Source organism: Magnolia sinica, chromosome 3 (genome assembly GCF_029962835.1).
Source record: "Magnolia sinica isolate HGM2019 chromosome 3, MsV1, whole genome shotgun sequence".
NCBI classification, from domain to species: domain Eukaryota; kingdom Viridiplantae; phylum Streptophyta; class Magnoliopsida; order Magnoliales; family Magnoliaceae; genus Magnolia; species Magnolia sinica.
Genome location: NC_080575.1, coordinates 1,632,910 through 1,704,998, shown reverse-complemented (window position 1 = coordinate 1,704,998; position 72,089 = coordinate 1,632,910). Strand labels below are relative to the sequence as shown.

The 72,089-nt window shown below is 38.8% G+C and overlaps 1 protein-coding gene and 1 long non-coding RNA gene across 2 annotated transcripts; both read left to right on the top strand.

Annotated features, from left to right (window-relative positions):
* The first annotated feature begins 19,751 nt into the window (after nt 1–19,751).
* On the top strand, nt 19,752–34,595 carry LOC131239231 (uncharacterized). Its single transcript, XR_009168094.1, has 3 exons — nt 19,752–19,845; nt 33,073–33,136; nt 33,301–34,595. It is a non-coding gene; the product is annotated as an uncharacterized LOC131239231 (long non-coding RNA).
* A 4,971-nt stretch (nt 34,596–39,566) lies between these two features.
* Nucleotides 39,567–44,099, top strand: LOC131239230 (cysteine--tRNA ligase CPS1 homolog, chloroplastic/mitochondrial-like). Its single transcript, XM_058236833.1, has 6 exons — nt 39,567–40,238; nt 40,907–41,196; nt 41,349–41,474; nt 41,607–41,810; nt 41,925–42,032; nt 43,660–44,099. The coding sequence occupies exons 1-6, from the start codon at nt 40,232–40,234 to the stop codon at nt 43,750–43,752; spliced, it is 828 nt and encodes a 275-aa protein (XP_058092816.1). The 5' UTR covers nt 39,567–40,231; the 3' UTR covers nt 43,753–44,099.
* The last annotated feature ends 27,990 nt before the right edge of the window (nt 44,100–72,089 follow it).

Sequence of the window (72,089 nt, the reverse complement as noted above, 5' to 3'; positions counted from 1 at the left end):
TACACTGCTTGGTGTTGATCTTTGTGCATTCTGATATCCCTTTTGATGGTAGAATTCAGTTTTACCAAAGCACGCACTATCCAACGGTCACACGTTTGTAGGATCTGGTCCGCTCACCAAGTGAGTCATACAGTGAACATGTCCTGGTTTAAAATCAAACCGGCCAATTCGTCAGTGGGGTTGCATGTGTAAGACTTTGAAAAAGGGACTTAGATTCAGTAGTGATCCAGTACCGACGTCCCTACAAGTTGCTGTTAAAGCTGTGGGCCCATGATGATGATGATGATGGATGTGTTTTACATCTTCGTTCATACATTTTATCAAATTATCTTAGGACATGAGCTTAAAATCAGGCAGATTCAAATCTCAGTTGGACCGTACACAGGAAACAGCGGCAAAGGCCACTGTTAAAATCTTTGTGGAGCTATAAAATTTTTAGGACAACTGATATTTGTGAATTATTATTATTATTTATAATTATTTTTTTAATTTTTTACACTGGGTGTAAGAAGTATTTTGTGATAAGCATTCAGTCACCACTGCTTCCTATAACGTGGTCCACCTGAGATTTTGATCTACCTCATTTTTATGAACTAACAGTGGGGTGTACTAACAAGCTGACCTAAAAAATTAAAAGGCTCATGCCATGAAATGATCTAAAAAATTAGAAAGATGCGTGGATAAAACAAACATCATGTTGGGCCCACAGAGCACGGATCAGTACCACGTCGGTGCTAAAGGCGTCACTACCGAATCTGAGCCCTTCAAAAAAAAGGATGAACAATGCCCTCCATTTAACGGCCTAGTGTGGCCCACTAGATGAGTGGACGGGCTTCATTTTAGGGTAGAAAATGTTTACGGTGCCAGCTGGCTGTGATAGTATGTTGTCCAGGTTTGAGAGAGTAATGGACATTTTGTATTTTTGTTTTTAAATTTTTTCTTTATTGGTTTTTGTTTTTTTTGTTTTTTTAACTTTATTTTATGTGAAGTGACAGCTCTTCAAGGAACGCGGATCATGTCCTACCCCCGCCCGTCCCGTGTTGTTTGGGTTTTATTATCCACACCGTCCATCCATTAGTTCGTGTCCTAAGACATTCTGAATATCTTGCCCTGTGATCATCTGCCTCTTGTATCCTTCGGTTCTTAGTTTGATGATCCAGACCATGGATCTGATGGGACCTAAGGGGGGTGGATGGATCATGTCCTAAAAATCTCCTGCAACAATCCTCACAATTCCATTTGTCGCCAGCTTATAGTTGATCTTAAAAGTCCCGCAGGTTTGCTTTTTATCACATATTTGACTCTGGAGCCTCGCTACAGCGGATTGGGTAGCGACCCCAATGCCACACCACCGAGTTGGTGTTGGGCGCTGCGTGTAGGGTCCATCCTGATGTATGTGTTTTATATCCATTCCGTTCATCCGTTTTGACATCTCATTTTAAAGACTGAAGTAGATCTAAAGCTCCAGTGGACCACACCAAGAGAAAAAGTGGAGATAATGACACCCACTATTGAAACTTTCCTAAAGCCCACCGTAATGTTTGTTTGCCATGCAAACTGTTGATAAGGTGACGTACGCAGACATAGATGAAGGGAAACACAAATATCAGTTAGATTGAAAACTTTTGTGGGCCCTGATATGGTTTTAATGGTAGGCTGTCAATCTCCAATGTTTCCTGTGGTGTGGTCCACTTGAGCTTTGGATATGCTTACTTTTTGGGATCTTCTCCTAAAATGATCTGTTAAAACAGATTTATGGCGTGGATGTGGATATAAAACACATACATCATTCTTGTAATAATAATATCATGGGAGTTACTTGGGCCGATTCAGATAGAGAAGTCGTTACGGCTCAACTCGTGTGTTCGAATATGATTTGAACACTATAGAGCGCTTATTTGGAAAGGTCAGACTCTCTGAATGTTGTTTTCCAAATTCCTTGGACCATCACTTTTAACCATGGCTACTAATTAAGTTGAAAAATTAACAATCCTCCCCTTCTCTTTAGGCCTATTTGGAAAGGATTATGTGGTATAGAGTGGTATGAAATTCCATTTAGTCCCATGTAAATTCTATCTATTGTTTCCAAATGATGGGGAGATTGGAATGATTTGGTCCCATGTAAATTCTATCATATACATCATGGTGGGGTAATTTTGTAATACTAGTTCTGACTTGAAATGATTTAGGAATATTAAATTTAATGTTCTTAATTTTATTTACAATTAGCTGTAATTTTTAAATTTGGGGTAACGAAAGTCTATTATATACCATGTTAAAGTATAAGTACCTAGTTATTGGAAACTTGTTGTTACCTTCTTTTTTGACCGTATATTTGAACTTTAGAGTAATCCAAATTTCTTTTATAGACGAAGTTTTCATATATAAATTATACAGTCAGTCATAAAGTGTATTTAGTATATGTTCACAACATAACAGTTTATCTTTAGCTTGTTTGTTATGTGCAACAATTTATTCGGATATGTCCTCATCAGTTGCCTTATGCAATGGTTGAAGATTCAAATATAAGATGTAGTAAATTTTTAATGTTGTTAGGAAAAATTTTATTTTATCTTGCCACCTTGTAAAGTTGGTTCCATTAAACTGATTAAGATTAATTAAGTCGTGGTTCATCAGTTTGATGGAGGATATGCCTTTAATTTTCTTATGTATAACACTTTAAGATTGTTATAAACCTGATATTCTCAAATTACAGTTTTATAATTCTTAAAAAATAATGAAAGAAACAAAAAATATAAAGGACATACTAAAATACATGTGATCATGTTGTCCTTAAAGCATTATTCGATCATTCTCAGAGTAATTGAGACTGCTGACAAGTTATAAGCAAATAACTTTTAGGATACAACGAGCTTGTATGTGGTTCTGTATTCAACAAGTATGAAGAAACCACTAATGGAACTCTATATAAATAGTTTGCTAGTAGATTAAAAGACTTAAAGAAAAATCCCAAATCAGAGAAAATTTCAAAATAGAAATTACTAGCTTAAACCACTACACTAGTCTGTTTCTAGAGGACTTGTTGGCTAAGGTTCGTATTGAACCTTGCTCACTGGATCAGAGAACTCTTGAGCTTTTATTAGTTGGTTCGTATGAGAGAGTGATTCAAGTGGTTAGTGATTGTGAAATGAACCATCCAAACTCTTTTATATAAGATAGGTTAGCTGGATATTTTGGCCCAGGGCCATAAATATGAATTACCATTTTTTTTTACTATTAATGGGAAACTAGCCATTATTTCACAGTTTCTAACCATGTTGCATGTGGAAAACCAGTTGCATGCTAGCTATTTAGACTTAGTGGCTAGCTTCTGCTCCTATATAAGGCAGATGGTTTTCTCTTAAACCTCTTGCCCACATCACTCCGGCCACCTGACTCATATCTACTGTCGCACCGCAACTCATGCTGGTTTGCTTAAGGTCGCAATGGAGTAACTCATATGCGCATGTGAGAAGTGCAAAGTACGTCACTAACACCTCTACAACCACACTGCTTCACATGTCCATGCTTACACCCTCACATTGAGCTCAAGCCCGTGCGCATATGTTCCAATGCTTCAATACTCCATAAATTCACCAAGCAAATAATAAGTTACTTTACACCATATTTATTAAAAGAAGTTTTTTTGGAGACTATTCCTAAAACACAAAAAAAAAAAAAAAAAAAAAAAAAAAAAGAACAAGTTATAATATATATATATATATTTGTTTGCGTCGTGAAGGCTATTACAGAGGATGTAGAGCTCTGGAGTTGAAATGCATGAGGAGCCTTTGAGCGCTTGGTGCACGTGGTCAGCGAGGTGCTTACTTAACTATGTCTGAATTGCTGCAATATGAGCGGGTGAGTTCGTATTAATGAATGGTGATTTCATGGCATCCGGTGGGCCTCACAATGTTCAGATTAGATCTTGAATCAGTGATAGTACAAAATAACAGTTGAGATTTTAGCTTGAAGAAGACAAAGGTCATCAATGATGGAATGTTTGAACAGTAGATGTAATTATTTTGAATATTTTCTATGGCATGGCCTACTTGAACTTATGCCGGAAAATTAGCTGGTAAAGTGGATGGATAGCACGGATAAAACACACATAATGGTGGGCCCACATAGCACTTACACCATCGCACGCTAAGGTCATCGACTTTACCACACAGTCGATGACCTTGCCCAGTACCACCATCGCACACTACTTGGTGCTGGGCAAGGCCATCGACTGAAGTCTCCACCCTCGCACGCAGGTCATCGACTGAAGTGTCCTCTTTTGCCACGCATTTCTGTGGGCAGGCCCACCTTTATGCATATTTACATCCAAGCCGTCTATACCTTTTATCAGATCATTTTAATCCATTAGCACAAAAAAGAGGAAGATCCAATGCTCAAATGAACCACACGCATATGACTCTTGCATTTAATGCAACCAAGCTTATTATTTAGTGTGGTCCGCTTGAGCTTTGTATCTGCATCATTTTTGTGTTCATGCTTTAAAATGATCTGAGAAAATGGATAGACGGCTTGGATTTACAGATACATAACGGTGGGCCCGCCCACAGAACTGCCCGTTCGGGGCTAGAGACCGCGGGGTAAGACGCAATCCGCGTCCATCAAGAAAGAGGAATGCTCAGCAACCTGGCACACACGTGGCATTGTCAGGTTTGTACGACATCTGGACCACCAAAAGATGAGGCCCACCTTGAAGATCAGCTGATGCAAGAAAAAGGGCTGATGCATGTATCAGGTGTCCCATGCTGTACGGAAACAGCCGACAGCGGACAACCGACAGTGGAGGTGGGCCTCATGAACTGAATGGATAGTCCTGGTTTTTAGGCCATGGGAGCTTCATGGACAATGGTGGGGCCTATGTTTTGAGCAGCTCGAATGCCATGCACACATGAAATGAAAGTAGACGGTGGTGGGGCTGGCCTGATTTTAGGACGGACGCTTATTAAATGTTGACCCACTTCATGGAAGTTCTGCGTCACTTTGACTTGTGTTAATCGCCCAAAGAAGCCAAAGCTCGAGTGTCCATTTCACGAGATTCATGAGGTTGACCGACTCCAAAGTTTGAAAATGACCGAACAGTTTTGGGTCTTGTTAGGAGGTCAACAGGATGGGCCCACAACTGATCTGGAAAAATTGTAACATGGAAAAACGTTTCATGTATATGACATCAGAGCCGCTGAAAAGGCTGGCCCTATCTTTAAGATCGTTGGCAGGAAAATTCAGACTCATTCATTCTTAAAGTGAGACACACTTATACGCAATTCAATGGACGGTAATATTACAGTCCATTGAGTTGGACGTGAACAACTCTTGCTAGAGTTCCATTGCTCCCGGCATCTATGGACATTGCCCCAGAAATATCCCAGATTGCAAGATTGTACTAACTGATCTTTGAACTCCTTTTTTTTTCAGGTAACTTGTATTTTGTTCCTTGTGTTGTTAACCATCTATTTCTAGCCCACGAAATGAAAGGTCATGATTATCTTAATAAGGAGTCCTTGGGCAAGACCCATCCAGAGCCAAGGCGAACCAACCGTGCTACATGGATACGGTCTGAAACCCACGCTGACCGGCTGCCCAACTAGAGACCCCGATCATGTTCCAAAATAAGTTGGGCCAGAACATCAAAGTAATAGGGAGGTCAAGGGCCATCTATTTTAAATCATACCTGAACTGGGCCTATCCCATGGGCCTCTAAGGCCCACATTTTCCTAATAAAGAAAGTGCTTCCATCATTCTAAGCCCATGTGGTGTGTAATCTAAACTCATCTAACAAGTGGACACCACCATGATGAACAGACAACTCGTAAAGGTTCATCTAGTAATTAGGTGTGCCCCACCGTAGAAAGTGAACCACCTAAAAATAATGCTGATCAAATCATCACATCCGAAAGTTCCCCCGAAATTGTAAATTGTCCAAAAACTTCCCACGAAATCGTAAATGCCTATAATCGGCGCATAGGATTATTAAATATCCAATATTTATGGGGTATGGCCTGGTGGTCTGAGGTCCACTTATACAAAATGAATACCTACCTACACAGCTAGGTCCATGATTTCCAACATGGTCGTCCACGTGTCCAAAGATCTCTATGGCGAAAGATTCTAGCTATGGATCGTTTTCACCTCTTTTTTGCATATCCATGATATCATAGTTGCATGGGGAGATATTTGGGTTATTGTCCATCCACAGCAGGCCTATTGCATCAACGGTCTCGATTAATGAACTGCCCACCCAACTCATCAGGTATCAATCTCGGGGTGGACCACCGTATAATTCTTCCTTTGTAATATCTGAAATTGGGTGGTTCTTTTCTGCATCCCCTTTCAAAACTATTTTATGCCTTGTCCACGTGTCAAGTGGGCTAGGGTTTGTTTTATTTTTGGGCCATGTCCTAAAATGATACGACACATCATCATGTTGGGCCCACATAGCCTGGTGACGTCGTCACACCCCGGACACGGATTGCATCCTACCCCCGTTTGGGCAGGGCTCTGTGGGGCCCACCATGATGTAAGTATTTTATCCACGCCGTTTCTTGTTTTTCTCGTATCATTTGATTTATGAGCCAAACTGAGGCAGATAGATTTCCAGCAAAAGCCTTTTGCAACCCTATAATGCAAACTGCAGCCAAATGGACAACTTATCATAGACTCTGGGTCTCGCAGACCATATTGATTTATGTGCCCTAGCTCACTTGATACATTTGCCACAGCTCACGTCATTGATATCTACTCCTTTGCTATGTACCAATGACCTGGACCATATTGGTACATATGCCACAGCTCACCTTATTAGAATATACTTTGCTCCATGTGTCATTGGCCCAAATGCACCCAACCACAATGCATTGAAAAAAATTGATTTTTCAATGCATTGAACATGGACATTTTTGTTTTTATATATATATATATATAGAGAGAGAGAGAGAGAGAGAGAGAGAGAGAGAGAGAGAGAGAGCAAAGTGACTGGTTTTCACAAAATTTGTTAGCACTTTTTGAAAACTCATCTCACATTATGTATACAAGCAATCTTAACGGCCTATTAGATAAGTCACATCATGAAACCCATGTATTCCAAAACTTAGCCTAATGTATAAATCTAGTGAGACACAGCAAAGTGACTCACTTTGCTATGGCCCACCAGAGTCACTTTGCTATGGCCCACCAGATTTTTAAATTAGGCTAACTTTTGAGCATTGGGAGTAGGAACGGATTGACTACTCCCCCTGCCACCAACCAATGGCTGGTGGTCAGTCCTTTGTAGGCCCCACCATGATGTATGTATTTCATCCACACAGTCCATCTATTTTCCTAGGCCATTTTATGCTATGATAAGAAAAATAAAGTATATCCCAATCTCAAGTGGATCACATTACAGGAAACACGTGTGTTGAATGAACATCGACTATTAAAAATCTTTTAGGGGCGATAAAAGTTTTGGATCAAGCTGATCTTTGTTTTTTCCCTTCATGTGGGTCTGGATGACCTAATCAACAGATTGGATGCCAAATAAACAGTACGTTGGGCCTTGGGAGGATTTTAATAGTGGATATCCAATTACTATTGTTTTCCTGTGGTGTGGTCCATCTGAGACTTATATACCTCTAATTTTTGGTATCAAGAAATAAGATGATATGTAAAAATGTATGAACGGCATGGATGAAACACATACATCATGGTAGGGCCCACAGAGCACCTACCACCAGCCACGGGGTTGGTGGCAGGAGGAGTAGCCAATCTCGTTTCCATTGGGAATTTGTGAAAATCCACCCCGTCCATCCATTTTGGGAGCTCATTTTAGTACTTAGGACCAAAATAGAGCATAATCCAAGACTCAAGTGGGCCGCGCTAAAGAAAAATGTGTGTAGGGAAATTCGTGCCATTAAAACGTTCTTGGAGTTGGAGTTGACAGTGATGTTTTATGCCATCTATACCGTTTATAACGTCATCCATATTGGGATGAAATGAAAACACAAATATTATCTTGATTTAAGGCTTCCGTGGCCACACGAATATTTCAACTGTTGACGATCAATTCTCACATTTTCGGCCCACCTGAGTATTGGATGCGGATCCTTTTTTGTCCTTATGTCTTAAAATGAGCTCAAAAAACGGATGAATGGAGTGGATTTCTCAGAAACATATCACCTCAGGCCCCACCAAAGTTCCCAGCGTAGGAACTTCCTGCGAAAGGCTTTTGCAGGGAATCCTCGTTCACCCCTCACACCCAGGAGGTCGGTGGCTGTGTCACACGACGTAATCCGCTTTGATTATGCCCTTGTCTCCCTATGTAAGCGGTGGTAAGGCACAACGATCGATTTACAAAACCTTGTCATTCTCTCTGATAACTGCTAGTCGCGATGCGCTTCTCGTCCAAACTCTCATCAGAGAGGTCCGCTTTCAATTTGATTACCGACCTCCTTTCTCAAATGCCAATTTGATTGATACTCTTGCAGTAGTGGCATCTTTGGTTACCTTATTGAGTTTGTTGATACTGATTTTTCGAGCATCATGATTGCAGTTGTAGCGTGGATTCAATTCATCATAACAAGTACCTTTGAAACAAGACTCATAGTCTATCTTCGCAGCCATCTCCCAATCTTAGTGTTTAGAGCATATGAAACAGAAATGTTAAAAATCATATGCGAATAAAGGAAGAGGGAAACTTAAAAATTGAACGGGAAGGATAGTAAGTAGGAAACGACAGAAGAAAGGAAGGAATGCTAATATAAAATGTTAGAAATGATGAGATTAGTAGAATAGAATTTATAAGAAAAAGAAGATGGAATACATGGTTGAGCACAAATATTGGGCGGGATACCATTTTCGGGAGAGCGAGAGGGGGTTATGGTTAGTTACAAATAGCATATTTTCTGGACAGGGACGGGCAGAGCAAATGAGAGAGATGGAGAGAGACCATTATTAGTGTAACCACAGAGAGACGAGGCTCGCACCTCATGTAATTATTACATTTGCAGCCTCGATATTCTACGTGTAAGAGGGGACCACAGGGAGTGAATTGCGTGTGAACCAGGAAATTTAAAAAGAAGAAGAATAAAAAAAATAACAATAAAATCTATTTTCTTAAGTAAAAAAGAAAAGAAAAGATTATTAAAAAAAAACTTACAGGGTATTTTCTTCTTCTTCTCCACAAGCTTATCCCGAAGCTTTACAATCATCACTTCTTCAACCCTGAGATGTTTCTAATAATGAGGAACAACTTGTAAGCCCCGTATCTTAGACCGTACCGTTCCATAGGCTTCCGTGGTCTTCCCGGTTGAATTCGGCAACCTTCGACCCTTAATCGGTATTTGCGTGCGACCTGAATTCTCATGCCGTCAACCTGAGGCGACTCAACCCAGGGCTTGTACCTTAGCGACCGCGTCATCGCCGCGGTTCCGATGCCCGACTCGCGCACTGATGCGATGCTCTGGTCGGGAGTTGTGGGCCAGCGTTCGGTGAGGAAACGCCGCGCGTGCGAATTCCGAGGGAATCTCTACGAGGTGTCACATCAATCAATCAATCCCATCAATCCCATCATGTCAAGTACACATCACCTTTCACCCTTTCCCAAGCAAACCCCAAAGTCAAAAAGTTCTTACACCACCCATACCCTCTCTTACAACTTTTGCCAAAAAAGTCAAAAATCTCTTACACTCCCATCCCTCTCTCTCCCATCCATCACTCCATCACCCATCACTCCCTCTCTCTCTCTCCCTTACAAGTCTCTCTCATTTTCAACTCTCCCTTAAGCAAGAAATCCATACGTATGAGTCCTCCCATTGTGAGAAAAATGCTCATATGTGACCCACCTTTCCATCCCTAGATCTCTCATCTCAACCATCCATTTCTCATCTTTCTCCATCAAAGAGAAGCACAAGGAGCTAAGGAAGCCAAGGGAGCAAGAAGATCAAGTGGTGGGTGTTTTGATAGGGTAGATTTTGATGTTTTTAAGATGGGCCAAGTGAGGCCAACCGATCAATGGTTTGGATCTCACTGTGGACCCTAAGATGTGGCCAATGGCCCACTTGGATCATCATGATCATTCCATCATGGGGTCATTCTCCATGGACCCCATCATGATGTTTACTTTCTTGCATATTTAGGGTCATCTAGACCATCTAATTTAGTGGAGAAGGGATCTCCACCGTTGGATTTAATTTTAATGGGCCCACATGTAATGGGACCCACTTGAATGTATGATTTAGTGCAAGGGAGGGCCCATAGTGCCGGGGTCCCTCCATCACGCGGGTCTCACTCTCTATCCCTCTCTCTTTTATTTTATTTTATGTTAGTTTATTTTTTTTGTAATGATAATGAGGTTATGTGGCCCACTTGAATGGACCCCACCATGAGGTGGGTATTTTATCCAAACCATTTATAAGTGGGGCCCACCTTATATATGTAGTACCATGCCATCCATCACTTGGTGGCCCACCTAAGCAGGGCCCACCTCTAATTAATATTGAAAGTCCAGCGTCCAGGGACGCTGGACGTTGCTGGAAAGAAACTCAAATATCAGCTTTTTCTAAAGCTTTAGGGTGGTCCACTCATGTAGGCCCCACCTTGATGCATGTTTTCGATCCGCGCTGTCCAATCCCTTCTCAACCCTATTTCAGGCGTTGAACCGAAATACAGAGTCAATCCGAGGTTCTGGCGGGCCACACCATATCAAATGATGGTTTTCACCATTGAAGCCTTCCCTGAAATTATTATATGTCAAAATATGTCCAATATTGGACTTGTTTTGCTCGTGTTGAGCCATGGAAGGCCATTGGGCAGAGTGGATTCTCAAAATGTGGACCCCACCTGCGAAAACCACAGAAAAAGTTGGAAATAAAAAAAATAAAAATGCAAATACAGCAGCGTCGGCTGCTGTGTCAGAAAGGTAGCAGGCGCTGCCTGGCTGTAGCCGTGGGCCCCACCTTGATGTTTATATACCATCTAAACCGGTCATAGGGTGGGCCACTACTTGACGTGGGCCCACCCCAAAAATCAGCCTGATCCAAGACTCAGGTGGCCCACACCGTAGGAAACAGTGGGATTGAACCTCTACTTTTGAAATCCCTTTGGGGTCCACAGAAGTTTTGGATCAGGGTGAAATTTATTTTCACCCTTCATCTAGACCCACGTGGCCTTATCAACGGGTTGGATGGCATATTAACATTTATGGTGGGCCCCACATAGAGCCCACAGTGATGTATGAGTTCTATGGCCACTGTCCAGGCGGACGGTGGGTCCAGCAGCAATGTAAGCGTTTTATCCCCATCGTCCAGGGACGGTGGGCCTCTTGTGTGCATGCATGTGTGCTGTGTGTGTGTGTGTATATTTTTATATATATATATAATATTATATTATATATAATATTATATGTATTATATATATATATATATATTATATTATATCATATTTAATATAATGATGGTGGGAGGCCCATCTCAGTTATTTTTGGCCCGTGATTGAGGCCCACTTTGATGTATATGTAAGGTCCATGGGTCGGGCCCATTTAATGTATTAGGGGCCCATGGGTCGAGGCCCATTAAGATGTAATGGGGCTAATGGGTTGAGGCCCATTTGATGCACGTATGGGGCCCAACTGGCGAGGCCCATTTGATACATATAAGGCCCATGTGAGTAGGCCCATTTGATGCACGTATGGGGCCCAACTGGCGAGGCCCATTTGATACATATAAGGCCCATAAGATTAGGCCCATTTGATGCACTCTAAGGCCCACGGGTTATAGCCCATTGCAATGAACATAAGGCCCATTGGTGCGGCCCATTGATGTGGCTCACTTAATGAATATAAGGCCCATGTGATTTGACCCATTTGATGTATTTAAAGCCCAATGGGATGTACCTAAGGTTCATTGCAATGTGCAGTCCCAACATGATTTATGTAATGATGTTTATGTCAGGGCTATGCCTTAGGAGCAATGGTGGTTTGACGTCCACATTGCAAGTATAGTGTGGTTAAATGTCCGCATTATGACCTTCCCTAAGGCCCATTGTTAGGCTCGTGCGTGTAATGTGTAGGCCATCTAGGCCCATCTTTGTTATGATTATCATCCATCCTATTTAGCATGTTTAGTTCCATGATTCATGACCATATGCATCATACGTATGCTTGATATGAGGAATGACTGATCATCACATATGCCTTCGGGCAGATTGTTTAGGGGCTCCCGTACAGGGGGTGTTGCCCTACATGAGCGCACGATACGCGCAGGATTGCTGTATGACTGGATAGTATGATTCATGCATTCGCATTGTGTGATATGGTTATTGTACGCCCTAGCGACATCAGGGCCGTAGCCTCCACAGACGTATCTTGGTTGGCAGGATTGAATACCGAAAATACTGTTCTACATGGGGTGCGATAGATATCCCTGGGTGAAAGTCCCTAAACCCTTATGGTACCAGGAGGTTGCTCCAACGTCTAGACCGAGTGGGTGCATGAGCGTTAAGTGCCGATTACCAGACGGTTGCGCTTTCCACTGTGTCGTGGTCGGTTGGAAGGGGGTACGGCCTTACCCGCCCGAGAGTAGGGGGCAATGCTAGGCTGAGTCTGACCAGCTCGAGGAATGGGTCCGCTATTGACAAGCCGAGCCCGATTTTGGCAGGCGGATAGTGAGGTTCACTCACCTTATTGCGCGCGATGAGGCGGCAATCTGACTTGGAGTGTACTAGACCCCGGTGATATTCCAGATTTTGAGCTATATTGATATATGGACTTAGATGAGGATTTGTATGCTTGAGTTGCATTTCACATTGCATGGCCTTGGTATGGCCGACATCATTCATACTTTGCATCGCACGACCTTGGTACGGCTATGGTATTCTTAGCCTTCATCAGCATGTTCCGCATTACTCTGATACTGCATAACTGCATTACCACCTTGAGCATACACTTTCACCACCCTCTAAGCTTTCTATAAGCTTATGCACGACCGTTGGGTGCAGGTGACGTTGGATCGCAGCAACACTGAGGCTTGGTCGCGTGGCTGATCATTTTGGAGTTTTGTTCATCATCATTGTATTTCCCTTTATGCTCATTGTACTTGTAAAGTTTTTGATCATAGTGGAAATGTGATGGAGCTTTTTTGGTTGTTGTTTATGGGTTATGCCTTTGGTTATGCTTATTACGAATTAAATTGATGTTGAAAATCCTCCTTGTAGTATCCCAGGATCGGAACTTGGCAAATGGGCGCTGGGAGCCGAAAATGGGGTTCTACGGAGGCTGTCGGCGCCGGATTCGGCGATCGAAAATTTTGTGAGCCCGATTTTCGAGTTTGGGGCGTGACACAACTTCTGTTAATCTTTACACTCCCTTAGTTTCAATGACCTTCAGCTTCTTGTGATTATCAGAAATCTCGTTTTCTAGCTTCTTCACTTCATCTTTAATCCACACGTGCTTCTTAATTTATATACTATAGAATTCTTCAATTTTATGTATCATTTTTTCTATATCGTCCATCTCAGTCCAGATCGTCTTATCTGCCTCTGATTGAGGTAACTGATAGTTCCGAAAAAGTTCGTCAAGAGCCCTGATGTCGGAATTTATAGAACTAAAATTCCTGTAACAATATGAGGGTGAAGTTATCCACTTCAGAACTTTATTCGATTGCTTAAGATATACGAGAATCTTTGAAACTTTAGAGCTATCTCCCTGCTCCTGCTCGGATTAATGACCTCCTTTCTCCAATGCCAATTCGATTGATACTCTTGCAGCAGTGGCATCTTTGGTTACATTATCGAGTTTGTTGATACTGATTTTTCGAGCGTCAGGATCGCAGTCGTAGCGTAGATTCAGTTCATCATAACAAGTACCTGTGAAACAAGACTCATAGTCTATCTTCGCAGCCATCTCCCAATTCTCGTGGTTAGAGCATAGGAAATGGAAATATTGAAAATCAGATGCGAAAGGAGGAAGAAAAAACTCGAAAATTAAATGCGAAGGATTGTAAGTACAGAATGACGGAAGAAAAGAGGGAATGCCATTCTGGAATGTAAGAAATGATGAGATTAGTAGATGAAATATATAAGTAAAAGAAGTTGGAATATATGGTCGAGCATAAATATTGGGCGGGATACCATTTTCGGGACAACGAAAGGTGGTTATGGTTAGTTACGGGCAGCAGATTTTCTGAGCAAGGTCAGGCAGGGTCAAATGAGAGAGATAGAGAGAGACCGTTATTAGTGCAATCATAGAGAGACGAGGCTCGCATCTCATGTAATTATTTCATCTGTGATCACTCCCCAAGTATAGGGTTGTGATGTAGTAATAAACTCGGTAAGACCGAGGTCGAATCCACAGGGACTGAAACTTGTACGTTTCCTAAAACTAGGTAGAAATAGAACTAGCCTAAGATGCAATCAAAATTAAATATAAATTGATGAATAATGGTGAGAGATTAATATAAAACTTAAGGAATTCAGAGGAAGGAAACTAGGGATTCAGAGGATCCACTTGTAGAGATCAGGGAGATCTTATGCCTGCATCAAGAATTATGGAATTTAAACTGAACTTCCTTTGATATAGTTGTCAAGAAGTGAAAGGTATATGAATTATAATGGATTCTATCACCAAACCATGCCCCGGAAACAAAGTTAACAACAGAATTAAACTAATCACCAACCAATAAACATGCTATGAAGGTTAGGAGGGTACTATCATCCAACCATGCCCAGGAGACGATGGTGAACAACAGGTTCTCCTGACGTCATAAACATTAAAAGAGAAAAAGAAATATTCAAAGCCATTGCAAACCCATTGTAATTTCAGTCACAACAGACCATTAAAGACTGAGAAAATATTTCTTTAATAATCAACTTAAAATCAAATTCAGTTCAGAAATTTAAATTAAACGCATAGAATAGACTCTCCCATCTCGCTACAGGCTTCACCTCTTAGCCCTAGCTCAGAGGTTTAGACGACCATGATTAGGCTAAAATTCTTAGGATTTATAAGGAAAGAAAGGAATAACAGCCAAGAAAAAATAAGAAAAAGAAAATAAGGAAAAACTTCCCTTTCCTCTTCCTGTCTTCTCGTTTACACCAAGCCAAGCTCCCCCTCCAGCCACGTCCAGCAGCCAACCTCCTCAATCTTTTCTCATCTCCAAAACCGAGTTCACGTCCAGCCTCTGGTCCTGCTCACCTTTTCTGCTCCTTGTCTTCTCTCTTTTTTCCTCTTCCAATGCTTCATGTCCGCCTTATATCCCCTTCTCTCGTCCCCCCTCGTCCTGAAGACTTCATGCCGAAGTCTAAGTTGCTGCGTAAGGGGAGGAAGGACAGCCGTTTACGCAACAGCGTTTGCGTGCGTAGCGAAAGCGTAACCCATCTTGCGTTTGGCTTGAGATTTTGGACGATCAGAATCGGACTTCTTGGAGGTGGTCACGGCTCCCTGTTGATGAGAATGAACGATTTGGATTGCTGATCCGATCACCGTCTTGATCAAGGAACGGCCTGGAAGTCCCGGTTGCGCGTAACAGAGCTTGCACAGGCCGAACGCTGTACTAATGGCGGGGTCCACTAGATGTCAGCTGCAACTCTCTGTTCGCGTTCGCAGCGGCAGAAAAACCGAAATTCGGATTCCTGTGTTGCCATGCATGTCTTAGTGCAAAAAGTGTACTATGTACACTTTATGATGATTATGAGAAATTCACACCATCCATCTTGTTCCCCATTTCATTTGAGCCGTGGGGGCTGAAGTTAAAGAGTATCCGGACAGCGGGTGGGCCCCAAATCAGGGTTTTATGGACTGATCTGTTAGTTCAGCCACTTTCACGAGGATCCAATGACTGAAATTTGACGTGTACGGTTAGTTTTTGGTCCTCGAGCCATGTATAAAGTTTCGAGCCAAACAGATGATGGAAACCCAGTGATCTTGCATTCTGGCTGACTTTCAGGCCGCTTGAGCTTCAGTTTCTCAATTTTCGCGGATCCCTGGCGTGTAATTCCGTTGATCTTGGTCCCCTGGAGTCCGTCCCTTGCCTTGGTGCATTCTAAACGTTAAATCCGTGCTTTTAGCATCCCGATCCAGTCTCAGCTCGCAATTTCACCTTACAACACAAACATGATTAAAATGGGCTATTCAACGGTACCATGTTTGTAAATCCTGGCAACAACTGGGGTCTGATATGCAATATTCGACCCTCAACAATCTGTAGCCTCGAGGTGTAGGTGGGGACGACGTGGAGCGAATTGCATGCGAACCGGGTAGTTTAAAAAGAAGAAGAATAAAAAAATAACGATAAAATCTATTTTCTTAAATAAAAAAGAAAATAAAAAAGTATTTCTAAAAAAAACTTACGGTGCAAATTCTTCTTCTTCTCCTACAATCCTCACTTCTTCAACACTGAGAAGCTTCTAACAATGACAAACAACTTTTGTTAATATTTTCACTCCCTTAGTTTCAATAAGCTTCAGCTTCTTGTGATTATAAAAAAAATCTTATTTTCTAACTTCTTCACTTCATCTTTGATCCACACGTGCTTCTTAATTTCTATAATATAGAATTCTTCAATTTTATGTAGCATTTTTTCTATAACGACCATCTAGTCAAAATCGCCTTCTCTGCCTCTGATTGAGGGAACTGATAGTTCTAAAAACATTCGTCAAGAGCCCTGATGTCGTAATTTATAAAACTGAAATTTCTGTAACAATATGAGGGTGAAGTTATCCTCTTCAGAACTTCATTCGATTGCTTCAAATATATGAGCATCTTTGAAGCTTTAGAGCTATCTCACTGCCCCTGCTCGGATTGCAGACCTCCTTTCTCTAATCCCAATTTGATTGATACTCTTGCAGCAGTGGTATCGTTGGTTACCTTATCGAGTTTGTTGATACTGATTTTTCCAGCGTTAGGATCGCAGTTGTAGCGTGGATTCAATTTATCATAAGAAGTACCTTTGAAACAAGACTCGTAGTCTATCTTCGCAGCCATCTCCCAATCCTCGTATTTAGAGCATAGGAAACGGAAATGTTGAAAATCAGATGCAAATGGAGGAAGAGGGAAACTCAAAAATTAAATGGGAAGAATAGTAAGTAGGGAACGACGGAAGAAAAGAGGGAATGCCATTCTGGAATGTAAGAAATGATGAGATTAGTAGATGAAATATATATGAAAAAGAAGATGGAATACATGGTCGAGTACAATATTGGGCGGGATACCATTTTCGGGAGAGCGAGAGGGGGTTATGGTTAGTTACAGGCAACATATTTTTTGAGCAAGGATGATTAAGTCAAATGAGAGAGATAAAGAGAGACCGTTATTAGTGCAACCACAAAGAGACAATGCTCGCACCTCATATAATTATTTCATCTGCAGCCTCGAGGCTATAGGTGTAGGTGGGGACAATAGGTAGCGAATTGCATGTGAACCGGGTAGTTTAAAAAGAATAGGAATTAAAAATAATGATAAAATTATTTTCTTAAATAAAAAAGAAAAGAAAAAAGTATTTTTTTTAAAAAAACTTACAGTGTATCTTCTTCTTCTTCTCTATAAGCTTATCCCGAAACTTTACAATCCTCACTTCTTCAACGCTGAGATGCTTCCAATAACGACAAATAACTTTTGTTAATCTTTTCACTCCCTTAGTTTTAATGACCTTTAGCTTCTTGTGATTATAAAAAAACTCATTTTTTAGCTTCTTCATTTCATCTTTGATCCACACGTGCTTCTTAATTTCTATACTATAGAATTCTTTAATTCTATGTAACATTTTTTCCATGACGATCATCTCAGTCCAGATCGCCTTCTCTGCCTTTGATTGAGGTAATTGATAGTTCCGAAAACATTCGTCAAGAGCCCTGATGTCGGAATTTATAGAACTAAAATTTCTACAACAATATGGGGGTGAAGTTATCCTCTTCAGAACTTCATTCGATTGCTTCAGATATACGAGCATCTTTGAAGCTTTAGAGCTATCTCACTACCCCTACTTGGATTACCGACCTCCTTACTCTAATGCCAATTTGATTAATACTCATGCAGTAGTGGTATCTTTGGTTACCTTATCGAGTTTGTTGATACTAATTTTCCTAGCGTCAGGATTGCAGTCGTAGCATCGATTCAATATATCATAACAAGTACCTTTGAAACAGGACTCATAGTCTATCTTCGCAACCATCTTTCAATCCTCGTGTTTAGAGCATAGAAAATAGAAATGTTGTAAATTAGATGCGATTGGAGGAAGAGGAAAACTCGAAAATTGAATGGGAAGAATAGTAAGTAGGGAACGCTGGAGGAAAAGAGGGAATGCCATTCTGCAATGTATGAAATGATAAGAATAGTAGAATGAAATTTATAAGAAAAAGAAGATTGAATACATGGTCGAGCCTAAATATTTGGCAGGATACCATTTCGGGAGAGCTAGAGAGGGTTATAGTTAGTTACGGGCAATAGATTCTCTGAGCAAGGACGGGCAGGGCGAATGAGAGATATAGAGAGAGACCGTTATTAGTGCAACCATAGAGAGACAAGGCTCGCACCTCAAGTAATAATTACATCTGCAGCCTCGATGCTCTCGGCATATGTGGGGACCACAGGGAGCGAATTGAGTGCGAACTAGACAATTTAAAAAGAAGAAGAATAAAAAATAACGATAAAATCTATTTTCTTAAATAAAAAAGAAAAAAAAAAGTATTTTCAAAAAAACTTACAGTGTATTTTTTTTCTTCTCCACAAGTTTATCCTGAAACTTTACAATCCTCACTTCTTAACTGTTGAGATGCTTCCAATAACGATGAACAACTTCTGCTAATCTTTTCACTTCATTAGTTTCAATGACCTTCAGCTTCTTGATATTATTAGAAATCTCGTTTTCTAAAATTTTCACTTCATCTTTGATCCGCACGTGCTTCTTAATTCTTATATTATAGAATTTTTTAATTCTATGTGACATTTCTCCCATAACGACCATCTTAGTCCGTATCGCCTTCTCTGCCTTTAATTGAGGTAACTGATAGTGCCGAAAATGTTCGTCAAGAGCCCCGATGTCGGAATTTATAGAACTAAAATTCCTAAAACAATATGAGGGTGAAGTTATCATCTTTAGAATTTCATTCGATTGCTTTAGATATACGAGCATCTTTGAAATTTTAAAGTTATCTCCCTACCCCAGCTCAGGTTACCGACCTCCTTTCTCCAATGCCAATTTGATTGATACTCTTGCAGCAGTGACATCTTTGGTTACCTTATCGAGTTTATTGATACTGATTTTCAGAGCGTCAGGATCGCAGTCGTAGCGTGGATTCAATTCATCATAAAAAGTACCTTTGAAACAGAACTCATAGTCTATCTTCGCAGTCATCTCCCAATCCTCGTGTTTAGAGCATATGAAACAGAAATGTTAAAAAACATATGCGAATGGAGGAAGAGGGAAACTCAAAAATTGAATGGGAAGGATAGTAAATAGGAAACGACGGAAGAAATGAGGGAATGCCATTCTAGAATGTTAGAAATAATGAGATTAGTAAAATGAAATTTATAAGAAAAAGAAAATGGAATACATGGTTGAGCACAAATATTGGGCGGGATACCATTTTCGGGAGAGCGAGAGGGGGTTATGGTTAGTTACAAACAACATATTCTCTGGACAGGGACGGATTGCTCAGAAAGGCTTTTGCAGGGAATCCTCGTTCGCCCCTCACACCCAGGAGGTCGGTGGCTGTGTCACACGACGCAATCCGCTTCGATTATGCACTCGTCTCCCAATGTAAGCGGTGGTAAGGCACAACGATTGATTTACAAAACCCTTGCCATTCTCTCTGATAGCTGCTAGTCGCGACGCGCTTCTCGTCCATACTCTCATCAAAGAGGTCCGCTTCCAATTTGATTACCGACCTCCTTTCTCAATTGCCAATTTGATTGATACTCTTGCAGTAGTGACATCTTTGGTTACCTTATCGAGTTTGTTGATACTGATTTTTCGAGCATCAGGATCGCAGTTGTAGCGTGGATTTAATTCATCATAACAAGTACCTTTGAAACAAGACTCATAGTCTATCTTCGTAGCCATCTCTCAATCTTAGTGTTTAGAGCATATGAAACAGAAATGTTAAAAATCAAATGCGAATAGAGGAAGAGGGAAACTTAAAAATTAAACGGGAAGGATAGTAAGTAGGAAACGACAGAAGAAAGGAAGGAATGCTAATATAAAATGTTAGAAATGATGAGATTAGTAGAATGAAATTTATAAGAAAAAGAAGATGGAATACATGGTTGATCACAAATATTAGGCGGGATACCATTTTCGGGAGAGCGAGAGGGGGTTATGGTTAGTTACAAATAGCATGTTCTCTGGACAGGGATGGGCAGGGCAAATGAGAGAGATGGAGAGAGACCGTTATTAGTGCAACCACAAAGAGACGAGGCTCGCACTTCATGTAATTATTACATTTGCAGCCTCGATGTTCTACGTGTAAGAGGGGACCACAGGGAGTGAATTGCGTGTGAACCAGGAAATTTAAAAAGAAGAAGAATAAAAAAATAACAATAAAATCTATTTTCTTAAGTAAAAAAGAAAAGAAAAGATTATTAAAAAAAAACTTATAGTGTATTTTCTTCTTCTTCTCCACAAGCTTATCCCGAAGCTTTACAATCATCACTTCTTTAACCCTGAGATGCTTCCAATAGTGATTAACAACTTCTGTTAATCTTTACACTCCTTTAGTTTCAATGACCTTCTGCTTCTTGTGATTATCAGAAATCTCGTTTTCTAGCTTCTTCACTTCATCTTTAATCCACACGTGCTTCTTAATTTATATACTATAGAATTCTTCAATTTTATGTATCATTTTTTCTATATCGTCCATCTCAGTCCAGATCATCTTATCTGCCTCTGATTGAGGTAACTGATAGTTCCGAAAACGTTCGTCAAGAGCCCTGATGTCGGAATTTATAGAACTAAAATTCCTACAACAATATAAGGTTGAAGTTATCCACTTCAGAACTTCATTCGATTGCTTAAGATATACGAGAATCTTTGAAACTTTAGAGCTATCTCCCTGCCCCTGCTCGGATTGATGACCTCCTTTCTCCAATGCCAATTCGATTGATACTCTTGCAGCAGTGGCATCTTTGGTTACATTATCGAGTTTGTTGATACTGATTTTTCGAGCATCAGGATCGCAGTCATAGCGTGGATTCAATTCATCATAACAAGTACCTGTGAAACAAGACTCATAGTCTATCTTCGCAGCCATCTCCCAATTCTCGTGGTTAGAGCATAGGAAATGAAAATATTGAAAATCAGATGCGAAAGGAGGAAGAGAAAAACTCGAAAATTGAATGCGAAGGATTGTAAGTACGGAACGACGGAAGAAAAGAGGGAATGCCATTCTGGAATGTAAGAAATGATGAGATTAGTAGATGAAATATATAAGTAAAAGAAGTTGGAATATATGGTCGAGCATAAATATTGGGCGGGATACCATTTTCGGGACAACGAAAGGTGGTTATGGTTAGTTACGGGCAGCAGATTTTCTGAGCAAGGTCAGATAGGGTCAAATGAGAGAGATAGAGAGAGACCGTTATTAGTGTAATCATAGAGAGACGAGGCTCGCACCTCATGTAATTATTTCATCTGTAGCTCGAGGCTCGAGGTGTAGGTGGGGACGACGTGGAGCGAATTGCGTGCGAACCGGGTAGTTTAAAAAGAAGAAGAATAAAAAAAATAACGATAAAATCTATTTTCTTAAATAAAAAAGAAAATAAAAAAGTATTTAAAAAAAAAACTTACGGTGCAAATTCTTCTTCTTCTCCTTCAATCCTCACTTTTTCAATACCGAGAAGCTTCCAACAATGACAAACAACTTTTGTTAATATTTTCACTCCCTTAGTTTCAATAAGCTTCAGCTTCTTGCGATTATAAAAAATCTTATTTTCTAACTTCTTCACTTCATCTTTGATCCACACGTGCTTCTTAATTTCTATAATATAGAATTCTTCAATTTTATGTAGCATTTTTTCCATAACGACCATCTAGTCAAAATCGCCTTCTCTGCCTCTGATTGAGGTAACTGATAGTTTTAAAAACATTCGTCAAGAGCCCTGATGTTGTAATTTATAAAACTGAAATTTCTGTAACAATATGAGGGTGAAGTTATCCTCTTCAGAACTTCATTCGATTGCTTCAGATATATGAGCATCTTTGAAGCTTTAGAGCTATCTCACTGCCCCTGCTCGGATTGCAGACCTCCTTTCTCTAATCCCAATTTGATTGATACTCTTGCAGTAGTGGTATCGTTGGTTACCTTATCGAGTTTGTTGATACTGATTTTTCCAGCGTTAGGATCGCAGTTGTAGGGTGGATTCAATTCATCATAAGAAGTACCTTTGAAGCAAGACTCGTAGTCTATCTTCGCAGCCATCTCCCAATCCTCGTATTTAGAGCATAGGAAACATAAATGTTGAAAATCAGATGTAAATGGAGGAAGAGGGAAACTCAAAAATTAAATGGGAAGAATAGTAAGTAGGGAACGACGGAAGAAAAGAGGGAATGCCATTCTGGAATGTAAGAAATAATGAGATTAGTAGATGAAATATATATGAAAAAGAAGATGGAATACATGGTCGAGTACAATATTGGGCGGGATACCATTTTCGGGAGAGCGAGAGGGGGTTATGGTTAGTTACAGGCAACATATTTTTTGAGCAAGGATGATTAAGTCAAATGAGAGAGATAGAGAGAGACCGTTATTAGTGCAACCACAAAGAGACAATGCTCGCACCTCATATAATTATTTCATCTGCAGCCTCGAGGCTATAGGTGTAGGTGGGGACAACAGGTAGCGAATTGCATGTGAACCGGGCAGTTTAAAAAGAATAAGAATTAAAAATAATGATAAAATTATTTTCTTAAATAAAAAAGAAAAGAAAAAAGTATTAAAAAAAAAAAAACTTACAGTGTATCTTCTTCTTCTTCTCTATAAGCTTATCCCGAAACTTTATAATCCTCACTTTTTCAACGCTGAGATGCTTCCAATAACGACAAATAACTTTTGTTAATATTTTCACTCCCTTAGTTTTAATGACCTTTAGCTTCTTGTGATTATCAAAAAACTCGTTTTCTAGCTTCTTCATTTCATCTTTGATCCACACGTGCTTCTTAATTTCTATACTATAGAATTCTTCAATTCTATGTAACATTTTTTTCATGATGATCATCTCAGTCCAGATCGCCTTCTCTGCCTCTGATTGAGGTAATTAATAGTTCCGAAAACATTTGTCAAGAGCCCTGATGTCAGAATTTATAGAACTAAAATTTCTACAACAATATGGGGGTGAAGTTATCCTCTTCAGAACTTCATTCGATTGCTTCAGATATACGAGCATCTTTGAAGCTTTAGAGTTATCTCACTACCCCTACTTGGATTACCGACCTCCTTACTCCAATGCCAATTTGATTAATACTCATGCAGCAGTGGCATCTTTGGTTACCTTATCGAGTTTGTTGATACTAATTTTCCTAGTGTCAGGATTGCAGTCGTAGCATTGATTTAATATATCATAACAAGTACCTTTGAAACAGGACTCATAGTCTATCTTCGCAGCCATCTTTCAATCATCGTGTTTAGAGCATAGAAAACAGAAATGTTGTAAATTAGATGCGATTGGAGGAAGAGGAAAACTCGAAAATTGAATGGGAAGAATAGTAAGTAGGGAACGCTGGAGGAAAAGAGGGAATGCCATTCTGCAATGTATGAAATGATAAGAATAGTAGAATGAAATTTATAAGAAAAAGAAGATTGAATACATGTTCGAGCCCAAATATTTGGCAAGATACCATTTCGGGAGAGCTAGAGAAGGTTATAGTTAGTTACGGGCAGTAGATTCTCTGAGCAAGGACGGGCAGGGCGAATGAGAGAGATAGAGAGAGACCATTATTAGTGCAACTATAGAGAGACAAGGCTCGCACCTCAAGTAATAATTACATCTGCAGCCTCGATGCTCTCGGCATATGTGGGGACCACAGGGAGCGAATTGAGTGCGAACTAGACAATTTAAAAAGAAGAAGAATAAAAAAATAACGATAAAATCTATTTTCTTAAATAAAAAAGAAAAAAAAAAAGTATTTTCAAAAAACTTACAGTGTATTTTTTTTCTTCTCCACAAGTTTATCCTGAAACTTTACAATCCTCACTTCTTAAATGCTGAGATGCTTCCAATAATGATGAACAACTTCTGCTAATCTTTTCACTCCATTAGTTTCAATGACCTTCAGCTTCTTGATATTATCAGAAATCTCGTTTTCTAAAATTTTCACTTCATCTTTGATCCACACGTGCTTCTTAATTCTTATATTATAGAATTTTTTAATTCTATGTGACATTTCTCCCATAACGACCATCTTAGACCGTATCGCCTTCTCTGCCTTTAATTGAGGTAACTGATAGTGCCGAAAATGTTCGTCAAGAGCCCCGATGTCGGAATTTATAGAACTAAAATTCCTAAAACAATATGAGGGTGAAGTTATCATCTTCAGAATTTCATTCGATTGCTTTAGATATACGAGCATCTTTGAAATTTTAAAGTTATCTCCTTACCCCAGCTCGGGTTATCGACCTCCTTTCTCCAATGCCAATTTGATTGATACTCTTGCAGCAGTGACATCTTTGGTTACCTTATCGAGTTTATTGATACTGATTTTCCGAGCGTCAGGATCGCAGTAGTAACGTGGATTCAATTCATCATAAAAAGTACCTTTGAAACAGGACTCATAATCTATCTTCGCAGCCATCTCCCAATCCTCGTGTTTAGAGCATATGAAATGGAAATGTTAAAAATCATATGCGAATGGAGGAAGAGGGAAACTCAAAAATTGAATGAGAAGGATAGTAAATAGAAAACGACGGAAGAAATGAGGGAATACCATTCTAGAATGTTAGAAATAATGAGATTAGTAAAATGAAATTTATAAGAAAAAGAAAATGGAATACATGGTTGAGCACAAATATTGGGCGGGATACCATTTTCGGGAGAGCGAGAGGGGGTTATGGTTAGTTATAAACAACATATTCTCTAGACAGGGACGGATTGTTGTAGTACCCACATTTTTCTTCCTTCCTTCCTTTATTCTTATTTCTTCTTAACGAGTACTTGAGATTTTATACTCGAACCCGGTTCGACTTAGTCGGGTACACCAGGGCCCGGTTCCGTACCTTCAGTCTTTCTCTTCGGACCGTCTCATATGCTCCCCACATTGGATGGATTCGGTGAGGTACCGGCCCCATCAGTTTGTTTTTAGCCATCCCTTATGTCATCCACCGATTGGATGGTGGTGCTCCACGGTAATGTAGTGTGGTCCACTATAAATGGGTAATAATGATTATCACTACTGCATTAGTCCGTAGTAAAGCAGTAGTATATAATATCAATACCAGTCAGATAGCTTTAATATATATATATTTTTATATGCATGTAACATACTCACGTGATTGGATTCATGTTGATACAACTTGCCTAATATATGTTATATCTGCACCGTTTATCTATTTTGCAATATGATTTTAAAGCATGACCCCAAATATCAGCTACATCTAGTGTGCTCCTGCATCCCACAGGGGACCCCACTCTAGCCCGGGCATTAATCACCCCCAGTGAGGAGTCTCGAACATGAGACCGCCTGCTCTGATATCAATTTGATGTAAGACAATTAACCACTTGCTCTAAAAGTTCGAACTGTTAGAGCATGGCGAATTAATCCTTTTATCTCATAGCACAGGCCCCATATCTCATGGGTTAGGACCTCGGCCGAACCCCCCTCGAGGGCCCCAAATCACATGTGTACCGCCTCACACGCCCCCCCCTCCGAGTGTGTCCCTGCATGTCACAGTCTACCCCACTTGAGCCTGGTGTGAAATGCGCATTAATCACCCTCGGTGAGGAGTCTCGAACACGAGACTTCCCCCATGGGCCCCGCCCACCCTGAGTGTGCCCCTGCATCCCACAGGCGACCTCACTCGAGCCTGGTGTGAAAATGCCCCTGCATTAGGGGCCCATACTTTGGACGATCTGGATTGATGCACATGTGCCAATGTGAGTGGATGATCACTACCATTCAACAACGGGTGAAAAGTGGGCATACCAATCCAGATTTGAGTCATTTTATTCACTATCTTTTTAGTTCTTTTTTAATTTTTGCTTTTAGCATTTTGAAATTTGCTAAAACCTACTCAGTTTGGATTTTTCCAACTGGAAATCTACTCATATATTTGACTATTTACTGGGGTATATTGTATTTTAGATGCTTGGGAAGATACCTCTTTAAAGAATGGGACTTGCTTGTAACCTAGGGATGTCAGAATCCCTTGTAACCACAAGCTTTGTGGGGCCCACTGTGATGTTTGTGTTACATCCACTCCGTCAATTTGTTTTGCCAGCTCATTTTAGGACATGATTCCAAACATGAGAGAGATCCAAAATTCAAGTGGGCCACACCTTAGACACCTTAGAAAATACTGCGGATGGAAATGCCCATTGTCAAAACCTTTTTTGGGGCCCATTGTGGTGATTGTATGTGATCGAATGCATTTATAAAGGCCTGTTTGATCAACTATATTTATATTGTGTTTGACAGGAATTTGGCATTTATTTCTTGCCACGGTGAAAACAGATGTAAGACGTTGACATCTTTCTCGGGAAAACGAGGCTCTAAGATAATAGGTGCCAAAAATCTGTGGGTGGGGGCCCCACAATGATGTATGAGTTCTATCTATGCCGTCCATTCATTTTTCCATATCGCTTTTGGGCATGGGCCCAAAATTGAGGCAGATCTCAAGTGGACTACACCACAAGAAACAATGGAGATAATGATACCCACCATCGTGTTTATTTGTGATTCAACCTGTTCATAAGGTCACACAAACATGGATGAAGGGAAAACACAAAAATCGACTCGGCCCAAACTTCCATGGTCCTCAAGAAGCTTCAATGGTATCGTTCAATCCCCAATGTTTTCTGTGGCATGGTCCAGTTGAGCTTTGGATCTACCTCATTTTTTGGGTCATGCCCTAAAATGATCCAAAGAATAAATGGAAGGAATGGATATAACACATACATCATGGTCGAGCTCATGGAATTTTGGCTTCCCAATGTGTTAGGAATTTGAATTTCGCCCAAGTAGAATTCCGCCTACCTTCCAAATTCCTATGAAAAAGCATAATTATGTTTTTACCCCCAATTCACATGAATTACAACAAATCAAATAGTCTGTAAGGTGTTTCCAACCTATTTTTAAACATTAAGGTGAATCACACCTTTAATGAAGGGAAATTTTAAATAGTCCCAATCCAAAACTGTTATAGCCCCAAGAAGGTTTTAGTGGTGAGCATTCAATCCCAATGTTTCTTGTGGTGTGGCCCGTTTGAGTTTTGCATATCCCTCATGTTTGGACTCGTGACCTAACTAAGTTGAAAATATGGATCAACAGAGTGCATATAACACGGAAATCACGGTGGGCCTTGAGTGCTTAGGGTTACAGAGATTCTTGTAACCTCGAGTCCTTGCAATTTGCATCGCTCCTGAAACTTTCATTGTTCCCTCTCTACTTTTTTTTTTTCGTTGTGAAGATCCCCCAGCACACTCATAGCTACGATGTAGGTTGGCCTCCATACAACTCACATGGCACACACCCTACTAATCTCCCATCCTTCTAAATATTAGGACCCACTATTGATGGATTAATTGTTTCAAGTACCAGTGATTTCTGGATAATAATGGTGATATTATATTGGTAAAGCCAGGTCAATGATACTGAAACTGGCGGTAGTTTAAAAAATTTCAAATATCACCCATATTTATATTTATAATATTGACGATATTTAGCGATTTATCGATAGCAACAATATTTTGAGAAGAACTCCTTATAAAAGTTCTCTAGTATCAACGATACCATGTATCATATAATATCCCTGATACCAATAATAATACCCTCAATATCAGGGAAACATTCGTAAATGAGCAAAAATTGACAGAAAATTGTTTATTTATTATTTTTTAAAAATTTTTTTATAACCCTTAAAATCTTCATTTTTGGGGATTTTCTTTTTAATTTTGTTCATTTGGTGATTTTGATCATTCTTGGTATCTATTGAATCAAAATTTGGATTTGAGAAGGAATCTCATTTGGAAACCAAGATGGGCGTAAACTCAAAGGCGATGAAAAATTCATAGAAATTATTATTATTATTATTATTTCAAATATCACCACGAATTGCAAGGAAAATTCATGTCCATACATGATTCTCATGCATTGACATGGATTGTGGTGAAAAAATTAACACTTAGGTGAAAAATGGGGAAATTAGGGATTCTAGTTTTTCTATTTTTATATTAGAAGATATGTGTAATTGTGTATCTCACTATTAATTATTGTGGAAATTCTATATTTAATTAGTGTTGGCTGATCTTGATTGGCTACAAATTTTGTATATTTATTTTGTACTAATATTTTTTTATAGCACATGATTAGACCCTTATAACATGGGAACTTATTATGTGTGGTTGTTTTTTGCAATATTTTGATTCTTACAAATGTCAACATGTCTCTTTTAACATTTCCTGAAGTTTTACTAAAATATTCTACCTTTTTCTTAACATCTCGCCAATGTTTCCCTTAGACAATGTTGACAGAATGATTATCGTGTCGTAAATCGTAATAGGAGTTGAATCGTATCGAATTGCAAATCGTAACATAAATTGTAAGATTATTTATTTATTTATTTTTTTAAATAATATTCTTAAGACAATGAAAAATATAAATAAATCAGAAAAAAATAAAAACTCAGCAATCATTCTTTTGCCATCAATATGCACCAAGTAATACCATGTCATGATAGTTTTAAAGGATTCTTATCTTTAAATCTTTCAAGAAATTTTTCTTAAAAATATACAAGATCCTTTAATAAGTTATGTTGTTGGTAACTGTCTTGAATGTAGAATCACGCTAGGAAAGCGGCATTTGATTATGTAGACTAACGATGAAAGATATTTGGATTTCTAACACCATCATTCTACAATACATACAAGTCAACATGATTGTAATCATTCATAAAAACATCTTAGATATATAAGTCATACATCAATTTTGAGTTTCGACAAGTTAAGCAAGAAATAATAATAAAAAAGGTCTCAATAATTTAACTTTGAAGAGATTATATATAATTTAATCTCTTATAAAGAACAAAATAAAATAATTTACTTTGTCTAAATGGTTCTTTTTGTTTTGAAGATCTCTTTTTCAAATAATAGACAAAAGAGTTTGTTCGCGTTCTAATCGTGTCCCTCTTTCGTAACTTCACATGGACTAAGTGGATCAAATTGAATCTCCGGGCTCGACAAGGCTTTTATGATTGTTCACCACCATTTTGGAAGAAGGTTGGGACTTGTCCATTATTCATCTAGGATATACGTATGCCAACTTGGTCCATTGATATATTCCCGTCATGTTTTAGTGGTCCATTTTTATTTTTATTTTTCTCTTTTGATGGATATGTTTTAGTGGTCCATATCGTCAAATTTATGGGCACTATTATATATGGCCAAGAAAAAAAAGTCCCTTCGATGGGAATCATAAACCCTCAATTTGTGTGGCCTGAACATAATGATTAAGAGGAAAAAAAAAAAGGCAGTTCCACATTCAACCAAAAATGGAAAAAAAATAAATCCCTGGCCATGTTTCTTCAACCCTCGTGGTTTCATCCATGGTGAGCCCTTTATATCAAACGTTTGGGCCATAGACAGGAAATGGGGCCACTTCTCTAAACCCAATATTACAATACAAAGTCTTATCCAAGTATTTTTTGATGCCTCTAGAACAGCTCATGTAGTTTCTTTTGTTGGTATGAGCCAAAAAGCTAAGCTTTGCATGGCAAAGTCATTACGAGAAATAAGAATAAACAAATAATAAGATGGACTTGAATAGATGTGTATTTGGAAAAATACTTTTAATGGGCATTGTGGTCTTAAAAGATTGAGTAGATTTTTATTTTTATTTTTTTGGAAAGGTAAGATTAGTTTGATGATTTTCTTTTAACATGAGTTATTAGTTTTTTAATTCTCAATATCTTTTTTTTTTTAAATTTTCCGTATCTCTTCACATGCATTCTCACAGCAAGGATTTGGGTTGAGGAGAGTCTTGGGATGAGGAATTTCAATATCTTCAATTCTTTGACCAAGCAGATGGAGCTTTTCAAGCCTAAAATCCCCAGAAAAGTAGGCATGTATGTCTGTGGCATTAGCCCCTACGATTTCAGCCATCTACGTCATGCTCACGTCTACCTAACTTTCGATGTCCCATACAGGTACATCTGCTTGTTTTCATTCTATTTGCTATTTTAGTTAGGCACTTGCTAATATCTTACCCAACAACACTTGCCACCTTTGTACAATATGCTTCATTGGTAATTTAAGACAAAAAAATTGATTTTGTATAATACATAAGCGCATGCGTGCACCTGCACACCCAGGATTTTGTTAATTTCTCCATCTTCATAGGGACGTTAGCAATGTTCCCAAAGCTTTTGAATGACACATGGGATAGTGAATCGTCAACCAGGACAATTCTTTCACTAGTACCATTGGGAGCAAGCCACAGTGTGAGAAGCACACCGATCAGATGATCCTAACCATGTGAATGAGTCAAATTTATTCCAACCATCTATTTTTTACAAGCTATAGATTGAATGGAGTAATCGATTAGAAGTGCTACTTTGGAATCATGAGCAATACAAAGTGGGATACATCGAATAGATGATGTAAGATGATGATTGGACCTATTGTTTCTTTGCTCAATCTTGACTGTCCACTTCCGCACTAATGATTGCATGGTTAGGATAATCCAATTAGTGTAATTTTTGCACCATGGCTTGTCCCTAGTTGTATGAAACCTTTGGGGACGTTGCTAACATCCCACCTTCAGGAGACGTTAGCGAACCCTCTTTGGAAGACATGAATTGGATGTCACACCTAAGACACAAATGGGAATGATTCCATGTATGTTGTAGTTGATAGTCTTTCCAAGAGGTCCATTTTATCCCTTGAAAATTGATTTTAGATGATATGCATATCGCTGACATCTTCTCTAATGAAGTCATTTGAATGCATGTGGCTCAAAAGACTACAGCGTTTCACTGAGATGTCAAGTTTATGAGTTCTTTCAAGGAAATTATATAGGCGAAAATCAGAACTAAGATCAAGTTCTTTAGCGCTTATTACCCACAGAGGAATGGTTAGAGGAAGTTGATTAATTGTAGCAAGGGCAATCGTCTCCTTTTTTTTTTTTTTTTTTTTTTGTTTTTTTTTTTTTTTGGGTGTTTGGATGGGTCGCCAAATTCATGGCAATTCGTGTGTGCGATTAGCCTTAGTTGCTTAATGTAGTAATCGCCCACAAAATAGGGATAAGTCATGAACTTGGTAGAAGTTGCTGCCAACCAGTGGCAAAAAGGTTCTTTTATTTAGATTGAGATCGAATGGCTATGGTCATCCCATTAAAATGATTTTCGAGGAGGATGGGCAATCAAAGGTGGACCCAGATAATGTAACCTCCAAGTGAATGCCCTTTCTACTAAAATCAGTTTGGACTGCACAATTCCAAGCCATTACGTAAATGGTTACCATCACCTGATCAATATAGTTTTGATATAGGGATGGCCAATCAAAGATGGGCCCCACGTGATGGGCAATGATCATTCTTTTCTGGTATAACAAACATAGATCATCTATTTCCTAGTTGTTGATCAATTTGTTAGCACAATTAGATCAAAGCGAGTTTTTGGGAGGGATTATTAGTGAAAGGTGGGCAAATTGGATGATCTAGATCACCACTAGACCATTTCTAGTATAGTGATAATATATGCACCATCCTTTTTAAACCCATTGATCGCATGGTTAGGATCACTATATCACTCTCCGGAGCACTCAATGGTTGTCCCACATCATGGACTATTTTCTCCAATGACTCAACCTTCTTTATTATGGTTAATTTGCACATCCATTTTCCTAGCCATTTATTTGATGGTTGGGATCATCCAGCCAAAAATGATTTTAGGAGGGATGAGCAACCAAAGGTGGCCCCCATGTGATGGGCTATCCAAACTAATAATCAGAGCTTCACCATTGTAATTAATATAACCAGACTATGAAGAAGCAAGGCAGAAGAAATCACTTGGCATGAGCTACAAGAGGTACCTGGATATTCAATGATTTTAAGTAGTTTAACGAAGGACATGAGGTCATGGTGGGGCTCAAACCAGCCAGTTTGTTGCAGGGTCCTACAACAATCCATACTCACATAAAGTGGATCCCTATCATGGAAAGGCTATGCAATAATGAATATTTAACAGGGCTTCCGCTTGAGCTAAAGTTTAGCCCTACTTTCAATGTGGAAAATGTGACAACTTGCTTTGAACACTACAAAGATGAGATTGTCAAATAACATGTTATATAGATTCTGGAAAACACTACAAAGATGAGATTGTCAAAGAACATGTTATATAGATTCTGGAACTACCAGACAACTTACAAGAAGCGTTCAAGAATGTTCTCGATGATAAAATAGTTTCTATAGGCTGAAGTAGGTTCCAAAAGTTTCAATTCAAGTGAAAGGTTAGGCTAAAAGACTGATTTCAGGTGGATTTCTTCCAAAAACTTTTAATCACATTAACCCAAAACTCTATGCAGAGTACATTGCCATTAACTTGATGGAGCTCAGTTCACCCAAGCCATTTGGAATTGATTTAACTAAGCATTTTATCACAAGTTTTATTATAGGAAGCCCAAACTGAGTCCCATGTGAATAAGGCTGCTGATACCCTTGCCTAAGCGTGAGTAACGAGCACTTTGCATTGGCTCGTTGTTCCTGCTTTCTTGAAGCTTTTTTTTTTTTTCCTGTTTTCATCTAAGATTGATTTTGAAAAAGGAAAAAGATATGGAATTAATTATGTTACTTCATTTCTAATAAAATTCTGTTGTCCATAATAATGTTACTTATTGCTCAAGTCAATCTGTGGATGCTAATTAGATGTTGTCTTTACTATCTTAAGCAGATACTTAAAACATTTGGGATACAAAGTAACTTATGTACAGAACTTCACGGATGTTGATTATAAGGTAAGGGTGTTTGTTAAAGATTACCTGTACTGATTTGAGATCTTGAAGAATTCATTCTTTACATTTTGTTCTTTTTGAACTGTAATATTATAAGATTGTTGGAAGTTTCTGTCAAGTTGCATCTTACGTCTTATATGACATAGCCTACTTTTGGACCACTGCAGATAATTCGCAAAGCATATGAATTGAGGGAAGATCCATTGAATTTGAGTCGTCGATTTTCCAAAGAATTTAATGATGATATGGTTGATCTTCAGTGCCTACCTCCTACTCATGAACTACATATGAGCCAGATGAAAGATATGATAGCTCAGGAAATTCTCTGCCTCTCACTCTACTCATATTTTTGAAATCGCAACTAGATTATTGAATATGATTTTTATTTTTATTTTTGTGTGTGCATTATTCGAGTGAATAACAACTATTGAAATACGTAGTCGCCACACTTAGTATAATTGGTATTATGAGAGATTCTGAATCTATTTTCATAGGATGTATGTGAACCAGAGGTTGTTAACATCAAGTCAGCCTGTACTTTTAAGTTTTCATTATTAGATTTTGATCTTGAAAATCATCTGCTCATCTGCCATCGATGTTGTCTATTTCAGTTTGTCCTTTTCTCTTGTTGATGATGTTATAGCTCAAAATTACCTTTCTATATTTGTGGCCTCTTTGCTTAAATCACGATTTAATGGGAAAAAAAAAAAAAAAAAACAAACAAAGGAAAGAATCCTACTGTTCTAGATGCCCAACTTGGGTGTATTGGTTAGAGTGGTCCTCTGCTGTATAAGTCATGAAATCAAAACTCGCTTGGCTGTTTTGAAATCCACCAACCATTGTATTTTCTAGGAAAACATGGAGATGTGAAAGTGAATTTTACTATAGAGCAGAAGCTGCAAAAGAGGAGACGAATTGAGCTTGGTCACTTTTCTCACTCTGTTGAAGGCTTCCTAGTAGGGTGGAATTAGTGTATCAGACAGTTCTGTCGTATCATTTCAGCAAGGTTGGGTCAGTGGTGGACATTGTCATCGTAGGTAGCAGGTGGACAGGCCATTGACGGGGATTTGCATTCATGTGGTTTGCTTCAAGAGTAGAAGCAGAGATCACGTTGAAGAGCTTGATGGTCCAATTGTTTTTGGGAGAAAAATCAAAGTTGGTTTTGCTACATATAGCTTTGAGGTCTTATGTGGTATGGCAGGGGATTACGTTTCATCCTTCAGCAGTCCGGGAGGCACGAGGATAGGGTAGAAAGGGAAGACATGACTTAGAAGGGGGAGGGTCTCTAGGAGAGTAGGTATCACTTAGAGGGATGAAGGACAATTAACCACTTGCTCTAAAAGCTCGAATTGATAGATTATGGTGAATTAATCCCTTTATCTCATAGCCCAGGCCCCACATCAGATGGGTTAGGATCTCAGCCGAACCCCCCTCGTGGGCCCCACATCACATGGGTTCCGCCTCACATGGGCTGCCCACCCTGAGTGTGCCCCTCATTTTACAAGCAACCCCGCTCAAGCCCGGTGTGAAAATGCCCATGCATTACAAGGAGGGAAAAAAAGGTCATGGACCATGTTAAACAAAGATTTTGATGGTGGGGGAAAGGGAGCTCTTCTCCAAGATATCAGGGCCAGCTCTCCAGCTAAAAGGTTAATGATAGACCCACCATCAAAATGGATGCATCTGCAGTTGCTTTGCATAAGCTTAAGTTGGATCAATCCTCCATTCTTCTAGCCAAATGCATCAACTGTTATGTAAGTGAAGTTGAAGGCTGTTTGGTCTTCAATGTGTGAAGAAGAGTCGTTAACATCAAGATTTTAACAGTCATCCCCGATATTTGCATCATGTGTATGATGCAGAATCTGTTGAACGTCCACACCTGCATTGCACCTTTGCTAAGGAAGTTTGGGATCGGTTCATGGCCTTGATAAGGAAGTTTCAGTTTAATGTGCTGGAATGGGCTGATTTTGGCGGTCTTAATGGGTTGGAATGGGCTGATAAGGAAGTTTCAGTTTTAATGGGCTGGAATGTGGCTGGATTTTGGGCGGTTTTAATAGACTGGAACGGGGTTGATTTTATGGTTTTAAATGGGGCTGATTTTGGGGTTTTAATCGGCTGGAATAAGGCTGAATTTAGGAGCATTAATGGGTTGGAATGGGGCCGATTGTGGGTTTTAATGGGCTGGATCATGGAGGGTAGATGATTGTCAAAATTTTGACACCCCCCCTTGTCAATTGGACTTTTAGGCTTTGGAAAAGAAAAGAAAAATGGTGAATGGGGATAGGAGGGATGAATGCAATGAAGAAATAACGGAAAATATGTGAAATTTTATAAATAAAAAACCTTAAAACAAAATATGAATATTGTTGTTGATCTAGGACTTTAACCCAGTTGTTGGAACCTGACTCTAATGCCAAACCGTTGCAACCGATTGATGGAGAGAATTCGACCAACCGTAGGCACCTCCAAGCTAGGATTCAACCAAGCGTAAGGAGGAAATGATCTCTAGTTTAAGACTATAGGATTGTTGAGCTTTCTCACAGTTTTGCATTCACAGTCTCTAGCATTTGGCTAGATGAATGTTGCATCCTTTCCCACACACTCTTTCTTCTGTTCTTTGATCTATTTGCTTTCCCATTTTGAGGTTTGCATTAAATGGTATCAGAGCAAGTTCTGCTCTTGGAAAACATAAAGAAGGTAATTTTTTCGTCTTATTCTTATCCTTTCATCTTTCCCCTTCAATCATTCATCTTGTATTTTTCTTTTCTTTCCCTTTTCTCTTCCCAAAATAACCAAACCCTAAACCATACATTTTCCTTTTTTCCCCTTCAAACCCTTAGAACCCTAACCATGAAATAAAATTGTTTATATTCTCTGCCAACCCTACCATATCCTAATTATGTTCCAACCTTATCGATTTCTTGCCCTTTCTCTTTTCCTTGCAAAATAAAAAATAAAAAATAATAATTAAAAAAAAAATCCCAAACCCCATAACCCTCATAACCTTAGATCTAGAATCTGAGCCTACAATTCAGCTCATGGATAGGGAGATGTTTATATGCCTTTTACAATTATTTGTATCTAGACTTTCCTACCTGTCCATATATATCGTGTTATTCTTATTTGGCTCATTGTGAGTATCACGTTCATCACCCCTAACATCTTGAGTCTCACTCATCTTCATATGTGTCTTCTAGTGATTCCTTTCAATGGCCCTCAAGATGTTATGAGCAACGACAACCACATGTCGGCTACTCAAAAGCATTCTATTGCACAGAAATATCAATGATGGCCAAGAATGTTCAAGAGACATGGAAAGAAAATTTGAAGTTAAGGAGATTAGAGTATGTAAGGAAGATATTGCAAAAGAATTCAAGAAACTCAAGGAGTTGGTGAGAGCTTGCTTTGAGCCCTTGATTGAATAAGAAAAGCCTTATGGGCTTCAATTTGTTTTATCTAGTGTTCTAAGGAATGACGTGGTTACTGAGAATGTGGCAACCCAAAAGGAATCCTCCTTTGGATTGGTTGATGGATCTATTGATGGGGACGGATCAATGGCTAGATCGAAAGAAGTTCAAGTCAAGCCAAAAGATCAGTTGACAGATGACCCAATTGAAGGGATTGGTGGTTTAACAAATATACATGACCCGATGATCGAAGAGATGGATACTTTCACAATAACCATAATGCTCTCAATTTCAATTAAGGCTCACAGATCAGAAGCTGACTGTGAAAAAGGGGCCACAATCGACGTTTGTAACTTAGAGGACCAACCAGAAGCAAAAGAAAAGATGGTGTGTTTCAACCATATTATGCAGAAGCTACCCATCAAGAGTGTGGGTCTTCGCCATCAATTGTCAGTGAAGCCGAAGAAGACACTACAAACGAGGATCTTCACAGCAAATTATGACTACCAATTTAAACTCAAGGACTAACTTTTATATATATATATATATTATTTTATTTTAAATTTTTTAATTTTTTTTTAAAAATTTATTTAATTTTTATAGCCGAGTGAAATTAATGCAAAAAAATGACCGCATAAGCCGATTGATCAAGATTTTGAAGAAATGCCCAAATCTTACCGTGCACGCTCCGCACGTGTACAAAAAATGGCAATTTTCCCTTTTTAGCTCATTTTTACTTTCCTTTTTTATTTCAAATCTCTACATTAGAAAATACCTTTACTTTCCATTCCTTTTAAATCTCTACCTTAGGTAATTTTCTTTGATATCTTCATGTTAGGCAAGCAGCAATCTTATATTCTTCTTATTTAAGTGGTTTCTTATTTTTCAGATCTTTGCTAGTTAGGAATTCTATTTTTAGATTCCATAGTTTTTATTGTAGATTGTATGGATTGATTATAAATATGGCCTATGGCCTATGGAATAAGATAAGTGGAATGATATTTCTTTTAAGTAAATTCTCTTATTTCTCTATGGTAGTTGCTGAAGAGGGAGAGTAGTTTAGGACTAGAGGACTGTTGAGCTTGCTCACAGTCTTGCATTCGCGGTCTCTAGCATTTAGCTAGAGGATTGTTGGGTCCTTTCCTACAATCTCTTTCTTCTAGTCTTTGATCTATTTACTTTCCCGTTTCAGGGTTTGCATTACAAACATATATTATATCTTACAATTTGTTGTTCCAATAGTTGGTCAGGCAACACATGCATCTCACATTCATGTAAAAAAAATAGGAATTTGATCAATTTTCAAGTCAGGTTGATTTGTCTCGAGCCAAACCAATTTTTGGGCATGGGCTTGGGTATGCTCTGCTAGGCCATGCATGGGCTAGGCCCTAGTCTTGGGCCCTATAGTATTAGAGTCAGACCAGAAGTAGCTTGGCTCAGTCCAAAGCCCATTGCCACCCATAAACAATGCTGCATTATTTTATTGATTGGTCCCCTCCACATGAGCGCAAGTCCCTACATCTAGCAAGGTTGGGCAGCCCAGCGAGCCTGGCATGGATTTGGATTGGGCATGCACCCATTAGCTTGGCCATGGGCTGGGCATGGGCTCATCATTGATGGCTTGTTCAATTTTCAGGCAGGGATTGGGTTTAGTTATCTTAGCCTTACTCCGGCCCAAGTTATCTTAGCCCAACCTGGCCCAGCCCAACTTCATATGTACATATGTTCTATCCTAAAATATATGCTGTTCCAATCCTCAATTAGGCAACACATCCATCTTGCATGTAGACTGTTGTTTTCATTTTCTTAGATGTTTGTTTCTTTGTGCATGCATGGCGTACTTGATCAACGGACAGATTAGAAAAGTTCACATGGGCAATGGTGATTTGATCAATTTTTGGGCCATGCTGGGTTGGGCTTGGGCTTAGTCCTTTAGTGTCATGCAATCTAGGCTTAGCCTGGCCCCGCCGATTGCCACCATATAACTTGCCAATGGAACAATCAAATACTTTTTTTGCTTTGGAAAGAAGTCACATTCTCTTATACAGTTGGTATTTTCAAAACTTTGACACCTAGAAACCATTTGTATTACACTTGCAGGAATTAGAAGTTTTTGAAACAGAGATACAGCTTTAGTCATTACTAGAATGTAGCTTATGTTCTTTAGTACAACGACATTAACATCTCTGATCTAGTCTCCACTTTGAAGCATCCTTAACTTGTGAAATTTTTATAATAAAAAATCGTTTCTATGTAAGTGATTTCCAAAGTCTCTTTTATAAGTCTTTTGGTTGAAAAGCAATATTTTGGTAGTCCCGCTCAATGTTGTCAAAATCGTTACTGTATTGCAGATTGTAATAGAGGTTTTGAATCACAAATCATATCATAAATTGTAAGATTTTTTTTTTTTCTATTTTACTAAAAAATATATTTAATAGGCATATGAAAAGTTTTAAGTAAATCATAAAAGATTTAAAAACTCATCAATCATCCATATACCATCAACATGTACTAAAAAAGTAGTACATATTATGATATTATCAATTGAGAAAATATAAATGGAATATATATCATGATAGCTATCATGATTTTTGTCTTTTTCCTTTGTTTTCTTTTATTGTCCTTTGAAAAATTTACCTTAAAAAACATATAAGAGTCCTTAAAATTTTTTAGTACCTTTCTTGAGTGTTGAATCATGTTAGAAAAAATGGCATTCGTTTCCATTGTGAATCAAAAGATAATCTTGATTTCTTTGTCTTGGGTGGGTGTTTGAATACCAAAATCCCCAAATCTCTCTCCCTCCCTCTCTCTCTCTCCCTCCCTCTCTCTCTCTCCCTCTCTCTCTCTCTAATAAAAAATGAGGACACAGCGGAGAGCCTTTTTCATATTTTATGAGCAAAAGGGTACAGAGAAAAGGAAAAAATCGAATAAATAATAATAATAATAATATGATTTGTTAAATATTTCTCGGGCACGTTTACTCAGTTTACAATTATCTTACGGTTCGTAAGATTGGATACGATCATCATATGACAGTCATACAATTATTTAGGATTTGCAATTTGGGTGTACGATTCAAATTGTACACCCATACGATATGATATGAATTGTACGATTCATATCATGATGTGAATAGTATGATTTTGATAACATTGGTCTTGCTAATCTAAGAATTTGATACGAACTTAACCACTAACATCACTCCTACGTGATAAGATCAGTTTCCCAATCTCTGCCACTATTTTTTTCTTCATTTTCACCTTTAGATGCATAGACGTTGCATTTTACAAACTTGACCCTACAATTCTTCTTCTTATATCCAACCTTTCTATATTGGTAGCTTGGGATTAACCTTCTCGTGCTGCTTTTAAATAATTTCGGTTGATGAGTAAACATATGCTTTGAACTTTTTTTCCCCCCCTCTTTTAATAACAGATAGAACCTGTCTTCCGCTCGTTTGATTTTTGAAAATTAATGCGAGGCCTTTTCAGAAACTTGTATGTCTAATAATTGGTATTTCCTGACAGATTATTCATAATGGATTTGGCTATGTCATTGATGGAGATGTGTACTTGTCTGTTGATAAATTCTCCAGTTATGGTCATTTATGTGGAAATAAATTGGAAGATATTCAAGCAGGCGAAGGGGTCGTCATTGATCCTAGGAAGAGACACCCTTTTGATTTTGCATTATGGAAGGTGAGGGATCACCTGTTGTGTCTGTGTGTGGGCGTGTGCCTCTGTGTAAAACATACATGCACACACATACATACATATGGGGGGCGCTTGCATGCCACGCTATTTTGGGGCCCACTTGGTGTGTATGACATCCAACCCAATACATTATGATGATTAGATACCCCAAAAATCAGGCTGATCCAACCATCTGGTGGCTCACAACATAGAAAACGGTGAAAAAAAGGCCCCAAACCTCCAAATTCAAGTGGTGGGCGCACCTGATATTCATTTGAACTATTTTTGGGGTGTCACATCATCATGGTGGGCCACAATTTTTTGATAAGTTGGATGCCATATGCATACCACATGGGTGGATCTTTTATGATTGTCTTGTCCTAGTTTCTTTTACCTAGGTACAAATCATGATGGGCCATATCTTTAGGACAGATTGGATGTCTTGCAGACTCCATGTGGGCCCACAAGAGCTGGTTACCACCATTAGCAGTGGTGATACTGGTACCATGTGAGTGTTTTCCTACATGTATGCATGTATGTATCTGTGTATTTATGTGTCTTCTCAATGTTCTTTTGTAAAGTGTTTTTTGGTGTTTTCAACTGAGATGTTTTTAAATTTTTTTTTTTTTTTTTCGTTAGTCACCTCTCTAATGTTTTGCAGTCTGCAAAGCCAGGTGAATCAAGCTGGAACAGTCCCTGGGGCCCTGGAAGACCAGATTGGAATATTCAATCCAGTGAGATGAGTATGCATGATTTAAATCCCTCCTTTGACATTCATGGTGGAGCAAGGGATCTAATCTTTCCAAATCATGAGACTGAGACTGCCCAGAGTTGTGCTGCCTGTTCAGTGAACAATGTGCGGTATTGGATACACACTGATTTTTTCTTAAATGGAAATGGAAGTATAGAAAATGGAAGTACAGAACTGCACAAGTCAATAGGGGATTTTATTACGATCCGTAAGGTAAGCAACAAGGTTTCTGTGCTTTGGAAACAGTTTCATTTCCTAATTTGCTTTTTAGTTTTTGGTGCAAGTCTATTTTGAGTCAAGCATCTATGGAATCCGATCTTTCTTACAAGAATTGTGGTGACAGTATCTGATTAATGGTGATGTAGGTCTTAAGATTGTACCACCCTTTGGCATTGAGATTTTTCTTGATCGACACACACTACCAGTCTTGGGTCCATTACACCAGTAAAGAACTTGAAAATGCTTCAGACCAAGTTTTCAACATTTATCAGGTGAATACAACTTGTAAATTGTTGAGAGTTTCAGTTTCCCATGGAAATTTATTTGTGATTTGCATGTGTATGTATGCATACATGCACTAACTATTTACATGTCTGATGTGTATGACTTCTTCATATTTGTAGGCATTATACAACTGTGAAATGACTCTTTCTCCATTTCGAGAAAAGAGTTTCAAGGATGAAATCACACCCTCTATCCAAGACTGCATTCGCAGGTTCCGTAATTGTTTCCAGAGTTCAATGGCATGTGACTTGCATGCCTATTGTGTTTTGAATGCAATAGGGACAGCCATGAAGACCATTAACATTGTTCTTAACTCATTAAAGGTATAGATTTTTCTCATTAATTCCTGAAGAATTTTGAAACTGTATGATTTTTGTGAAAGCAGATTTAAGTGTGTAGGCTGCATTGGCACTCTTGACTAATCTTTCTGATTACAGAATAATCAGCAGCAGCCATCACTGATTCAGTCTCTTATTGCATTGGAGAAAGAAGTAAAAGATGTTTTGAATATTTTGGGGCTAATGTCATCTTCAACTTATTCCGAGGTGTGTTTTCTTAATTGATTACAATTGCTTAAACATCAAACAAAACTCTGGTTTCGCAAGTGTCTCATTGATGATCAAAATCATCATTCATTGGATAGGGGGGTGACCCCAAAGAAGACCCAAATTGGAATGGTATTCCAACAATCTCTAAAATGCCCCAAATACAATTCTACTAATATCTCTGCAACAGATAGATAGATCCAACGAATGTCTAAGACACTAGTTTTAAAGAGGAAGTCCTATATTTCTTCCTCTTGCCACTGGACAATGAAGAAAAAGGTGGTCAGCCATTAATTTCCTCTCTCGATTTACACATAATGCACCTATTTGGAATTTATTATAAGCAGTAAAAAGTGGGGTCTATCAAACAGATGTTTCAAGATGATTTCGGACCTATTTTGTTTCTCATCTCAATCTTGACCATCCATTTTTCATGTTATTGATTGGATATTTTGGATCATCCGATTGGGATGATTTTTACAACATGGCTTGCTTCTACACTTGTATGAATGAATGAACGGTTCAGATCCATGACTGGGCATCCACATGTCATTTGATAGCTCTGGACGTTGCTAAGATCCTCATGAAGGTGGAGATGTAGAAAAAACTATATATATATATATGTGTGTGTGTGTGTGTGTGTGTGTAGCAGCACCCCATGAAGCCCCCAGTGCCCAAATGTTACCGTGATCCAAAACTTTAGTGAGCCATGGAAATAGAAAACTTTTTCCCCCCTTGATTTGGATCTCTCCTTTCTATGGCCCACCAGAGTTTTGAATCAAGGTGAAAATTGGTCCCTTCAGGTTTCATTAGGTGCCGTATCACATGGGCCATTCAGATTTTAGGGCCCTGACACGTGCAGGTGAGCATGCATATATATGTGCATGTGTGTGTGTGAAGGTAATTAGATGCACCCTTCAATGGTGAGCACAAAATCAGGCCAATCCATGACTTAGGTGGGCCACACCACATACAACATTTGAGAGTGGGTGGGCCCATTAAAACCTTCCAGATTGTACAGAGGGCCCACAGAGATGTGGTTTTGACATCTAGCTTATACATTGTGTCTCACTTGGATGAGGGGGTCACACAAAATTTTAGGCCATTTCAAAACTCAGGTGGGCCCCACCAGGTGCTTTAAGATGTTTGAGGCATGATTTTTCATATTTTTAGATGGTATGACTGATTTTTGATACATCCCAGGACATAGAGGGGACCTACCAAATGTACGAAATGGATGTTCATGGTGGGTCCCATGGAGGACGTGATTGTGTACCTTTATCCTTCAGCTAAGGTTTGTTTTCTAGTGGTCACCACTCACCACCTGCATCCATTCCAGAAATCCGGGTTTGTCACACGTATTAGCTTTAGAATTACGATGGTTATCTTAGTAGTAGTTATCATCAAACAAACTATAACTGATTTAATGAGTCATTCGCAGTTTCACAGTCTGAATTAGTTCATACTTACACATGCATAGCTTAATCTCTGAGACAAGCAACTTGTGGCCGTGATATCCCTGACCATCTTGTTGCTGTGCTGCAAATCACCATTGCATTTTTCCAAAGTCATATTAGGTAAATGTGGAGATGTCATCTTTAACGAAATCTCATATCAAAATTGCCAGGTTCTAAAACAGTTGATGGACATTGAAGAGAACTGGGTTGACAGAGGACCAAGTGCTGCAGCTGATTCAGCAAAGGAATTCAGCGAGAAATAAGATGAAAGAAAATTTCCATGCGCTCCGAAGAGTTGCACGTGGAAGTTTAATACGCACAGGAAAATTGACACCATGTGAGATCCCAGTGGATAAACCCTGAGGTGCTGCTGATTCAATTATGAAAAGAGTCTAACCTTTCTATTTATAAATTTGAATTTTTAGGTTCTATTGATTGAACTTTTGGGTGAATTAGTACACTATATACATGCCCCTGGTCTATGTTACACCTTTTATGATTCATGTCAATGTCCATTAGGTCTGGACCCAAGATTCTAACAGTCTAGATTGCCACATGCTTTTATCATCCATGACTCTTGAATAGAAATCTGTTTAGTGGTTCTGATTCATTCCTTCTCACCATTAATTGTCATTCATCTCTTTCAGTGTTCTGATTAATTCCTTATTTCTGAAGATTAATTTTCATTCGTCTCTTTCATTTCTTGCACGTGGTTTTGTTTTCCGTTGATCATGGTTTTAAGAAAGGCAGTACAGTCGCAGATGGAATGATTATAATTGAATCATCCCAAACCATTATGCTGTGACGCTATAATGGGATCAATACACCATCTTCTTAAACTCCATTTTCTTAGTTTACTTTGGCTGTTAAAATGATTGTCGACATTTTATTATTATTATTATTTTTTTAGGGTTATTTGTTATAATTAGACTGGAGTTTGCCATTAGCCTGATGTTTTTCAGAATATACGGTTGGGTAGGCACGTTAGGCTTACCATTGGGTGGGTATTTGGTCAGCTAGACATGGTCGGCTTATAATTGGGTGAGGATTCCAGTACTCCTTAGCTTAAGTGACTTCTGCAATTGGTTTACGGCCATTGACTTCTTTATTCTAGCCGTGAAATTGGCCCGACGTTGGCTATCTTTTGGTGTACCAATCATAGGATCTCTTCGATGGTACAATGTAGAACTGGCCAAAAAGGAATAATGTCCTTCACAGGTTATCGACTGGACAGATCACTTTTGTGATATCTTAGACTGGTATTTCGATTTTTTTTTTTGTTTTTATTTTTTTTCAGATATTCCAATCAGTCGGCCATGGTTATTTCTCTCAGTGAATTGAATTAGCCATATTACCTTGCTATAGTGATAGGCTTCATTTGCATTTGGTGTGGCCAAGAAAGATTTATTATCGGCCAAAACCAATTCAACTTTATTATGATTTTAAAAAATTATGAATTGATGTAGAGATAATATAATGCACGCAAACAAATGAATTCAATCTCTATCAAATAGAGTATTATAGACATATGAGATATCAATCACAAAAAATGGGGCTAACACTATTTTGGTCCCAACAATCAAGCCGACTGGTAGGACTTCTTGAGTATTTGTAATGTGATCAATGAAATTACTGACTGTGACCTTAGACGGGATCAAATTAGTCAATGTCTTTCATAATTTTGACATCATTCTCAGTGATAGGAGATCGACAACAATGCCATTGTCGAACAGAATCCTGGTGACTGGACAATCTTTAAGGTTTTATGACTACTTACTATGACGTAGCTCTTGATTCCATCGTAATAATATTCAAATGTGATTTTTCATCCAATCCAAGTTTTCTTTTAATCATTTTCTTTGATGGAAAAGAAGCATGTTGTATCACCACAGGAGGGATGAACTCCTCCACATTGCCTGTCATCTTACTTCGCTCGGCCAATTTAGCCTGAAAATTAAAAGGCAAAGTAAATATCATATTGTAATGGAACACGATAAGTGGCAATGTACAGAACACAATCTCCGAATTCAGACATTGCCCCCTAGTATTTTTATGCCATCTTGCATATTGGGATTTTGAATGTGCTAAACACTCTCATCGTTCACAATGCCAGACGATATGGTAATAGGTGAGACCACTTGCAATGCTTTAGCGGTTGCTAGTAGTTCGTTCACCAGCCACTCATCCTTTTGGAAACATACATCATCGAGATAATTTGATAAATTATCACAGCCATCTTTTTCTTTTGGACTTGCTGATCCACAAGATTGGTAAAAAATGTTGGCATCCTATTCACACAAAACAGGAAGTAAAATCACTGCGACCATGTTAACAACCACTTGTTCTTCAGGCAAAGGAATTCTCCAAAACGATCGTAGTTGTACTAATTTTGATTGGGGTATGTCTTTGGCTTTTGCCGATTCTCTCCTCATGGCCGCTCTATGCCTTTGCCAATGGAATTTTTGAGTTTGAGTCAATGTTTCTGGCATTATCGAAAATTTAGGATGCATGACCCACTTCCAGATTTCTTTCTAAATTGCTAGGGGTTTAACCATCATTTGATTTGACATCTTGCCCTGAGAGTAATGACTAAGGGGAGAAGGCACCCCTTGGTGTCGATGTTGACGACTACTTTCAATCCTCGGAGCTATGTATTGGCCTTGCGACCTTAGTTGAGGATAATCTCCCCATCCCAGAATGGTCCTTCTGGCATATTGGTCATACAGTTATGAATCTTAACCATCCTACCAAATTGCGTTTGGCCGAGTGGTGACTGAGTGGGAAGGCTGACGTTGCCCTTGCCCTGGTCATTATAATGTGCTTTTATGGTTGGTTGGGCCAAGATCAATCCTTTGTCGTGGTCAATTAGCACTTCTCGGATCTGTCGTAACCATATTGACTTTGAGATTGAGTATGAATGGATCTATATCAATCAACATCGCCTTCTCGCCTTTCTCATCGAATTTCAGTAGCTCACGGTCGATATTGTCCCGGAGTACCACATTCTAGAACACAACACATTCATTAGTTAGATGGGAACGAGTTTCTTCGTGCCATTTATAGTACATCATTTTCAGTAATTCATTAGCCGGACCCGGAAGTATCTTATGATTTATGGAAATCTTAGTAGACTATCATACATATTTCAAAGTAGCATCTGTGTGTGCCATCTAATTTATCTATTGGTTGTGCCCAGCATAGTAAATGCTCTTACCATATCTAACCCAACTTAAAGCTTAAATCCAAAGACCAAATGGGCGGCTAACGGTCATCTAAACCAGAACAGATCCGAGTATAGGTACTCAAGCAGTCTAAAGAGAAAATCGAGTAGTTCGGGTACGGCTACCATAGGACCTAACCCAGCCCATTGACATCCCAATTGATGTAGAGCGGGTCGCAGATAGTTTCATGGCCAAGATGGATAAGAAAAGGCCCGGTCGACGACAGAAGTGATCGGACCATCAGACCTTTGATTGGGCATATCTCGCAATCCGGAATGAGTTATCTGACGTAAAATATATGATTTTGGGGTAGAACGAGCTACTTTAGCCAACTAACCCCGCTACGCTAGGTTGCACAGCTCGAAATTACGAAAAACCCCTTGATCGACGGTCGTTTCCTGTTTTAATTTCGTTTTTACTATAAATAGTAAGTTTTTGTTTGATTATAACTCTTCATCCGTCAGGCTTTAGGAGTTGCGCCCAACATGAAAAGAGCTTAGAATAATTAGGAGAACGGTTTGGTGAAGCCAAATAGGACATTTACTATTTTTGGCCGAAAACCTTGCGCACTAGTAGACATCACAACCATCTATAAATAGTAAGTTTACTATTTATAGTAAGTCACGAATTCTAGGAGTTTTAGTTATAGTTTGATTCTGATTTCTTTCCTATTACTTGGTACCCCTATTTAAAGGGTTGTGAACTTGTTTTTATTCATTCATTAATCAATTTAGAATTTATTGGAATTTATTTCTATTTTCTGCTTTCTTTCCTCATGGATTCGAGAAGTCTCTGTGAGGAGTCCAGAGAAGTTCCGTGGATTCGGAATAGTTATCCTCTTGAGGAAGACGGTGCTCGACCTCACATCCTCCCCTGCGTCACCAATGCATGATGGTTAGGATTATCAATGGGTGGGGTCCTGTAGAACCATGCTTGGGCTAATTGAATTAGAGTTTGTTAGAAGCAAAATTTGAAAGTTTTCGAAAACTTAGATCACGTGATTAAACCCCTTTTGTTCCCTTTTCATACCATCGATTTTTGAGAATTCTTAGGAAAAACTTAAATTGATTCCAAACCACGTGAGACCGTCGATGTCGATATTCTAAGTAAGGAAGTGTCTCTTTGATCTTTCCCAGATGAAGAAGAGGGGAGTCGGCATTTGTGGCCCACTATATATAATCTCTCTATCTGCAGCCTAGCCTCACTAAAGAGTTTTATGTGTTGGCTTTTCTCCTCCTCAGGGTTGAGAAAAAATCTTCTACATTAAAGGTATGATATCAGTAATCGAATGGAATTTGACAGTGCTGATCAAAATTTATTTTTGAATCTAAAATCTCTACTTTGGTTTATTGTAGAAACTTTGTAATATTTAGACAGTGATTCTTAGGAGTTAACTTATTACTCTGAGTATTTGAAAGTTTTTCATTTTCCATTGCATTTCTAAAAGTCTAACATTTATGACTCGGACCTAGATTCAATAAGTTTTGGGTACCCATCGGGTCTTCGGACTGAGGCTTCGACAAATAAGAGCATTTAAATGGTTGGACTTACTCGATGGATGGATTTGATCTCACATACATATACCACTTTGAGACATGCATGGTGCGCAAATGGGTTTATTCACATGTGTATAGCTTAAGAAACTCATTTCTTTTACTGAAATAATCAATATATATTAAATATATAATTATACTATTACATCTAATCAGACCTGAGTAGACTAAATCAGACCCAACTTTAACTAAGGCCAATCACATGGACACCACCCAAACTTGACTAGACCCGAATTTTAGCTGGGTCCAAAAGGTGATACCTGAACCCCAACCCAATCTCCTAACGGGTTCAATAAGTGTGATGTAGACCATTTAAAATCGAGTCAGGTCCATTGACAACACTAACAGGGAACTAGGGAGATGGCAATGGGCAGGTTTGGCCCAATGCTTAGGACCCAAGGCCTGATCCGAGCTTGAGCTTGAGCTTGGAAAAATCAGTTGGGCCTGACCTAACGCGACTGAAAAAATTGATAATATCCCTACTTCTCACTTGAATGTTCCTAATCTATTTGTTAATCATGTGGGCCACAGATGCACAAAGAAATAAACATTTTAGAGGAATGAAACCAATGGTTCACGTTGAAGATTGATGGGTTGCCTACAAGTGTTGGAATGGCATATTTGTACAATAAACACATGTACATATAAAACAAATTGATGGGTTGCCTAGCTGGGCTGAAATGGTGGAAGGCCCACCCAAAAATTGATCAAGCCATGCAAGTGAGGCCCAAGCATGGCCGACAGGTCAAGCTAACAACTCCAAGCCCAGCTCAAAACCTGGTTAGGCTCGTTGGGTTGACAGGCTACCTGACCCATTGTCCCCTTATGGGCCACACCTAATGAAGAGCCCATATCTTTCACAAAAGTGAGTGGGCTGTTTGTTGTGGCCCCATCATAGGCTCCCAGGCCCATCTCTCTCTCTCTCTCTCTCTCTCTCTCTCTCTCTCTCTCTCTCTCTCAATAAAAAAAGAAGGAATTAGGTACCAGTCACGTTGTTGTTGCTTAAACTAAGACAATTACCTATCTTCATACCTTATATGAACATGTATGTATCTAATCCATTTTGCCATAATGCCTAGCAAGAGGCCATAATGTCCGTAGATCATGTGGACCACCTCCACTTTTTTTTTCTCTCTCATAAAATGACCCTTTTAAGCTGTCTCAAAAAGCTAGTATGGGTTGGCCCGCTTTCTCTATGATGAAGCATATGGAGGTGCTTCACCTAATCAATTCCTAGCAAAATCAGTGGCCTAGATTGGCACTAGATACCTTTCCTAGTAAAGCCAGAAAAAGCCATCCACAGACAGATATGAAGATAGGCTTTTGGAATCCCCTTTCTATGACCAAACCCTTTTGCTTTGGGGCACTTCTCATGTTTTGTGCGTTCGGCCACACCTTTTCAAAGGTGTGCTCATTGGGGAGGCGAATATGGGAAATCCTCATTTGGGAGTGGTGGGGTCCACATTCAAACATGCGTTTACCACAATAAAAAGACGGCCTACATGATCTAGGCATTATTACAAGTGGGACCCAATATTTCAACGCGCTTTGATTGGCACGTGTGTATATTGTATACACCTTGCATATCACACCGTTGATGCAATCTTAAACATCTTATTTTGGACCGTTGAATTCTAAAAGTTGATCATTTACATTTTGGCCATCCATTGGATGGTTATGATCATCCAATCAGTGTGACTTTTCGGCCATGCTCGATGCAAGGTGGAACATACAATTTCAATGCAATTTGATTGGCGTGCTTGCATGCATGCATGCATATTGAATGCCCATGTTGTGGTGATCATAGAGTGGGGGATGACTGATCATAACTTGCTTTTCACCATATGGAAATGGCCATCCATCAGCAAAAGATCTCCCCCCAATTCATATGAAAATCTGGTTAGATTTCCCATCACAAAAAATCAGACGTGTGAGACAACTCCTTTTAATGAAAGTGATGGAAAGAAGGGTTATGATTCTAGGCCATTCGGGTTTTTTTTTTTCAAAAAAAAAAAAAAAAGAAAGAAAGAAAAAGATAAGAAGGAAAATTGTAGGGTGGAGATGAAAGGATGATGGCCCGTTGGAATCGTGTAGTAAAGGTAATCGAGGTAGGCAAAGATCATATGATTCCATGTCCTTTTCCAAATGGGAAAGATCTCATACCTATCACATCCTAATGTACCTTTCCACACCAACTGTAGCACTTTCTTGGGATCCAGGCCGTTCATCAGGTGGGGACCACTTGGTGTGTGCCAAGTCCTGAAAATTGGATCGAGTGTAGGCAAAAACAAGTGAATATATAAGCTGTAGCCATGATTGTATATTGCTCCCTGTGGTGTGTCCCACCTGAGGTTTTTGATAGGGATGATTATTTGAATGTAATATATCCACACCGTCGATCCATTTTGCAAGATCATTTTAGAGCGTGTGCCAAAAATGAGGCAGATCGAAAGCTCAAGTTGACCACACCACAGAACGCAGTGGGATTTAACGTCTACCATCCAAAACTTCTTTGGTGCTACAAAAGTTTCAGATGAAGCTAGTATTTGTGATTTTCCTGAATGAAGGTCTGTGTGACCTTTTTAGAACTTTGGATGGCAAGTAAACATCATAGTAAGCCCTACGAAGCTTTCAACGGTGGAAGTCATTGCCAAAACTGCTTTCTCTGGTGTGGTCCACTTGAGATTTGGATCTGCCAAATTCTAGGACTTCTACACTAGAATGATCTCTGAAAATGGATGGATGGTGTGGATATAACATATACATCATGGTGAGGTGACGTCAACGCACCACAGAGATACAATGACTCTGGAATGCTAGCTTGGAAGCGCCTAAGACCTTCGGTACGTTTGGTCTTGTCTACATCACCATCCAACGCGAGTCATGTCATGCATGACTACCATTGATGATGACATGTCTAGCCATGTCATGCATGACACCTGTTGAAGATGACATCCACTTTTGGCACTGCCACCAACCATTGGTGTAGAGGATCACATGTCTGGGCCATCACCCATGTATCATATCCCACCATCCATACATGGAAATCTCACGAAATTGCAATGCCACAATTCGATCACGCAATCTCATCTCATGTGTCCATCTGGCAATTGCATGCAACGTGGCATGCTAATGGCTACATGTTCGCTTAATGAAATAACATTGTCAGTATTCAATTCCTCCAGCGACCGTCTGGATGGACAAGAACCGCGCGTCAGCTCATGTGCCACACGTGAGTTATTTTGTCTTCTTGTTAGGTCGTCTGGCACGTGTGACACATGCACATGCTACCACACGTACGTCACATCTTTATCAGCATGCTCACGAATATGATGAGCGTGGCAGTTACACCGCTGCCACGCTCGAATACGCCTTGCAGCAGGTACCCGGACCCGAGTCAAAAATGGGGTCTAACCATGTTCGGGTCAAGTACCGTCATTGTCCGTTTCTAATTAATTTATGATTGCCTTATATTATATTTAAATATATGTTACCTAATCTAGCAATGGAATGAAATTTGTAGAGCCACATGCATGTAAGACAGCCTATTTACATAACACACATGGGTCAAATGAGCAGGTGTATCTGACCTAATCCATCCCCAACCATGTAGACTGACCTTTTTGACACAGACCCAACTCAGACCCGCCGAACCCGGCTAAAAACCAAGTCTCAGAGACTCATGAGTACCCGGCCTGATTGGAACCAATCCTAAAAAAGAGACCCAGAGACTGGAAGAACTGGTTAGGATACTATAGGCCCTGACCCAAACCCGACCCAATGAAAACCCATTGCAACTGACCTAGCCCAAGCAGCCCAAAGGATGTCTAGGTCCAGCCCATGAGCTAAGTAGTGGTGCTTAAGTGGGCCCACTTTTACTAAATAAAAACCCAAGATTATCGATGTCACATCAAGGTTGGAAATTTTTTCGACTTAAAAACTCAACTTGGCCAGCCCACAAAACATGACTCGTGTGGATCAACACGGTGACTCAACCCCCATTTCAAGAACAATCGGTAGTTGGGTCTATATAATTCAGGCCTACTTGTCGGTCTTTTCGTAGATTCAAACCCATTTCAAGTACAATCAGTTGTTGGGTCTATAATTCAGGCCTGGTCCCAATCCGTGGGCCACATGGTTCCACCTCAAACTGAAAAGATAGTGGGCCTTATCCTAGATAGGGTGCTATTTGTCAAAACCTCTACAAGAAAGAATAGATCAAGCCAAGGAACATTGTGAGACATGTCACACATTTTCCAGTTGGCACATGTGCACGTGATCACTGGCTTGTCGACGAACGTCCACTAGGTCGGCAGGCGGCACGCTCTTTAAGACAAATGAGAGTTCCCTAAGCTTTTGTTAAATGAAAAGGTTAATGAAAATGTATAATCTATTAATAGAATCATTGTCCACCATTGACTGATACACGTAATGGTGACGTTGGGGGACAAGATCATCATGTTTGGTATTAGTCCATTTCATGGCCTCATTTCAATGCTTCATGATTCAAGAATCAACCATATCTCTTTTCTTTATACGGGAGTTGGAATTGCTAATAAATGACAAATGGGGTAGCCCCATATGTTGTTTGAGCCACATGATATGTAGGATGGGAAATGGAAATGTATTTGAGGGGACAGCCAAACAATGTTTTCTGTAATCAATACTGGATGGACACGGGAAAATGAATAGACAGGATGTGGCAATTGCTATGAAGATGACCATGCACTCCATATTTAAAACAAAAATTGATGGATTTATTTTATTTTATTTTATTTTTTATTTTTTTTGAAAGGGGAAAAAAAATTGGTTTTTGCTTGGGTTTCAAATTTCAAATCAGCTTTTTGGAAAAAGTGAAGATGTGAAATGCAAATGAGACAACATGATCTAAGTAGATGATCTGTAATTGTTGTGAAATGTTGCAAAAAGTGGACGCTTAATCACATGTTCTATGTGGTTTTTGCATTATGTCACCAAAAAAAAAAAACATATAGTACTCAGGTTTTCTAGTTTAGTACGCCTTCTTAAGTCTCACTTTCATGGTGGGGCCAACATGAAAGATGAAAGATGGGATGCCTAGAAAACATGCTAGTTGAATCTTTAGGTGGTCCACATGAATTAAATGGATTACTACACAAAAAAAAAAAAAAAGTTTTATGGGGTGAATAAGTTTTAGATGTTTATGAATAAGCTTTTATATGTACGACACCCATGTGGATTAGTTTTTGTAAGCCAAGAATAATATAGATTAGATGTAGAGCATGTGGTTTCATGTTGTGAATCTTGTCATGATCTATTGACAAGAAAAGGGTGTCTCAGGAAAGATAATACGTCTGTTGAGTAATATTTCAATACTTTGTATCTTGTTCCAAAGAGGAATCCTATGAGTAAAAGGAATTCTAGTTTTATTAGGTAGTAATATATTTATTAAGGTTGCTTTTGAACAAAAAGTTTTTAACTTCTTTAACATCATCTTTGAGAGCTTTGAATGGGAAATGATATCCCACCTAAGGAGATTTTTTCTTTCTTCCTTTTTGTTTTTTTGTTTTTCTTCTTCTTAAAACAAAAAACAAAAAAAAACAAAAAAAAAAACCAAAAAACTAGGAGTCTGTTGGGTTTTCTGTTACAACTATTACAACAGTAATTTATAAGTGTGTGGTGATATCACTTACCTTCAACTACAGTGATGATTTTACTACATTATTTGCTTTACTCATAGATTACTGTAAAAATTAAAATTTTATAATGTGGAAATATAATGACTATAATTTACTTATGTGCTTTACGAGCTGTAATTTATGTTTAAATAAACACATGAAAATGATAATTAATACGCTTGGAATTTCTGTGTGTATTGTATTGGAGGAAAAACACTCTCTTTATAGTATGATTACGACCTATTGATAAACAATATGCACAGCTGTAAGAAAGATCCTAGGTGCTAAATATAAGATATTACATAATTGGAGAGAATATTACATAGCTGGAGAGATTTACAATCTAATACTCCCCCTCAAGATGGAGAGTGAGCATTAAAGACTCCCAACTTGGAGCTCAAACGGGGGAATAGTTCTTTTCCCAAAAGTTTGGTGAATAAATCAGCAATTTGAAGACGTGATGAAACATAAGATGTCCGAAGTAATCTGATTGAATCTTGTCACGAACGAGATGACAATCAAGCTCGTGTTTTGTTTGATCATGAAAGACAGGATTAACAGCTATATGAAGAGCAACTTGATTATCGCAAAATAATAAGGTTGGGCCGACATTACAAACATTAAGATCGTGAAGCAAATAAAGGAGTCAAGTGAGTTCACAACTTGTAGAGGCCATGGAGCGATACTCGGCCTCTGTAGAAGAACGAGAAACAGTTGATTACTTCTTTGTTTTCTAAGAAAGAGGAGAGTCACCAAAAAAAGTACAATAACCGGTCAGAGAGTGACGAGTCATAGGACAGCTGGCCAAATCAGAATCACAGTAGGCCTTCAAGGTGAAGGGACTGGAAGAAGACATAAGCAAGCCTTGTCCTGGTGTTCTTTTGAGATAATGAAGAATTCGAGTACTGCATCCCAATGTGGCCGTCGTGGTTTGCTCATGAATTGACTAAGAGTCTGGACAATATCGGGTCGAGTAATAGTAGGGTAGATAAGGCGGCCAACCAAGCAACGATAGAGGGTCGGATCAGAGAGTAGATCGTCGATATCATCAGAAAGCTTGGTGTTAACATCCATAGGTAACACAGTCAGTCGGTGACCAAGTAATCTAGAATCAGAAAGGATATCAATGATATATTTATGCTGACTGAGATAAATACAGCGACGGGAACGAGATACCTCAATGCCAAGAAAGAATTTAAGTGATCCAAGATCTTTAATCTGAAACTAGCGATACAAGAAGGATTTAAGAACATTGATGGCAGAGACTACTAGTAATAATAACATCATCAACATAAACCAAAATGACAGTAAATGTTTTGCCATAGTGTTGTGTGAAAAGAGAATAGTCAGCTTTGGATTGTATGTAGCCGGCAGTATATAAGGCAGTGAAAAATTTAGCAAACCATTGTCAAGATGCCTGTTTGAGTCCATAAAGAGACTTGTGGAGAAGGCAAACTTGAGACTCCCCATTTTAAGAAAAATCGGACGGAAGGGACATATAAACCTCTTCATCCAGGTCACCATGTAGGTAAACATTATGAACATCCAATTGGTATAGGGGCCATTTACGAATGGTAGCAATGGCGAGGAGGCAATGGATGGCGACCATTTTAGCGACAGGAGCAAATGTCTCATGATAATCCAATCCCTCTTGTTGAGTAAAGCCTTTAGCGATAAGGCGAGCTTTGTACCTTTTAAGAGTACCATCTGAATGAAACTTGAGTTTATACACTCATTTACAACCAATTGGAGTTTTGCCAGGAGGCAATAAAGTGAGAGTCCACGTCTTGTTGTGCTCAAGGGCTTTTATTTCAGTAGCCATAGCTTCGCGCCAATTTGGGTCTTTCACAACTTGAGAATAACTGGTAGGTTCGATATGAGAAGAAATACTAGCAAAGAAAGATTTATGCGAGAAAGAAAAATTAGTGTAAGAAAGAAAATTAGATAAGGGGAAGGGACGGACCTTCGTGAAAATAGACAAGGCCTGGGAAAGAGGCGTGGTGTTATAAGAGCACTCAAAATCAAGAAGCCAAATTGGTGGATATCTGAGACGAGCAGTGCGACGAATGGGAGGAGGAGAAGATGGAGAAGGTACCATTGGAAGTGAGGCAGGGGGTGGGTTGGATGAAGATTTGTTAAGGATGGAGAGGTCCAAAATATTTGGAGTGGGAAACTGAAGGACTGGAGGAGTAGAGAGGGGAAGAATGGCCATAGGAAAAATGTCCTCATAAAAAACAACATTCCGAGAAATAAAAAATTGACGAGAGAAAGGTGAAAAATCCGATAACCTTTTTGTGCATACGGATAGTCCAAAAAAAGACATTTTTGATCACGAGGCTGAAAACACTCTCTTTATAGTATAATTACAACCTATTGATAGACAATATACACAGTTGTAAGAAAGCTCCTAGGTGCTAAATATAGGATATTACATAGTTGAAGAGAATGTTACATAGCTGGAAAGATTTACAATCTAATAATAATAATGACTCATTTACTTTATATTTCATACCAAATTAGAAAACCAAACTAGTCTTAAGAGATTTTTTTTTTTTCTTTTTTTCTAAAGGTGGTATAAAGGTACTTGCCAATCTTTATCAATACAAATGAGAAGTAATTACACGAGGGGCATAGACCGTACTCCTAAAGGGTCATTTAGATTGGGAGGAATTTTGTTGACAATTCCAGTAACCTAGCATTGCAATATTTAATAGTTAAAATATCCAAAGAACCTCTTAAAGACATATCATCTAACTCTAAGATGACTAAATAATCTTAATGCGTTTGGCTGCTTGAAGATTTGGATCTCCCTTGTGTTTGTGCCCATGTCATAAAATGAATTGTCAAAATGGATGGATGAAGTGGATAAAATACATACATCACAGTGGGTCACAAAGAGTCGGGTCACCAAGGATATGACTAGTGATCAAGTCTCTTGGCAATCTACGTCTGCTTTACATTGCTCCCTTGGATTTCAAAGACATGTGGGGCCACCACGATGTTTGTGTTATATCCACTTTGTCCATCTATTTTGCCAATTCACTTTAAAGCATGAGCCAAGAAATGAGGTAAATCCAAAGCTCAAGTAGAACACCCACAAGAAAAAATGGGGATAATGACATTTATTAGCCATGATATTTATTTGCCATCCAACCTGTTTACGAGGTCACATGGACTTAGATGAAGGTAAACACAAATATTAGCTTAATCCAAAACTTTTGTGGTTCATAGGAAGTTTTCAACTATAAGCTTTCAATTCCCATTGTTTCTGTAACGTGGTTCACTTCCTCATTTTTCTAGGCTTGTATGCTAAAACAAGCTAGTAAAATAGATGGATAACATGGATAAAACACACACACACACACACACATCATGGTAAGTAGCAAAGAGTTAGTTCATTAGGTCTTTTGGAAATTTGCATCCTCGAAAACCAAGTTAGTCCTTTACAAGTGAGGACGTGGATTCGCTACATGGAGAGCCACCAAGGATGTAGTGGGATAGGCCACATGCTACTCTCAAAGATGAGGCCACCTAAAACCTATTTAAAAATTATTTAGTCAATTCCGTAATTAGTTTTGACTTCATCTCCTACAGAGGTAGTTAGCCCAATCAAATCATGTCATGTCAAGTGTTATGGAAAAATCTAAAGCATGTCCCGAGCCGGTTTGTAGTACACTCTGAGTAGTGAGGTCAGATGAGGTAATGCTGAGCTCGACTTAACCTCATCCGATCGAAGTAAGCTCGGAGTCAATCCTGAAGCATAGCACCGATGTCACTCACCGAGTCGAGTAGAAGGAGCATGGGTGCAAGAGTCGATAAGCCAATTTGTTTGGAGACGTGACCTGCGAATCATCCCCCAGCAACACACGATCTCGAAATAGTCGTATAATCGCCCAGATCTGCACGTTCGTCATTCATGGCTAGAGGCTAAGATCGTGCTGAGAATGACGGGCACGTCCGCTCCAGTTGAAAGGTATAAATAGGTGACATATCTACGGGAATAAGTACACAACATCTCATACCCTAAGCTTACTCCACACAACTTAGACCTGGATTCCTAGCCTGACTTTGGCATCAGAGGGTCTCCTTTATCCTTCTCTTGTGCAGGCTACAGGGTTTGGTTTGAGTGCTCGGAGCTCGGCGAGGGTAAATTAGACTTTTGCATCAACATCAAGGACTCAGGTCCACTAAATTTGTATCCTTCAGTTGAGGACATGGATTGCATCCTACCCTTATTTGAAAGACTTTGTTTAGGTAGGGCTTTATGGGGGCCTACTATGATGTGTGTTTTATCCATGCTGTTGATATATTTTGATGGATTACTTTAGGGCATGCATAAACCTAAGGAGAAAAATCCAAGGCTCAAGTGAAGCAGTATTGCTAATGATACCCATTGTTGAAGCCTTCATAAGGGTCAACGTGATGCTTATTTGCCATCCAATGTATCCGTAAGGTCACATAAGATCAGCTTGATCAAATCTTTTGTGCCTCCAAGAAGGATTTTAACTTAATCCCAATGCGTGTTCTACTTGATCCTTGGATATGCGTATTTTCCATCTCATATGCTAAATGATATTGCAAAATGAATGGAGCTTGTAGATAAAAACACATGCTAGGGTAGCCCACAGAGCTCCATTCAGGCAAGGGCAGCTTTGAAAGTATGCAAATTGCCTAGTGAGACCTTTCCCATCCTTCACTGTGGTGTGGTGGTGTGAAGATCACCATAGTGTATGTGTTTTATCCATGCCATCAAATTTTATTTTAATTTTTTTCATCTCATTCAGATCAGATGAAGGACAAAATAAATATCAGAGTGATCTAAAACTTTTATGGCCTCAAGAGGTTTTAAACTTTATATGTTCAATTCCTAATATTTCTTATGATGTGGTCTACTTGAGATGTAGATATGCTTTAATTTTAACCTCATGCGCCAAAATGAGTTGTGTAAAATTAAATAAATAGTGCTGATAAAATACATACATATTTTACACCCTAACATTTATCATGGTGAGTCCACGGAGTCTTCACACCTTGGGAAAGGGCAATCAACTCCTCCCTCCACAACCCGTTCCTCAACTTGCTTGTGAAGGAAGCGGATTCGCTGCCGACAGGTTGAGCCACGAGACTGGCTATTCAAGTGACGTTTCCAAGTTCTTTAGGCCTAACCATAATGTATATTTTGTATCCACACTGTCCATTCATTTTAGGGCATGAGACAAATAATAAGTTGGATATACAGCTCTAGTGGACCCTACCACAGAAAACGGTGGGGAAAGTGACGCCTACCATTAAAAATTCTAAGGGTCACAAAAGATTTCCATCAAGCTGATATTTGTGTTTTCCCTTCTTTCGTGCCTGCTTTAGCTTATAAACAGTTTGGATCTCAAATAAACAAAATGGTAGACCTTAGGAAGTTTCCAACCGTGGGCATCACTCTCCCCGCTCTTTTCTGTGGTGGGGTCCACTACAACTTTGGATCCACCTCATTCTTTGGCTCATGGCCTAAAATAATCTCTCTAGTTTGATGGACGGTGTGGATGCAACACATACATCATGGTGGGTCCCATAGAACTTGGTGACGTCACTTCAGTAGCGAGTCTGACTACTCAACCTGTCAGTAGCTAATCCGCGTCCGTTTGTGAAGGCAACGTGGAAGTGGGTCCCACAATTTGAAACGCCAACATGCATAATAATAATTGATTGTATGCGCAACCAACCATCCGATTTCAAAGTCGAATTGTACGGTCCAATTTATTTATATAAAAAACATTAGACAAAAACAGTGGGTTACAGATCGCGTGACTGGAAAAAAAACAAAAACAAAGAAAAAGAAATATTGATTTTCATTTCGTTATCAGCCCATTGATGGACATTTACTGGACGGTCGAAGAGAAAAGCTCCAACGGTCCAAGTACAGCAAAGCAATTGTCCAGCGAATCAGAGATTAGGACCACTCAACCATTGTTTTTACCATTCGATGGTCTATCCACAGGGCGCCCTGCAATCTGAACCGTTTGAGTTGCGTGGAAGTATACGAAGATGTATAATTGCAAAGTGCCTACGGAGCAACCATCACAATCTAGCAACAGAGTACGAAATAAATAGAGGAGCGGCATGCTAGTCAAGATGAAGAGAAAAGAGGGAGAGGTCCTTTTCGGTATAAAAGAAAAGGAAAGGAGAGAAAGCAGCCCGCGGAAGCAGCCGACTCTTTACGAAACAGACTCCCTCGTTTCTTGCCGACTCTTGCTCGTCTGTCTGTGCACCTGACACTGACATTTCACGCACCCAACGCTCCCTCTCTCTTTGTCTCAGCTCTCTCTCCAAATGCATGCACGATACACGACAAATCAAATGACTATAGTACCCTTGACTGATTCTCGAGTTTTTTTGTTTTTTCTTTTTTGAAAAAGTTCTTTTTACAGGCATGACAATGCACCGTGCGTTCTGCAGGTGCACAGCACGTACGACCATAAAAGGTTTGTGGAACATCTAACGTCGTTCGATACATGGACCCGCTGTCAACCTGCACGGTCCAAAAATAAAATCCAAACTCAACATCGTGAAGCATTGATCTCACACGTGTACCGTGCTGATGTGGGGAATGATACAATCAGTCATGACGTACCGAAATATGCTAAGGGCCTGTTTGGCCGGACGGATCCTGTCGGATTAGGAGGGATGGGATGGTTTTGAAGGTAATGACGGTGGTGTCAGTGGATTGGTTTAAGATCCATGGGATTGCTATATCCCGGGACAAGTTCATCCAGTTTGTTTGGCACGCCAGACATATCCTGGGATATTACCTTCCAATCCCTTCCAATCCGTCCAACCAAACACACCCCAGGCACGATTGAACTGGATTAGGAGGGATGAGATGGATTTTAAGGTAATGATGGTAATGCCAGTGGATTGGTTTAAGATCCATGGGTTTGCTATATCCCAGGATAAGTTTATCGGGTGTGTTTGGCTCGTTTGGCATATCTCAGGATTTTACCATCCCATTCCTCCTAATCCCTCTTAATCCACCTGGCCAAACAGGCCCTAAACGTATAGATGGGGCATGGATTAGGTAAGAGAGGGGCACACCTCGTGGGCAAGGTCCTGACCCTGGGGTCCGCTTTGATGTATGTGTTGTATACCCACGCCGTCTGTTCATTTTGCCAGCTCATCTAAGGCACGGTGGCAAAAATAGGCAGATTCAGACCTCCGGTGGACCACATAGTAGGGATTGAATTCTCATCGTTAAAAATTTAATGGGCCACAAAGGTTTTGAATGAGCTGATATTTGTGTTGGATGCGAAGTGGGTATTGCCCCCACTAAGAGTTAGGGCTGAAAGTTGGGCAGGTTCAACCTGACCATTCTAGTGACCGAACATTGGGTTGGGCTCGGGCAAGATGTATCAAGTTCAATCTCAGGTTTGGGCTATACAAACACAAACCCAATAAAACTTGGGTCAGGCTCAGGTTGAGGTATTGGGTTATGTGACCGAACCCAAACCCGATCAATATATAAGTTACTAATAAATTACGATTGAGTGTGGATTGCCTATGTTGAAGGCATAGGAAATTCTGGTGTTGTTGGGTCTCATTGGTTCACATCATTTTTGATGACTCAAGCTAACAAGATATGCCGGATTTCTCTCTCCCAAAAAGATTGTGTGCTACACAACATAACTTTTAAAGGAGTAGTTGTTATATATTTTAGCTCGTTTGTTTAGAAAAAAAATGAAGTTCTTTAAGATAAATAACTACATATATAATTAATAAAATCATAGATACAAAAAAATAAGACGTGTACTGAAATACAATAAACTAATATGATAATGAAAATATTTGCATGTATTCACCTGACCAACCCAACCAACCCAACCGGGCACGCTTGGGTTGGGCTTGGGTTGAGAATTCCCAACCTGAGGTTGGGTTAGGGTTGAGGTATGGGAACTTTGGGTTGGGTTAGGGTTGAGCACTAACTCGACTCAACCCGCCCGACTTTCAACCCTACTAAGAGTTAATCGTAATATTTTGAAGTGGGTAACTAACTCAATGGTATTATTTTTTAAGTTACATGTGTTATCAATATGATCAAATGTATATAATGATAGCATAATAAAACAAACAATTTCTTATTTTTCTTTTTTTTTTAAGTGTATAAATATTATAATGTGATGATGCATAATCATCACAATTCACTACTTTCTTATTGAGCGATTTCAACATCTATTTTATAAAATGCTAACACTCTCTCATCACACGACTCTAACACTCTTTGCAAACTATCTATCCTAGTAAGTGTCATGATATGCACATAATTAGCTAAATAATTATTAATCTCATTCAAGTAGCAATTTGGCAAAGTTAGGATACCGTCATTGTTCATGAGTCTCTATCGGATCACGAGGCTCGATGTGGCCATAATGGCTCATCACTTGTATCCCTTAATCCATTTTAGGGTTTATCACACACGAATAACCACAAATAATGTAAAAGTCATCACATAAGCACAAGTACGGTGAAGTCATGACATCAAATCCATTAATAATATGGTAGGCTCGTAATTTTCATTAATGCTCAATGTTCACCACGAGGAAGTTCATCCCCTAATTTTGCATCAATATGGTGACCAAGTGACTCCATTTTTTACCAATATGGTAAACACATTACTCAAGCATAGTCCGACAACTCAGACACGATATCCCATACCACCATGCTCAGCTCATGAGTATTTGTAAGATTGTAACGTACTAATGGTTATAAATGGACTTAAATTAAAAATAATAATGGTATCCCAAATTCCTTTGAATATTATACAACAACTAAACATAAGAATAATCGGGCCATGAATATTGGACTGATCCGATCGATAATGGGGGAACCCCAGATAAAAACGACATTGGGTATGAAGCATCTCTTGTAGCTCCAATACTATCAATCGTCTATGTTCGACCTCGATTGACCATATAAGTCTGGGATAATCAACCCAAAGCGAGTCATCAACTTACTGAAGCGATTTGCAGGGTTCGATCTACCACATCAACAATTCAAATTATGCACACATAATCATAATTACAAATGAACTTACTATCACATCAGTATATATCAATTAAACATATGTACTAATCAATACATTCCAATGCACATCAATACGAATCAACGTATATCAACAGAACTTATCAAATGTCATCAAATGATTCTAACAATAGGAATTTCATATTAATGAAGCATTTCATCAAACATGTTATCTGCTAAGAACCAATAATACTAGGGTTGCAATGATTTGACAATTCAAACACAAATAGCATATAAAACCTAACAACAGTAAAAAATCATTATTTAACACTATAAGAATTGATAAAAAGGAAGCATAGAAGAATGGTCCACAAGTTTTTTCTCAACTGAAAGCACTTCTAAGGCTAGGGTTTTAGGAAAAATCATTAATTTATATAAAAATATTAAGATTATTATGAGATTCATGAAATTAAATATAAAAAAACCTAAATCAGAAAGTTAAATCCAAATCTTACTTCCAATTGTCAATGAAAAGAATCTGTCATAGAATCTGGGAGTGGCTAGGGCTTTAGTTGAAGGGGAGAAGGGCAAAGGTTGCACAACCCTCACCCACACCCTATCTTTCTCTCATTTCTTTTCTCTCTCTCCTTTTTTTTTTTTTTCCTTCTTCATCTCTTAGGGCAGAATTCCTATGGGGCAAATGGTTGTCCATTAAGGCTCCTTTTATAACACCAGAAGTGATGCAAATGACTTTAATGTCCAATTGTTAGGTATACTAACCCCTATGACACCCTGATCCATAGCTCAAGTGGTAGATTGAGTAAAAGATACCTCGTTTCAACACTTGAGGTCTTGGTATCGATCCCTAGTGGGGGTGGCTAACAGTGAAGTGTTAACTGATCATAGTGGGGTGTACTAACAAGCTAACAAAAATAAAATAAAATGGTATACTAACCCTATGAGAGGTTGTTTCTTACTACTGGGGTCCACCAAAAGGTATATGGGCTGATCTATGCCATGTGATAAGTGAACCTAGTAATGATTTATATATAAATACGATTACTCTAACATTTAGATGCAATGATCAATAGGTATGATTCTATTTTTATTTGACGGCCACCGATTATTGATCGTGGTCGAGATTATACAAATATGTGTAGGATATTAATTTAGGTCAGTACCTTAAATTTTGTTGCAATCTAACGGTCTAAAAGTCATAAATTTGGTAAAAGATCGCATAAGAAAAATTAACTTGAGTTCTTAACAAATTCTAAGGGTATTCACACATCTCATACGCTCGCCTTGCAAGCCGAAATTGAGTAATTCGAGATGTGATCTAGGCTTAATATCCCATGGTAAACGTCAAGCCCGTTAAAACAAATGTCTTTTTATAGTTTTGGTGTTTAGTGGCCCACCAACAAGTAGTTTAGAGATTGTTTGGTTAATCTGGTATTTCTAGAATAAAATAATTTATGAAATTTATCATGTGCGATTAGTTATGATTGGATTAATTATCTAAGTTTATGACATGAGCTATTTGCAATGAGTAAAAATAGTAATTCAACTCTAATTATCTTAAATAAGAGTCCTAATTTAATTAAATTGTAAATTATTCGAAAAAGTAAAATATATAAAAATAAAATAAAAAATTGTAATTTAATCACATTGAATGATTCCTATCATGATTAGAAGAAATTCCTAAGAAGATATCGAATACTAAAACTCTAAGATGTAAAAGATATGTCCAGTCCATCAGTTACTTGCAGTTGCAATTTTTTTCAATTTTAATAGGTCTATTTCTTATAATACTTTTAATATTTTTAGTTTATATATATAATTTTAGTTATTGAACATACCAGTTGTCCGAAACTAATGATTTTCTATATAGTTTTCAAAATCTCTTAATATATATATATATATATATATATATATATATTTAGTTTGGTTTTTATTTTTATTTTTATTTATTTTTCTATAAAACTAGATTCATCAGTTTCAATTTAAATTTTAAATCACTTCAATCGGAGTTGTATAAAAAAAATGAATTTTTGAATTTAGGACATTAAAATTATCAATTGTTGAACATTGTTGTTCATAGCTAAACAGCACTCCAGAGTGTCACCTTAGACTACTACCCAAAAATACTCTTTTTTCACGATGGCACGATGGTTTGCACGATGGCACATGCCCTACTGTCCCAAAAACTTCTATTTCCATGTTCCCCCAAAATTCACAACTTCCACTCAGATGGGCATTGGGATCCAAAATTACTCCTTTTGATTCCACACGCATACGATATGCACAAGGACATGCAATCAAATCGAAAAATCAAAGGCAACACTTAAGAACATCCAATTCTCAAGTTGACAAAAATCAGGTGTTATAAGGAAGATTTAAATGGCGGGTGTTCTATCACGACTGTTTTCTTTTCTTGTGGTGTGATCCATTTAAGATTTGGATCAATGTCATTTTTTTGGACCATACCTTAAAATGAGCAAAACAAATAAACTGCATGGATATACAACACATACATGAAAGTGGGCCCACACTAATGCCTAGCTCACTACTTATTCCCTCTTCTAACTAATCCACGCCCAAATGGGGAGGCGTATTGTATAGTGGCAGCGTTTTAATTAGGAGACGTGCTGCTATCCAAGATGATTTGAAAGTTATTAGGTCTAATAGACTCATCTCTGGCAATGTGTCCCAATCAAATGCCACTATATTAGATTAGCACGGATGTCATTGGCGGCCACACAATCAACATCATGTATGTGGAATCTAAAATTTATTTTCAAAAACATTTTAGTAGCTCTTCTTCTTAAAAGTTTCATCATTGGCTGTCATATTACTGTTGGATTTCTATTATATTACTGTAGGTCATGATTTATTATATCATTTTCCCATCAGACTACCCAAACTCCAATCTATTAAGCTCATACTTACTTGCACGGCTCTCATGTTAAAAGAGGTTAACCTCTGAAAGAACGAAAGAAAGGACAAAAAAAAAATAAAAAATGAAGAGATGGGAAAGAAGTTGAGAGGGCTGGCTGTGTAAGCAGACCTAATCCTCAACGGCTCTTCAGATTTTTCTTTGATCTTTACTGTATATAACATAAAAATCTGTGGACTTTTGTTTTTTCATTGGACAATTAATCTTTTCAGCATTAGTTAAGAGAGAGTAAATTCTTGGTGAGAATGTAATTGCTTGGAATTACATGATTGAGGCCTTGCACAAAAAAACGACTTAGATTTCACCCACTTTCTTTTGCTCTTATATATATATATATATAAATGCATTAATTTAGCCTATGTAAAATATCTCTGCATATAGTCATTATCTCAATGCAGTGTCTATTTAAAAAGACTCTGCAACAAAGACTTTATAAGAAGGGAGCAGATCCTTAATCATGCCAGGCTGGGAGACTCACAATACCTTTAAACACAAGGTCATGGATTTGAGTACTCATTGTGGTAAAATCTAATTGTGGTGTGAGTGTGTGCATTATGGGGCCCACCTTGATGAATATTTTTCATATCCACACTGCCCTTCTGTCTTTTCAGCTCATTTAAGGACCTTATCCAGAATCTTAACCAAATCCAAATCATCCTATTGTGGCGTGAGTGTGTGCGTTACGGGGCCCACCTTGATTAATATTTTTCATATCCACACCGCCCTTCTGTTTTTTCAGTTCATTTAAGGACGTTATCCAAAAACTTAACCAAATCCAAATTCGTGGTGGACCACAACACTGAAAAAAAAGTAGTGAATAAACATTAAAAGCTTTTTGTAGGCCACAAAAGTTTTGGATCAAAGTAATATGTGTTTTCCCTTCACCATGATCTAGTTAGCCTTATCAATGAGTTGGATGGCAAATAAACATTATGGATATGCGGTAACACCTAATCCATGCCCTCCTAAGGCACTTGACTAGGTCGATGGTTACTTTTAAATTATTATTTTTCACACAAGTGCATACACCACACACTCACACCACAATGAGGTTTCACCGCAATGGGTACTCAAACCAATGACCTTATGTTAAGACTCTTGTGAGTCTACAGTTCGGTGGGTTATCTATAACGTAGATTGACATGTGCTAGGACCACTGACCCTACAGTTACTTAAAATATCTGTAAGGTAGGTTTATGTCACATCATCGGCTCAAAATTATTTAGATTAGAGACTTAAGTAGATCATAATAAGAAAAACAATGAGATAAAATCCAGTGAAAACAATGAGGTGGGATCAATCGATAGGTGGAGAAAACAGTGAGATGGCATACACACTCGTTAAAGACAGCTTGAATTTTACCTACATCAATTGATATGTGCGGATTTCATTCTTGCGTTCTTCCCCTTTTCATGGAAGCAGCATGCGCCATCTTGTAGCTTGCAAGGGAAGTGGATTAGAAGTGCCCCTTGCCTTACCCAAGATGGTGGGGCCCTTACCATGCGGCCCACCTGATGGGCGTATTCTATATACATGTTGGTCATGAGCCAAAAAATGAAGCAAATCCAAATCTCAAGTGGACTATATTATAAAAAATAATAGTGATTGATCATTAAAAACTTCTCATGAGCCACAATAGTTTTGGATCATATTGATGGTTGCAGAAAACAGTTAGATGCAATGGAAGCTTTTCAAGGTTAGCTTGAATTTTAACAGTTGTACACAAGTGGACCTTAGTCGAGCTTGGCACACCTCAGCTTGGCTCGGCCAATAACTAACCCTAGCTCGAACTCGGCTTGGCTCGATCCTTAAGCTTGATTGGTCAGCTCGGCTTGCTTCGGTCAGCAACTCGGGCCAAATCGAGTCGAGTTTGAACATGTGCAACATTTTCTCAAACACATAAAGTGCATTTTTAATTTATCACATGATGAAAAATAGTAACAATACTTTATAGGTATTTCATCAAACACTCAGTAAGCAGCATCAAAATCAAAATAAGAGGATGGTCATATAATGTAAAGTTTTTTTTTTTTTTTTTCTTTTATAGTAATTTGTTTCGTATCCATTCCTTCCATGCCAATAGCTGATCCTGTGAAGAATATAAGCACCTGAAACAATACTTCATTGAGTCATTTCATCAAACACTCGGCGAGCAGCATCAATATCAAAATAACCGAGTCACTGAGCTGATTCAATCTGAGTTGATTCGAGTAGAGGTTCGATCTAAGTCGAGTTAAGCTCAACAAATTCAAACTCGGCTTGAAATTTTTTCGAGCTTCAAAAACCATCTCAACTCGGTCCAAATCCAATTTCAAGCTGAGGCGAGTTGATCTTTTCCTAGTCGAGTCAAGCAAGTTGACAAAGCTAACTCGACTCGTGTATAGCTATAATTTTAACTATATCTAATCCTACTTTTTTCAAGCCAGTGGCATGCAACCCTCTTTCTCTTTCTGTGTAGCATGCAATGCAACCACTTATGTCATTTTCTCCTTTTGTATAATTTCTCATCAGGAAGTTTTCAATGGTGGGTGGCTTTTAATCTCCACTATTTCTTGTGTGGCCCACTTGAATTCTGGATTCCCCTTGCATTTGGGCTCATGTCCTACAAGAAGATGGAGAAACGGATGGCCGGAATGGATATAACAGAAACATCTACAGCTTGGGGGGATTTCTGTAAACATCGGTTATAAGCAATTGGAAATATATTAAATTGGTGGGACTGTTTCCTGCTGCCGAGTTATTTATACTCAGGCAATTTGCCGCTATTAATACTACACCTAGAAATTATACATATGTAAAATAAGTATCTCAACGTAACCGTCCAAATAGTGGGCCCTCATAAACAAACTCTAAATTGATTCAACTTTCCAGCTGCATGAATGATGCCGTTAGACGGTTGAAATGAAAATACTCAACGGCCAATATTCAATAAATGAATGTCTGCTAACCAGATTGTCATAATAACGTCAGGCTCAATCAATTTGATTTTATGATATTCTCTATCCATATTAATTAGCATAATTAATTTGAACGGTTTATTTTTAGTTTTTTGGTGCCAACAGTATAAGTTACGTATATCAACCATCACATTCTGCCAGAGTATCAAATAACTCTACTTTCATGTGAATTCCAACTGCATACATTCATCTGGATAACTCAAATTAAACCGTCCAAATCGTGTTTTTGTACTATAGATAGTTCATTGCCTGAAAATTAATAGTCCTGAACTCCGATTAGTTGGAAATTTGTTTGTTGGGCTCAGACTAATGGCTACGTTTTAATTTCAACCGTCCACATGGTGTCGACCAGTCTGTTAATTACGTCATTAATGTGTATGAACCATTTCGCTGCCAGAGTATCACGTTTTGGCGTTTTATGGGTTAGGTCAGCCAGGCACTTTTATTACGGCTGGTGCATGAATCACACCGATGAGATGATCCTAGCCCTTTAAAGGTGGCTAATTTGGTACAACCGTCTATTATTTGCTAGCCATAAATCACATGATTAGAATCACCATATCAAACTATTTCTTTACTTTAGAACCATTAAAAATGCAAGAATGGATCATCTATCAAACGTTTAAAGATGATAATTGAACCTATTTTGTTTCTCTAGTTAATTTGAATTGTCCATTTTCATGCTATTGATGGGATGGTATGCTTGAGCTTGGGTCTTCTCACTTAGGAGCCAAGTAAACTCCCCCAGGTGGTGAAATTCCACTAGCGTGAGTGTGTAAAAAAAAAAAAAAAAAAAAGTGAACTCCTCCAGGGAATCGAATGGCCTGGCTCATGGTCTTGCTCGCATGCATGAAAAGTGAATCCCAGCTCATTGGATCTACCACTTCCCCTCGGGTCTTTCCCAATCTATCCGGGGACTTCTTTTCCTAGACAGATCGATCCTTTGGAGTATTAGGGAGGGATAAATAGTTCTATTTGCTTAGGGTATATGATAAGTGGCTCCTGGTGTCTTATAATGCTGCAGGCCATCAAAAGTGTGGTTGTCATCACAGTATATTTTCCTGTTCTTTCAATAAAGAAATTGTTCCAAAAAAAATAAAAAATTCACATGATTAATATGATTTTCATAGCATAAACTTATAGTTGTATGAATGAATGAAAAGTTCAAATCAACAATAACCAACCAATATGCCATTTAAAGGATTAGAAGACATTCCTATATATATATCTTTTAAACGACTCTAGTGTCCTCAAACTCTTATAATGACACACAAGATGAGCTATTGGTCATTTGTTCATAAAACTACCAGCAAGCTATGGTACACAAACTGTTGTTCATGTGGCACACAACGGACCTTAACAAGAACCATCCAACTTATGGGCCTATAAAATGGCTGATATTAAAATTTTCATAACGAACTAAGGGTCTATATAGTTGGAACACCGAATTAAACAGAATTGAATTACATTGGTTGGAATTAACAACATTATTGTACAATAATTACATGTTTAGAAATATGATGGTATTTTGACCATTATAATTTATATTTGGGATTAAATTCTTCTTCAAGAAAAAAACATTGCATTAAGTGAAACTTGTGTTTAATGTACCATGGAATTGTAATCAATGTACTAGATTTCGTAGTAGATGCCGATCACCTATATACATGTGCAACTTGATTGTCATATGTAAAATGCGTATACGAATGGACATTGCAGATAAAGTGCACACATTAACATAGGGTCTATAGTTATTGTTGATGCAAAAATTTGGTCATCCCTCCTTGACTCGTGAACCTGCACAAAAAACAAACTAAGAAGGCCCTGGCTCGTGCCAGAGACCCTCCGATGCTACAGTCAGGAATCTGGGTCTAGTTGAATGTTGATAGTATAGGGCTAGAGATTGTGCGTACCTCTCCCCTTTGAGGATCATCTTATTTATAGGTGGGAAGAGGTGGTGGCATAGGATGTGATCGTCCCTATTTTAGCGTAGACAGAATCCTAGTAGGATTCTAAGTTTATGCGCGGCGGGGATCCTTCTAGATCTTCGACAAGGAGAATCGTGTTAGAGATAATTTCTATGATCTTTGGTGCGGATCACGAGCCGACCGGGTGTCAGTTAAGTCAAGCTCGAGCTAATGTTGAAGTCAAACGTAGCTTATTCACTGAGGTCAAGTACGACTTATCCACTGAGGTTGAACTCGGTCAAACGTTGGGGTTGAGTTCTGCTCGATGTTAAGGGATCAAGCTCCTCGGTCGGGCTTTAGTCTGCTGAGGTTGGGATCAGCCTGAAGCCAAAAGATAGAGCTTTCTTCCTGGTCGGTCAAGAGGTGAGTGTTGGACCATTGGGTCGCACCTTTTGCTGTTAGAGTGCTCGACCAGGCCTCTCGGCGGTAGGTCAACGTAAGTTCCCCATAACAGATATAGTGGATTTCAAAATCCGCTCAAAATTCCTCGAAATTTTCCCCCCGACAATCGCTTGATTATTATAAAACTTTATAAATAATCTTATCAAATTTTGGTCGTATCTACTTATTCCCGCACTTTGGGTCAAAGTTGTTAGTTAGACTCCAAAAGTCATATTGATTTTGGCACGCCCCCACACACCATGCAGTGACAGAAACCAATCAAACGACATCAATAAATAAGCATTTAACTTACATAGATATAACCCTGTATTTTTGTCTTTTCATTATTCATTTGCACAGTAAAGTGGCAGGTCCGTGTAGGTATTGCGATTTTGGAACATGCCCATTCACAATCTCGTCCATTATTATGATGGAGTTATATTTGGTCGGTTGGGATTGGAGTAACCATCCACGTGGACGGTGGGAGAGGATTATACATAGCCCATTTACTTAGTGGGATGTTGCATGAATGCGACAGGAGTCGAATTCAATACCCATCATCAGAGGCTTAATAAATGAGGCTACCGTGACCCGCTTTCTTCCAAAGTTTCCTTTGTCCTTACGTAACAAATCTTCGTGGACCGTTTCAAAACATTTCTCAAACCAAATATTTCACATTAAAAAAAAAAAATGATGATGTCCAGAGCCTGTGTCTAAGCCGTACAAAAGGTGGGCCACAGCCTGATGTTTACCCCTGGTGGAGGAAATCAGGCCGATTCACTCATTGGGTAGACTCACAAGCAATCTAAGTTGTACCAACGGCTATCCATTGATATTGATGTTGTGTCCTTCTGTGGATATAGATGGGCCACAGTTTCATATACGGAGATCATCACGGTGTGGCC

Excerpts from the sequence above, each read along its gene's own strand:
- LOC131239230 (XM_058236833.1), top strand. Across the intron at positions 41,811-41,924 it reads TTGTTCTTAACTCATTAAAG|AATAATCAGCAGCAGCCATC; the intron begins GTATAGATTTTT and ends TTCTGATTACAG. Across the intron at positions 42,033-43,659 it reads CATCTTCAACTTATTCCGAG|GTTCTAAAACAGTTGATGGA; the intron begins GTGTGTTTTCTT and ends CAAAATTGCCAG.